Below are 63,110 nucleotides of genomic sequence, written 5' to 3'. Positions count from 1 at the left end.
TAGATTAATAGCTCCACTATCAAAGGATCTATAGAATTTTGATATATTAAAAGGTCCCAGAATAGCATGATTAAGGGCTTGAAAGCTACGTTTGAGCTCAAAAGAAGATCAAAGTACCTGTTTATTCATAGTGTGCATTTTCCTGGATAGCTAGGGGAGCAGCAATAGCCATATATTTTCAAACTGTTTTTTAAAGACCCTATTAGTGGTGTCGAATTGGTGCACCCTAATGGAAACCTACTAAACATGTGGGTTCACTTTGTTCATGTTTATAGAGTGCAAGGTTGGCCAACTATATCTACACACGTATATGATCTATTTGTGCGTGAACTTATGTGTTAGCAACATGTGAATTTATTGTGGGAACAAATGTGCTCATATTGAATTTTAGTAAATGTTGACTAGAGTCGTGAGGGATCGAGGATATGATAAGGTTATTTTCAAGGGATTCATGGCATATGAGACTAATGCTAATTGCAATGCAATTTGTGCCGTTGACTTTGGGGGTGCTAAAAATAGAATTCCTAACAAGGATAGGTCGTGTGTTCTTCATTGGGAACAATCTATGATCCGACATATGGTCAAGTGTATTCATCCATCCTCTTGAAAATAACATAAGAGGCTATGTAAAAATGGAGAAACTCTTGCACAAAAAATGTATCAAACATGTCAAAGGGAGAGATGCAGTGATTTTGAAGGGCTTATCATGCACTATAAGGAGAAATTTGCATGTTTGGAAATCTCTTTGGAAACATGGTTGGCATGGTGGGATGTTAGGATTTCTCATTGGGAAGGTAGATTTGTGACACTAGATGAAGTGGGAGTTTTGGTTCTATCCATCAATCTCTCAAGAATTAAGCATGCGAGCATGCAAGCATCTAGTGGTTGTAAAGATAATATCAGCTTGTGTAAGGCTACCGGTGCTAACATGACTATGTCTGCTTTGTAGAGTGTAAAGTACAATGCGTTTCTAAAAGGCATAACTATGAGTGAAAGGAATATTTATAGATCTTGAGAAAACCTGGAACACCTCCTTAGGATGATGGTTAATAGACATTTGGAATCCAAACAAACTGGGATTTTGTGAGATGAAGATTTTCCAAGTCAAGATTGTGCAACAACTCAATCAAGGAAGTGAGCTTATTAAAGACAACCTATCTTCTTATTCGTCCTTTTTCTCTCAATTTGCCAATATTTCTCTTCTAGTCTTCATTTTCCTCCTCTTTTGTTGTCGAAGGTGGCACTGCGTTAGAGGTGACGAGAGTCATACTGTGAAAGCTGTTCTTTGCAGGGAAGAAAGTAGGACATATGGGAGGTAGCAGGGGGCAAATTGTAATAGTAGTTTATCTACATTACAATTATTATACCATATACTTTCTTTCTACTCGATTAGGGGGTGGCCATGTGAGGATTAGTATCCATAAGAGATTATGGCATGTTTACCGTGGTAGAGTTTCACGTGCCTTGGGTCATGGTTGCTTTGTATAGCTTACGAGCTTTGTGATTAAAAGGAAGGGATTGTGCATGTGCTCCAAATTGCGACGCATATGATTAAAAAACTAAGGTTGGTGTAACCTCACCTACATATTTTAATATTTATCTCCAAATTTTTAATTTGAAGGTGATAAACCTTACAGAATGTAGATAAATATAGTAGTCAATTAACCTCTAAAATTTGCTCATGTGTAGGTTTTCCAAGTTTCTAAAAGAAGGTATTTTCGACGAATGTTGCAATCAAGAGGTATGGTTAAGGTTTGAAAGGGTACACACATAAGATGAAAATTTGTCGCTGTGTCTCAAAATTGTTGAGTTGGTAGCTGGATCCTTTCCACAACATCAAAACTGACAGAGCAAGACTACACATAGTTTGTTGCTCACGCTCCTATTTTCCCACAACCTTTAGCTTGCCTGTGAGTGATTCTTTTGCGAGTGCCTTTGTGTGCAAGAAGAGCTTGGCAGAAACAACATTGAAAAGCGGAGGAGCAATTCTACCTCATTATTTCTTCTCATGTGCCCTTTGACTAGGAATAAAATTAGTATTTCCATGAGGGATGTGGAGCAAAAGATAGGGCAAGATATATATAGTAGTCAATTTACCTTTAAAAATATGGGAGCTTCTATGTTGATAAGAGCGAGCGAGACCTGTGGTAGACAGGTTGCACAAGTTCGTGTATGTGAAAAGTTTGCCGAAACTCCATCCAATCTTATAATATAGATTCCAATCCAATCTTAAGCCTGTGTCACACACGTCCGTCCGGACATGTGTGCTGCTGACTTGGGCCAATGAAAAGGTCCGCCAGGCCTTTTTCATGTCACACTCGAAGCTGAGTTGGCGGTCCACCTCACGGGCGCCAGAACAAGGAGTTCGTCCAAGGGGTCAAGAATGCCCGTACCTCGCCCACGCTTCTCAGCCTGCAATTGATTCGTGAAGAGGTTTGACAGCTCGTCTTGTCCGCTGGTACTGTGTGACAGGAGAAGAGGTTTCGCTACCCCTTGATGTGCCGCCCTCAGCCAGGTCACTTGTGTCCGCTGCCCTGGTGTGACAGCAGCCTTATAATGTAGATTCCAATCCTTCTTATGCACTCGGTGTGTGTACCCTTCAAAGACTTTCATAATATGTTGGCAAACAATTGTTCTTGGCGTGCCAAATGAAAGCAACAGCTAATGACCGCGATGGGCAGCTCGTGGTGGCTGAAAGAGCAATGGCTGCTGCTGGTGGCTGCCGTTCTGCGTCTGTTGCTCATCGCTTATGGAGATTGGCAAGATGTGCATATGGACGTTCGGTATACCGACATCGATTACCATGTCTTTTCTGACGCAGCTGCTCTTCTAGCCACAGGGCGCTCTCCTTTTGACAGGGAGACTTATAGGTATTCACCTCTGCTGGCTCTTCTTCTGGTGCCAAATACCCTTATCCATCCCTCTTGGGGCAAGCTTCTTTTCTCGGCAGCAGGTAGGTGCTATTATGATTGATAACCGACTCATAGAAGTGTGCTGCAACTCTTTATATTGTGTCCGTGAATGTGTGGAGAGAGAGAGAGAGAGAGAGAGAGAGAGAGAGAGAGAGAGAGAGAGAGAGAGTGTTTGAGAGTTTTAGTAACTGCCAAATAGGCCTTTAAGACAAATCAATTTACCGAAAGATCCATCCTTTTTGTGTATCTAATCGAACTAGGATGAGCACGCTGTTTGTTGGGAACTTGACATTTGACACTTACCATTAGTGATCTACATGGAGATATGTAAGCATACATTGGAAGATGGAGACGGTTTGAAGGATGTGTCACACAAATTATTCTCTCTCTTACAAATCACATGAGAATGTTGTCTCTTGCTTCTGTTTTTGACCGGTATAATTTTCACCTTTACTCTTTTGTTTGCTAACTGGTAGGCATTTTGAATCATAAAGAAAGAGGCACTGGGTCCACTATTGCATGCTTTGTGGATACTTGGCATTCTGACAACAAATCCTGGCTGCTTCTAAGTAGCATCTCTATCTCTAATGGGTTCAATGTTCTTTGCCATGTTAGCATAAATATTACATATGCGGTCGTGTGCTAGTTGTATTGCACGCTTAAGGTTGAACCCTCCAAGCTTCACATTTCCTCATTTGTGCCCAAGCTCCTAGAAGAGAGAGCCAAATCATCGTCAGAAAGCTCATGCTAGTAAAGTGATCTTGGATCTGTGCGATGCCATTTTGTCTATTGTGTCATTAAAATACATTTGGTCCTCATTCACTATATCGGAGTTATTACATGCATTGCACATATTGACAAAAAATGATTGCAGCTGCTGCATCCATCCAAAATAGCCTAGAGTTTTATGACCTTGTCCCTGTTGGCTATATTTTGTAATTATGCTAAGAGACCGAGTCCACACTTATATGTTAACCAAGGCATTGGATGGTATGATGTTTTAATTAGCTTTCAAAAGAACACACCAGACGTGGCATACGTGTCGACCATGAAGCAATGGAGAGAGGCAGAGAGAGACAGAGAGAATGACCCAAGAGCATTAACTCAATAACTTATTTGAATGCTGTTAGCGATTGGATAATGAGAACGAGGGGGTAGAGGGTTACTTATATACTGATATAAGTAACTTAGAGCTATGGAAAAAGGGGCGTCCTTGTTTAGGGCTGACTATCAGCTAAAAAACTAAAAATGGACATTATGGGCTAAAAATGCATATGCAGGACCATTGTGGCCGTACAAACTTGATGTGCAGCCTAGGATGCACCATCCTGTGATTATATATCTCCAAAACTTCCCCTTCAGGGCCAGCTTGGTGGACCAACTCCACAGTGCTGAAGAAGATAATCCAGTCTAGGTCGAGGTAGAGGCTTTGTGAGCAGATCTGCAAGATTGCCAATGGTGGGACGATACTTCAAGCTCGTACGACCATTTTCAATGTGATTCCAACAAAGTGGTAATGTGTAATCACTTTCGGCAAAGGATCGGATGGAAACACATGGATAATTGTAATCTACACACTTGGCAATACTTTATGTAATAAAACTGGGCACCCCAAGCGGAAGATCAACTGCAACACACGGGAGAAATTGCAAATGTCTTGAATAGAGAGAGAATCGACACGGCACGGCGTAGTTCCGCATCCAAATGCATTGTGGCACCCCTTCTCTGTATTTCTTTATTATTGTGCTTCGCTAAGTACAATGTCCGAGGGTCCTCCTCTTAAGTTCTCCCAAGCTAATTAGAGTAGAGAGGAGGCCCTGGGCACACTTATAAACTTTAAAGGCCCTTGGCCAAACTGAAAAGCAGTTACACTTAAAAGTTGCAATTCTAAAAGCTCCCAGCCCCAAAAGCAAGTGCTTCATGGACTGCTTGTACGTAGCTGCCACGTCAGCATCTTCTATGCAAATATGCTAATTTGAGGTCCTTGCTTTATTAGAAGGTTTTAGGCTCCTTGGACGGGTTCCACAGGTTGGGAGGGTTAGGTTTTTAATCCCTAATTCCTCTGAGCCACTTGGCAAGAAGCTATAAGTTAGGACAGCTTCTTTTGCTTCATTTCACTAGGGTTTCGAACCTTCTATGGGGCTTTGTCCTTTAGGCCATGCCACGTCATCATTTGTGACATACCCCCCTCTTGAAAGAATTGTAATTGCCTCGAGTACGAGTGCAAAACACACATAGGACTAAAACTAGTTCAATAGACACCGACTCTTAAGTACCGACGTACTAGAACATACATATCCAACACTTCCACGAAGACGACAATCATTGTGTAATCACTTTCGGCGAGTGATCGGACAGAAACACAAAGATATGTAACTTATACACTTGACAACACTTTTAGTACTCCAAAACAACTCGTAAAAGAGGAGAGAGAAAATACTCGACACGGCACGGGGGAGTTTTGAGCCAAGATGGACTGGCCCCAAAGGCTGGCACCCCTTGCGGTATTTCTGTATTATTACACGTCGTAAAGTACAACTCCCGAGGGTCCAACTCTTTCCGAGACTTTGCATCCAGATGCCCTATGAAAGTGGGTACTCTAGGCAGTTATGAAGGTACAAGGGATGCTGTCTAAAAGCACTTGAATCTAAAAGCATCTACACCCAAAAACTAGCGTAAGAATCTGCACAAAGTAGCCAAGAAAAATCGCGGAGATTCGTACAAAAGTGCCACGTAGCACTATTTACGCCCAGAGTTCAAGCTTTTGATATTTTGGGTTTAGACCCCTTTGGCTGGCGCTCCAAAAGTTGCTACGGGATAGGATTAAAAATTTTAACCCCCTATTTACTTTAGGCACTCGGCAAGACTTTATAAGTTTTGGATTTCTTCCGTTTCTTTTGCTCTATTGGTCTTTAGTTCTCTGTCACAAATTGTTGACGTGTCGAGTCACTGAAGAGCAGAGCCATTCTTTTCTATTGGCATGTGGTGCCCGTCTTGTGACAGTGGTAACGTCCCCCAGACCGCAGCCTGCGTTGTTTGGAGGTGTTGAGAGTAACCACTGCTCAGACTTCTTAATACTCCTCCCGCATAACCATCCCGGCCTCGGACCTTGTTAGGTTATGCGGGAGGAGTGTTCATGAGCGACTTTATGTTTCTATGTCTTGTAACATGCATATGTGAGCATTTGTGTTGCATTGTGATGTGCCAACCACTAAATATTTCTAATTGGATGAGATTGCATGGCTATGTAATTTTAGTGCATCAAGAAACCCGTGGAAGATCAGTGTGGTCTGGGTGTGATGGCTAATTTTACTACGCCGGAATATCAAGAGTTCCTACCTGGACGAAGGGAGAAGCCAACTCCTTGATCAAAAGAGCCGAAAGGAGAAGCCAACTCCTTAAAAAAAAAAGAGCAAACTGATTGTCCCTCGGAATGACCCTCGAAATTTTTTGAACTAACTTGAGTTGTTTTGTAGATATGTTGTAATCCTGGACAATTACTTTCTTTCAAGGGTGGGGTGTGTCACCAGGATGTAAGGTGCAGCAGAAGTGAATGTTGATTCTTGAACTTTGCTCAAGATGAGTGCTCCGAACTGTGCTCAAGGTTCCTTTTGCTTACGGAAGGGAGAGCCTTCCGTTCCTTTAGTGAGAGAGTGCAATCGACACAAACAAAGTGAATGGACACAGTGAATGGAAGTGCATGAGACTGAGAGATAGAGAAGAGAATACGACACCAAAGACGTTGTAAAACCCTCCTCCAAAGTCCCCACTCTCTATGGCGAGAGCGGTCTACTTATGATTGCACAAATCTCTACAATGCTTGGACTTGCCGACGATGTCGACGACGATGAGGACACAACGAGACGGGCTGAAATCTGAAAACGCTAAGGGCTGAAATCTGCAAATCTTGTATCTGCTGAATTCTGACTCTATTTCGATGGCGACGATGCAACGACGACGCGCTGAAAACGCAGATGCTGGAATCTGCGTTTTCCGGGCTGAAACTGCAAACTTCAATGGATCCCACCGTGCGGCGAGGAATTGCTGCGGGAAGGCGAGATCTGCGAGGTTTGGGACTTGATCTGCGGTGTCTAAAGGCTGAAAACTGAAAACGCTGGTCGTATTCTGTCGCGAAGATCTGCAAAAACGCTGACGTCAATCTGCAAACCAAAAACGCTAGGGCTAAAAACTGACCTTGCGGGGAAATCTGCTGTGTTGCGGTGGAAATCTGCTAACGCTAGGGCTGATCTGCTGTCTACTGTTGCTGGGAATCTGCAAGTGCAAAAACGCTGGCTGATCTGGTGCAAAAACGCTAGGCCTTCTGTTGAGAGAAAACGCCAGAGTTGTTGTGGGGGTTGGTCTTGCTGAGAAGTTGCCTGTTGAGCAAGGTGCTCCTGCTGCCTCTTCTGCCAGAAAGTGCTAGCGCTAGGTTTTTATTTATACAAACGCAACAAAATTGCCCTACCTACTTTCCAACAAAATTCACTTAATAAATAAGTGAAAAATGTCAAAAATAGGGAAAATAGGTCTATGCATTGTAAAAATGCTAGTGATGGGATCTGACTGGAATCTGATGGTCATGCTGTGTGCAACCAGAGGATATGTATCTAATCTAAGTGTCTGGACATGCACGGTCTGCGAACAGACTCACAAAAGTGCCAGATCACTTCCTATTCTAGACTGACTTGACTAAATTGAACCCTGATCATGCTGTAGCTTGTCCACGGACACATAGGGTTGGATGCGTCACGTGACATCCCCTCCTTTTCAAAGTGAGGTACTGGTACCGAATTGTATGGCGTCGAGGGAGATCGCCAATAACATCCGGAATCTTGGAAAGGACTCTTTGCCGGCCCACACTGAGGTGTGGGTCGTGCGATATTTGAATTTCATAAAGGTCTGCAACGCTTGCTTCTTTGGGCCGCGCCGAAAGCGACAAAGTCATCGGTAGTTCCTTCAATGCTTCATTTTTGTCTAGAGTCATGCTTCTTCCTTCTTCAAGAATCTCCATGTCTGAAAATTCCTGAAACCACTTCCAACACAAAAACATGAACATACCTATTCCATGTAAAGTGACTGGAAAAACTCGTCTTTTCTAAAGATTGTGCATGCAATGTAGATGAACAAAGAGACGGAGTGCCAACCCGTTCACCACACACACGCAAACAATGAGATCGAATCTTGTCGTGCTGATCTAAATCAATCAACTGTGGCAAAACACAATGGAAATGCCCACGCTTGGTGCTCATACTTTCATGTGCTCTTTCTACAACTATGTCGTGCTAAGGAAGAGACATGAAATGTGACTTCCTTGAATGCATACTTTTCAGCTTTTCATGAAAAATCCGCATGCATTTGTACTCATTCATGAGTGAAACGTGCTCAACGTACAATATGTCATGCCTAGGAAAAGGGATCACATATAGACGCTGACTAAAATATAGGAAACAATCACGAATGAAACACTCGAACAATGCGTGCTGACGAATCATTCGAACACATAGTACTTCCTATAAAGGTTCTTAGGACCTAGGCTCGGGAGCCAAGATCGGTTCTTCCTGAAGGGGTTCTTTGGACCTAGGCTCGAGAGCCAAGATCGATCCTTCGTGATCGATCGAATCTGCAATGAGGTTAGCGTCGCTAGAAAAAGTATCCACTAACACATCATCCTTGTGAACAATCACATCATCTTCATGCAAATCATCATGCTTGTGAGAAATCACATCTTGATTATGCAAATCATCATGCTTGTCATTGCCATCCAAATCATCATGCTCATCATTATCATTCAAATCATCATGCAAATCCTGTGTGTCATGCTTTGGAGAAGACGAGACCGAGAGAGTCTCCTTCTCTTGAACCCGTTCAATCTTCGCCTGCACATTAGAATGAGAGATGGAGAATGAACAACTTGCTCTCCACGAATGACAATGGGAGAGTCACTTTTGGCATTGAAAGTGAACGTATTTTCCGCCCAATCAATGAGAGGGTTATGCTCACGAAACCATCGAATGCCCAAAATCATATCACATTCTGAGAGAGGAGAGACTAAAAATATTCTTCGGAAAGCAGCTTGTTGAACTGTAAACAACACATCAAGGCACTCCTTCGTGATGAGAGAGTCCATACCGGGAGCGAAGCCAGAGACCTCGAAAGGAGATTTCTGACTTACCTCTAGGCGGGCTCTTTCAACAAGAGAGGGACTAATCACATCATGCATACTGCCTGGGGCAAACAATATGACAAAACGTTGCCCCGTCATATGACCATAACATTTAATGAGAGACTCATCAATGGGAGGGTCATGGAAAACTTGGGGTACACTCGTGTTGTCATTGATTGCATTGACAGAGGAAGTGGGTTTTGTGGATTCTTTAGATTCATTAGAGTCAAGCTTAGGACATGTTCTTTTTATGTGACCCTTAATGTGACAATGAAAACAACGACCTTCCTTAGAATAAGTGCTTTGCTCTTCCGACGTGATGTATCCTCCTAAAATTCCTTGTGCTACCTTTTCATCTGGAGTAAGCTTAGGTTTAGCAATTGTGTTAGCCTTACCCTTAGGTTCATTTTGAGAGTTCTTTTCTGAGAGATTATTGGAAGATTGGTTAGAAGAGTTACCGTTCTTACCGTTCTGAGGGTTCTGAGAAGTCTGAGAGGTACTTGTGGAAGTCTTGTTCTCCTTAGGCTTTCCCTTGTTGTGCTTCATCTCCTGTGCGAGAGCAATCGCTACCGCCTTGTTGAGATTGATTGGATCGAAGACTTCTACATCAACTTGATATATTCGTCTAACCCAAAAGGGAAAGCCTCTTTGCGCTCATCATCCGATTTGTGTAATTGAGTGCCGAGCTGCAAAACACGGTTAGAAAAAGACATGACTGGCATACCATGTTGCTTGAGATTGCGCCAATCTTCTTTCAATCGTGCTAGGTACTGAGGAGGCATAAACCGCGCCTTGAGCTTGTCTTGGAAGTTGGCCCAATTGAAGGAAAGGGGCACGTCTCCGTCGGCTTCCTCTAGGTGCGCGGCTAGCTGTGCCTCTTGCCATGCGTGGTACCAATTGATGGCATCACCGGCAAGGTACATAGCTGCTGTCAAAACCTTGCTATTTCCTGTCACGATTGTGACTATGTTAACAACAATACATCTACTCCTAGTTGTAGATACGTGAAGTGCCATGCCAAGGAGGACCCTTGCACTTGGATGGTCACATCCCTTCGCCCAAAGGACGTGTCTCTTCGCCAAAAGCCACACTCCTTCGACGACTGTTCACACCCCTTCGCTCTACTGGTGCGACTCTTCGCCCAATGGTTGCAGCTCTTCGCCGAAAGGATGTGTCTTTACGTCTAAAGTCGTGTCTCTTCACCAAGAGACGTGTCTTTTCATTTATGTCTCTTCGTCTCCTATATAAGGAGCCCTTGTATCACACAATCAACCAATCAAACACAGAGTCTTCTAAGTCTTGTCTCGAGTACAGTTCAAGTTTCTTAAGTCTTAATCATGAGTTTAAGTACTTAATTAAGGATTAGTACCAAGAATCCTCACAGTGGTATCAGAGAAAAAATTTTTCCCGGGACCCTACGGTTGTGAGCCTCTCACCCTTGATGCTACACTCTACCTCCCCTTCCCGGCGTTGTATGGAATCGGAAGAACGGTGGCTTACGCACACATCTCGACATGAGGTAACATAAATTACTTATGTTCTCGTATAAAAAAAAAATATAATACGGTCGCCCAGAAACAGCAGCATGGTTGTGTGCATATGTGATTCGCATGCTGCTGCATGGATAAGAGCGGAAGTGTGTGCCTTTTCAAGTGCTAAGGAGTACCTGTGAACCGGTGAGTACCCGTGAGCACCCCTTGGCGGAAATTTTAGGCGGGCTGCTTTGCACCCCTTTGCGGTGTCACTTCATTGGTGACTCTCCGCATGATCCAACTCGCCCAAAGGGCACCCGTCTCAAGGGGCATCCTTAGCACAGCCAGCCATCGGTGGCAACTCTTCGTCATAAAACGCTACGCAAGGCAATAAACATGGCTGCGATGAATTCCCTGGCAGCCAGCGTACGATTTAAAAAAAAACCAACGCTGAAATGTATTATAGGGCCACCCTTTAAAAATTTTAAAGGGCATTGACCGGCCGCCCAATAACTTAAGTGGGCACCCATTGGGGTACCAAATCTTAAAAAAAAACACAAAGATTACAAGCCAGCGAAACAGCCAGTGCTATGAGCAATTGTAACCAGCGTGAGCACAATCTGCCACCCCCTCTTCACCCATTTCTCCGCGCTGCCAATTCTGGCCATTGCCGGGTGCGCATGCGTGCTTGTTCACAGTCATGGCCAACGACGCCCTCGACGTTCCAGTCATTTTTCTTTCATATATAGACGAAGTTCCCGAAGAAGCCGTACCGGCGAATCCTCTCCCTATAACGGAGCTTTCGCAAGTGCTCTCGTCTCAGAACCGGTTCCCGACCCAAAACTTGCACCTGTTCGAGTTCCTTTTGAGGCGTAACCATGCCGAATTCTCAGGACGGAGGTGGTCAATCTGACGATGCCCTTACTCTTATTAAAGAGCAGATGGCCACACTTTTCGCAAGCCTTGCATCACTTCACACTCGCTTGGATGAGATGCACACAGAAAACACTTCTCGAAGTCGACCTGTTGTTTCTCGAACTGCAAATGCAGCATCTTCAACACCTTCTTCCGAAGCCTCAGTGGATGAACCAAACAAACCAAATCCAACTGAAGAGGTAGACAATCGCGAACTTCAGTTACCTTATAAAATTTTTAATGCTGCACAGAAGAAGAAGCTTGATGTTAAACTGTCGGAACCATACACTGGTCGCTGCGACAAGCGTGTGCTGGACCAATGGCTGTTCAAAATGGAGATTTACTTATCGAACACGGACTTGGTCGAGAGTAAAAAAGTTGCACTTGCTAGTTCTCTGCTCAAGGACACAGCATTTCTTTGGTGGCAACGACGGGTTGCTGATGGTAAACACACACCTTCTTGGGATAAATTCCGGCGTGCTATTCGCAAGGCGTTCGAACCTGCCAATGCGGATTTTCATGCCCGGTCCTCTCTTCGTCGCCTGAGCCAGACAGGTTTCTTGGCCGCGTACATCACAGAGTTCCAAAGGCTAACTCTGGAGATAGAGACCCTTAGTCCCTCTGATTAACTTCACAGCTTTATCGACGGACTCGAACCCAACCTGAAGGATGATGTGCACAAATACAACCCTACCACCTTGGATGCTGCAATTTCCTATGTGGAGCGTCTTGGCGATAATCGGCGCCCTACACGGAATTTTCTCCCTGGTAACAGATCTTCAAACAGCGCGATCGCAGAGACAACTATAGCCAAAGTCAGCAACATCAGTCTCAGTTCAGACAGCAAGCAACGCAACCTTATTCAACTTCAAGGTTCTATTCTCAAGATCGACAATCTGAAAGCAGATCTTCTTCACATGTTCTCCACTTCATCGTGGTAAAGGACGTGATTTTTCTCAAGATCGACCTTCCAATACTCAGCAAGGCTCTTCGTCAAATGGATCTTCGACTTCAAAGAAGGAAGGATTATGTACAATTTGCAATGGTGACCATAGATGGTATCAATGTCCAAAGAGACCAAATCCGTTTGATTCGAAAAGAAATTCCAATGCGGAAACATTATCGAATCTTGAACAACGAGATTCTGCTAAGGATAAAGGAAAATCTGTGGTCAATATGATTTGTGTCTCAGAGGATACGAGTATTCTTATGAAGCATGCTCAGTGCAATTCTTCAGTTTTGGAGCCTCTCTTAAAGCAAGTTTTGAGCCTTCTTGGACTACTCAATGGTCGCTCCATCAATATTTTGGTGGACAGCGGATGCTCGAATAATTTCGTCAGCACTCAGATAGTTCAACAGCTTGGCTTACCAACTCAGAAGACATCTCACTTATATGATGTGGAATTAGCAGATGGATCAATTTTGACTTGTGATCAAACAGTTCGACAGTTGCAGTTCGAGATTCAAACTTATGCAGATCAATTGGATTTTGAAGTCATGCCTTTATCTTATTACGACATGATTCTTGGTCAGCATTGGTTATTCCAATATGATCCAGCAATTAGCTTCCAAGAATATACTATCAATTTGTTCAAAGATGGACGTGAATTGACTGTACATGGGCTTTTTCATGCGGAAAGAGTGATTCAAGCCTCACGTGTACTAGTCAAACAACATGATACAGTGGATTATGAAGAGAATATGATTTCCGATGCAGATGCAGATATTATTATTGATGAATTTTTGAATTCATCAACTTCTCCCGAATCAATTGATGAAGACAAAGATAAAGATATAGTTGCAGATTCCGAGTCTGAAGACGACTATGCTTTCTTTGATTCTTTACTGGATGATGATATGCCAATTACAAGTCATGAAGTTACAGTTCCAGAAGATGATTCTGAAGAATTTTGGGATTCATTATTGGAAGATGATTACAGTCTCAAGCCAAAATCCTCTCCAGTGATTCATAAAGTTGAAGTTACCCCATCTGAAGAGTAACTTGAGAAGATTTCCTCTTCCCCAAATATTTCACTGTTATTGGAAGATTTTAAACCAAAAGGCTTATATCGCACAAAAGATTTTGAAGATCAACCTCTTGTTGCAGTCAACCTGATTATGCCAGATTCCTCTAAAAAGTCTTTGAATAATGCAATGATATGGGACTTAGCAGTCAAAGCAAAAAGGTTTCGCAAGAAGCAAAGGTTCAAGACAAATGTTTCCGATAACTCAAAGACTGAAGATTTTCGAAGATTCAATGCTTTTCCAAAGTTCTATCAACATCAGAAGTCATTTCTTTGACACGGGCTCTCATTTTAAATGGGAGGGAATGTCACGATTGTGTCTATGTTAACAGCAATACATCTACTCCTAGTTGCAGATACGTGAAGTGCCATGCCAAGGAGGACCCCTGCACTTGGATGGTCACACCCCTTCGCCCAAAGGACGTGTCTCTTCGCCAAAAGCCACACTCCTTGGACGACTGGTCACACCCCTTCGCTCTACGGGTGCGACTCGTCGCCCAATGGTTTCAGCTCTTCGTCGAAAGGATGTTTTTTTACGCCTAAAGTCGTGTCTCTTCACCAAGAGACGTGTCTTTTCATTCATGTCTCTTCGTCTCCTATATAAGGAGCCTTTGTATCACACAATCAACCAATCAAACACAGAGTCTTCTTAGTCTTGTCTCGAGTACAGTTCAAGTTTCTTAAGTCTTAATCATGAGTTTAAGTACTTAATTAAGGATTAGTACCAAGAATCCTCACATTTCCTATCTTCTTAGTTGTCGCAAAATAAGCATTAAATTGATGCAACCAAGAATGAATAACCGTAGCATCCATCTTAGCATCATACTTATTGAACTGGATCTTCTCTGTGACTGGGTTGTTGGAGTCCGAATCGCGGCTTGCGCCACTTGAGGAACTACCAACATCTTTGGCTGGTTTGGACTTCGAAGCAAGAACCTGTCAAACCAATCCTTGAGTGTGGAGGTCTCTCTGAACCTCATGATCGGCCTCCAAGGCCGCTCATCTTGCTTGAGCTTCCTCCTTTCTTTGTGCTTTTCTTTCCTTTCGTGCATCGCGCTCGCGTTCCAAAGCAATGCGAGTCGCTTCTTGTTGTTCTGCTTTTCTTTCTAGTTGTGCCATCGCAATGCGAGTTGTTTCTTGTTGTTGTGCCATCATCTCCAACATCAACTTGACCATCGTCTCCATAGAATTTGGTGCAATCGCGGGCGTAGATTGCGTAGGAGGAGGGTCAGGAAAACCTCCATGGTGAGGAAATTCTTCTTCACTACTTTCATGCCCATCACCTCCATGCGAAGTATCCATTCCGCTTCGGGTGATGACCATGCACTGTGATCTTTGGTTCTTAAGTTCATGAGGAACTTGGGTTCTTGGTTCTTGAGGGTCTTGGGTTCTTGAAGTTCTTGAGGTTCTTCTTTCGCTTGCAATCTGTGTTCGAGAAGGATCTTTTCTTCACCCGAGTTTTACTCTTTTTTGCGGGGGCGCACCCCTTGGCGGCCTTGCGCTCACACCAAGGTTGCTTTTTCCCACCTCACGTCGATTGGCCGGCCGCTAAGTGCACGGTCTGCTCTCAATGAGTGAAAAGAGGCACAAGGCGAGGCTGGACAAGCCCTTCTTTCTTGGGTTTCCTGTCACTCTTCAAAAACACAATTAGTAATTTACACGCCCAAGTGAACTTGGGTTCGTGCGATCTCAACAAGCAAAAAAAATTCTGTGGTTCTTTCCTTGAGTGATACAGAACACTGCCAAAGCTCTGATACCAATGTAAGGTGGAGCGGAAGTGAATGTTGAACTTTGCTCAAGATGAGTGCTCCGAACTGTGCTCAAGGTTCCTTTTACTTACGGAAGGGAGAGCCTTCCGTTCCTTTAGTGAGAGAGTGCAATGGACACAAACACAGTGAATGGACACAGTGAATGGAAGTGCATGAGACTGAGAGATAGAGAAGAGAATACGACACTAGAGACGACGTAAAATCCTCCTCCGAAGGCCCCACTCTATGGCGAGAGCGGTCTACTTATGCTTGCACAAATCTCTACAATGCTTGGATTTGCCCGACGATGTCGACGACGATGAGGACGACGACGAGACGGGCTGAAATCTGAAAACGCTAAGGGCTGAAATCTGCAAATCTTGTATCTGCTGAATTCTGACTCTATGTTGATGACGATGACGATGGCGACGATGCAACGACGACGCGCTGAAAATGCAGATGCTGAAATCTGCGTTTTCCGGGCTGAAACTGCAAACTTCAATGGATCCCACCGTGCGGCGAGGAACTGTTGCGGGAAGGTGAGATCTGCGAGGTTGGGACTTGATCTGCGGTGTCTAAAGGCTGAAAACTGAAAACGCTGGTCCTATTCTGTCGCGAAGATCTGCAAAAATGCTGAGGTTGATCTGCAAACCAAAAGCGCTAGGGCTGAAAACTGACCTTGCGAGGAAATCTGCTAACGCTAGGAAATCTGCCGTGTTGCGGTGGGAATCTGCTAACGCTAGGGCTGATCTACTGTCTACTGTCTCGTCGGGAATCTGCAAGTGCAAAAACGCTGGCTTATCTGGTGCAAAAACGCTAGGCCTTCTGTTGAGAGAAAACGCCAAAGTTGTCACGGGGGTTTGTCTTGCTGAGAAGTTGCATGTTGAGCAAGGTGCTCGGGCTGCCTCTTCTGCCAGAAAGTGCTAGCGCTAGGTTTTTATTTATACAAACTTAGCAAAATTGCCCTACCTACTTTCTAGCAAAAGTCACTTAATAAATAAGTGAAAAATGTTAAAAATAGGGAAAATAGGTCTATGCATTGTAAAAATGCTAGTGATGGGATCTGATTGGAATCTGATGGTCATGCTGTGTGCAACAGAGGATATGCATCTAATCTTTAGTGTCTGGACATGCACGGTCTGCGAACATAGTCACAAAAGTGCCAGATCACTTCCTATTCTAGACTAACTTGACCCTGATCATGCTGTAGCTTGTCCACGGACACATAGGGTTGGATGTGTCACGTGACACAAGAGGTGTATTTTTCCCGGTTCCTTAGGTAAATAAGTACTAGATATTTTTATTTCTTTATATTTTTACTTGTTTTCCCCGGAACCCTTGAAAAGGTGCAAGTGGACATTGCATGGCTAGTGTGAAACGGCTGCGGCCAAACAGGTTTCTCACAGCGGGAGTCTAGGTCGGTCAGTCTGGGACTGGTCGGGCCAGTTAGCACTGAATTCTGATGAGTATGGAAGCCTTTGTGCGCCAAATGATGTCTGGGCCACTCGAAAAGTCACTTATAACTTTATAAGTCAGTGGGAACTAGGAAATTAACTCAAAAGGGCCAAACTGGACACATGGCGGCTCCAGGCAGTTTTGCCACTTCCAGCATGAAGAGGGGTGCCCAATTTGAGAGAGGAGGCTGATTTTTACACATAAGTGACCCACAGTGTGTGTGAGTAATGGGTGCAGGTCTACAGCTTTAATGGAAAGCTTGCCTTCTCCTTTGTCGCGATGACTTGCTCTCGTGCATCTCTCTCCCCCCTTTGGCACATACGGTAATGCCCCACTAGTTGGGCTACTCATATGAATATGTAGAGTTCTAAGGGTTTATGCGTGTTTGCCAAGGCAAGAGCCTTCTGAACAGGAACCGGATTAGCTAATTGCTAATCCCCCACAGGTACGCACAGTTCCATCGCGAAAGATTGCGAGTTTGGAGAGTTCTCTCACATGAAAACTCGTCCAATTCACAGGGGAATTGTCCCATTGCGTGCGGAGCCCTTGGGACACGTGTAGGCGTGTTCGCTTTGCTAAAAACGATCGAAACAAGGAATTACAGCCTATTGTGTTTTTCTGCAGGTTTAGGGTTTTGCACCTAAACTGCAAGGGAACACAAGGGGAGCCTCGTGAGAGCCTTGGGATGCGTGTAAAGGCTTTTGGGCACCCGGCAGTGAAAAACAGAGGATTACAACACGCTGAATTTCTGTGACAGCTCACCAGAAAGCTTCCAGATAGCGAGGGACTCCGCCCTAGATAGGTCCTTTTGACCTACAAGGGTTTTTGCGCCGTTTCCTGGTACTGCCGTCTAGAGCGGTGCGTATCCACTCTTGCGAGTGGATAGCGTTTTGGACAGCTTGGCCTGTTCCAAGAAAGTAAAGGCTTAGATAAAGAAGCATTGTTCCATTAAACATTAGTGGCTTTGCTTTTTTGCCGAAATCAGGTCGGAAACCTGCGTTTTCAGCCCTCGCCAGGTTTGGACAGCTTTGTGAAAGCTTGTACTAAGTGGTCGGATCGTCTACCTTAAATTGAATAAAGAAATACCGAAAGCGGCGCCAGTCTTTGGGGCCTACAGGGTGTCGGTCTCGTGTGCGCAGTGACATTCTAGTCGCTGGATGCATCTATGTTCTCTTTCCTTCTCAGTGCTCTGTGTAAAGTTAACAGGTAATTGAAATAGTACCGCCCTCTACGTTGTACAGGCCGGTTATAGGGGATGTTACAAACTGCTGACGTGTCAAGTCACCGAAGAGCAGAGCCAACCTTCAGACCACGGCCGAGGGGCTAAACCTTAAGAAGAACAAGCAACAACAGAAGAAGAAGGGCTACCAACTTATGGGACCTCGTCCGATGGGGCCCAAGTGACATAAAGGAATTAAAATAAAGCTGGATCCTCACACACCCACACACACACACACATAAAAGACATCGCAGAAAGTGATGACGTGGCAGTTGTATTGACAGCCCGAAAATTGCGTTGACATGCTGACGTGGCAGCTTGTACGGATTTCCGCGATTTGTGTTGCTGACGTGGCAGTTGTACGGATTTCCGCAAATCACCCTGGTAGCTTTTGGGCATTGCTTTTGGACCAGATGCTTTTGAGTTTGAAGGCTTTTCATGTAAACTGCTTTTGGGCCTAAGGCCTTTAAATATGAGGCCATGGTGTGAGGATTAGTGGTGCTAATCCTATAATTAAGACTTAAGACTTTAGGATCAAACTGAGACTCAATAGATTGAATGTGTGTTTGATTGATTGAATGAATGCTTGAAAACTGAGTACAACAGGCTCCTTATATAGGAGACGAAGAGACTCAAATGAAAAGACACGTCTCATGGTGAAGAGACGCCATCCTTTCGGCGAAGAGCTGCAACCATTGGACGAAGAGTCGCAATCGTAGAGCGAAGGGGTGTGACCAATCATCAAAGAAGTGTGGCTTTTTGGTGAAGAGGCATGTCTCTTGAGCGAAAGGTCGTGACCATCCAAGCGTAGGGGTGCTCCTTGGCATGGCACTTTGTATATCTGCAACCAGGAGTAGATGTAATATTGTAACATAGTCACAATCGTGACATTCCCTCCCATTTAAAATAAGAGCCTCGGTTAAAGGAACGACTTTTGATGTTGATAGAACTTTGGAAAAGCGTGGCGAGTGCTTGTGCAGAGTTTTGGTCTCAGATTGTTGAGTCTCTGCCGCAGGTAGAGCAATGGTGCATAGGGGGTGACTTCAACATGTTGGAGGAATTCTCTGACAGGATTGGTGGTAGCCATACTACTGTGCATGGAGTTGAGTTGGCAGCTTGGGAGAGGTTTTGTATGACTCTGCGGGTTTCAGATGTGTGGCAGCACTCCAGCTTTGTGAGGCTCCCAGATAGCCTGGCCTTCTCTCGTTCGGACCGCAGAGTGGGAGGCGTGAATCTATCTCGGATAGATCGCTTCTACACTAGTGACCACTTCTGTGACTTGGGTGGGACAGTTGGCATTCTGGTAGGGACTTCCTTTTCGGACCATGCTCCAGTGATCCTTGCAGTGACTGATAGGCAGAGGAGGGGGAGCACGATGCTTCGCATCCCAGAGAGGGTCTTGCTTGACTCAGCGCTTAGAGAGCGAGTGGAGGCTCTTTGGACAGAGAGCTACATGCGGGATTCTCCTACTGACAGAGTGGCTTCAGGACTTGTTCAGCTTAGTCGACTCTTTCTTCAGGAGTCTTCGGCTCGCCTGGCTGCAGCCAGAGAGGAGCAGCGTCTCTGACAGGGCGTTGCTTCCTTGCAGAGGATGCAAGAGCAACATCTAGACAGTCCTTGGTTGGAAGAGCAGTTACAGCAGGCTTGCCAGGAGCTCGTCAGCACAGAGGAGAGGCGCCATGGGTTTGCTTTCCATCGACAGGCATCTCAGTGGACCCAGGTGGGTGACGGAGTGAGAGGCGCTTTCTTTGAGGCAGTGGGACCTCGGCATACGCATGTCAAGGTCAGTCAGTTGAGGAGGCCCGACGGGTCAGTTGCTTCAGATTTAGAGGACATGCGTGCAGTTGCTACTGACTTTTACCGTGAGCTATTGTGTGCAGAGCCCCAGTCAGAGTCAGAGCGTCAGGATGCATGCAGAGAGCAGGTGTGGGCACAGATGCCTTGTCTTGTGATTGAGGAGATGCGCCAGAGGCTTGAGCTGCCTCTACAGCTAGAGGAGCTGCACACGGCTCTTAGTGCACTCCCCCGTGGTAGCTAACCTGGTGAGGATGGCTTGACTCCCAGCTTTTTCTTGGAGTACTGGCACTTGCTTGGCTTAGATCTCTGTAGTGCTTTTTAGTACATCCTGCACAGGTGAGATGCTTGACAGCATGAGTGAGGGCCTGATCTACCTCATTCCCAAGGAGGGTGGCTCCTTGGATGAGATTCGACAATGGCGCCCCATCACCATCCTCAACTCAGCCTACAAAATTCCTACCAAGGCTCCGAGTTTGAGGATTCAGCCACTTCTAGAGAGCCTTATACATGGGACTCAGACAGGTTTTGTCAAGGAGCGTAGTATCCTTGACAACATCTTTACTTTTTGGGAGGCTTCTATCCTCGCGCGGCTCCGTGATGAGGATTTGGTGATTCTTCTTCTCGATTTTGAGAAGGCCTACGACAGAGTTGACTGGGATTTTTTGGAGGGCACTCTCCGCAGGATGGGCTTCTCAGATGCTTGGATCAGAGGGGTATCAACTTTGTACAGACGAGCACACAGCCAAGTGCTTTTGTCAGGAGGTAGAGGTGATCGCTTCATGCTCACACGTTCGGTCAGACAGGGCTGCCCTCTTGCCCCCTTCCTCTTTCTGTTCTATGCTGAGGCGACGAGCAAGATTTTGGTTTCACAGCAGGTTGGCTTACGTGGCTTAGTGCTCCCTATTGGGGGAGATGAGCTACTGGACACTGAGTTTACAGACGACTCAGCCTTGTACTTGGATGGCCAGGAGGCCAACCTACACAGGTGTGAGTAGGCTCTTGAGACTTTCTATTGTGCATCTGGCGCACTGATCAACTGGAGAAAGATAGTGGCTTTCTCGGTTGGTAGTGCTTTTACGCCCGATTGGATGCCAGGTGAGGGTTTGAGGTGGATTCCCCCAGGGACTGCAGCTCGGTACTTGGGTTGTCAGGTTGGTTTGGACTTGTCTCGCGAGCAGCAAATTGCTCCCCTCCTCCTGTCTATGAGGAGGAAGTTGTTACATTGGAGCTCCGCACGACTTTCTTTGGCAGACGGAGTTGTAGTAGCCAACCAGGCGTTGTTGGCTACTATGTGGTACAACACTTCTTGTTGAATCTTCTCGAGTTCTTGTATCAGCCAGGTAGAGAGGCTGATTAGAAACTTTCTTTGGTCAGGGCGTGACACTCAGATTGCCGGGGCCAAAGTGGCTTGGCAGGTCATCACTCTTCCTTGTTCTCAGGGAGGGTCGGGGATCATATCCAGTACAGCAGAGCAGAGCCCTTCTTGGGAAGTTCATCGTCAAAGGACTTTTCCAGGTGAGGAGCCCTGGAAGGAGTTCTTGCTTCAGCCGCTTAGGGCTAGGGTGCCTCAGGCTGGAGGCCCGTGGCGACCCTCGACTTGATGGATTTTCATAGAGTTGCGTAGAGTTGGCTTGAGAAGGAGAGTGGAGGATTGCTTCGCTGTGAGTCTGCTCCAATCTTGGAAGCAACTGCGGCGAGGCCTGGAGCAGCGTCAGCCTACTTGCACGGAGGAGCGCTTGAGACAGCCCCTTGTTTGGAACCCCATGGTTAGCACTTAGAGAGGCCATTTGGTTGATAGTCGGCCTCATGTTTCTGGGGTCCCATGGCAGAGGATCCAGCACGCTCTCTAGGTGATTGGTTACAGTTTTCAGGCTTGTCAGGGAGCTTCAGGCCATTCAGCTATAGGGCATGAGAGGGGTGCAGAGCATGTGTCAGGACATCTCAGAGGTAGTACTAGTTGAGTGGCTCACACCTCTCGAGTCAGCAGCGCCCAGATGGATGGGAGCCTTCACGCGACTGGAGGTTCTCATCTCAGTTTGGGCTTGCTCAGAGACTATACCCTCCCTGTTTTTTGAGCTACAGGGTGAGGGACGCCTACACCGAGTTGTAGTAGAGGCCTCGCAGGTGGCAGAGTGCTGTTTTTAGAGGATCCGCATGGTGGGCATCTGTGGGAGGACTTGTCATAGATCCCGACCCAGCAGCTCTTGAGACTGGCCACTGGAGACTCTGGGCTTGGGAGAGCTGTCCACTGGCATGAGTACAGTGGGATCTTGGAGAGTGGCTTTGGAGGGACCCTTTCTCCTCTGCAGACCATCCAGACGTCCCTTTCTTTCAGTACACTGTTCGACTGGGACGTCACATACTGGCAGCGCAGAGAGAGGCTCGTCCTGCTGCAACACCTCATTGGCAGGAGGAGGGTCTCACAATTGAGTTCTTGGCAGCTTTTTGGGAGAGGCTGTGGGACCACCATTAGGATGATAGTGATGCAGGGGGTCGAGCTACACTCTAGCCTGCTACAGAGCTTTCTCCACAGGAGTGGTGCAGTGAGAGAGAGGAGTGTTGGGAGCTCATCAATGGCCTGACACTTTGGTTCATCTGGCGTACCTACTGCTTCCGCATCTTCGAGGCTCGCCCAATACCACTAGCAGAGACTGTTCGGGATCTTTGGCTAGAGCTGATCCATACTCTCAGAGGATAGTTTGAGAGACTCCAGGGCAGTTCCGACTGGATGCGGGAGCGTAGAGAGGCTTTCCTTCGACTCTGGCGTCCTGGGCCTTTTTTCACCATGGTCCAGGGTATGCTCAGATGGCACTACCGACCACCTGTGTGGCTCTTCCCTCCTTCCATCTCTTGATTTAGCCTCGTCGTATATATGCTGTTTTTTCATTGGGAGAGACTCCCCATCATGTTTGTTGTAGCCCTCTCTTGCAGAGGTGGTTGTAGCCCTATGGGCAGTTTTCATTAACTAATAGAAGGATCTTTTTCTTGGAAAAAAAAAACTATGGAAAAGCATTTTCGAAAGTCTTCAGTCTTTGAGTTATCTAAAACCTGTCTTGAACCTTTGCTTCTTGCAAAACCTTTTTGCTTTGATTGCTAAATCCCATGTCATTGCATTGTTTAAAGACTTTTCAGAAGAATCTGGTTTAATCAGGTTGACTGCAACAAGGGATTGATCTTCAAAATCCTTCATGTGATGTAAGGATTTTGGTTCAAAATCTTCCAATAACTGTGAAATATTTGGTGAAGAGGAAATCTTCTCAAGGCATTCTTCGAAGGGGGTAACTTCAACTTTACTAATCATTGAAGAGGTGCAATTATCTTCCAATAATGAATCCCAAAATTCTTCTGAATCATCCTAAAAAACTGCCACTTCATGACTTGCAATTGGCATATCATCATCCAGCAAAGAATCAAAGAAAGCATAGTCGTCTTCAGACTCGGTATCTGCAACCATATCCTTATCTTTGTCTGGTAATGAAGTATCACTTGGACAAACTTCTTGCTTGAAATCATCTTTGTCTTCATCAATTGATTGAGGAGAAGTTAATGAATTCAAAAATTCATCGATAATAATTTTTATATCTGCATTGGGAATCATATTCGCTTCATAATCTACTGTATCATGTTGTTTGACTTGTACACTTGAGGCTTGAATCCCTCTTTCCGCATGATAAAGCCCGTATAAAGTCAGTTCACGTCCATCTTTGAACAAATTAATAGTATGTCCTTGAAAGCTAAGTGCTGGGTCGTACTGGAATAACCAATGCTGACCAGAATCATGTCGTAATAAGATAAAGGCATGACCTCGAAATCCAGTTGATCTGCATAATTTTGAATATCGAACTGCAACTGTCGAACTGTCTCATCACAAGTTAAAATTGATGCATTTGCTAATTCCACATCATATAAGTGAGATGTCTTCTGAGTTGGCAAACCAAGCTGTCGAACTATCTGAGTGGTGACGAAGTTATTAGAGCCTCCGCTGTCCACCAAAACATTGATGGAGCGACCATTGATAGTTCCAAGAAGGCTCAAAACTTGCTTTGAGAGAGGCTCTAAAACCGAAGAGTTTCACTGAGCATGCTTCATAAGAATAGTCGTATCCGCCGAGACATGAATTGTATTGACCACAAATTTTCCTTTATCTTGAGTAGAAGCTGATTGTTTAGAATTGGATGATGTTTTCGCATTGATTCTTTTTTCCAAATTAGATGGATTTGGTTTCTTTGGACATTGATACCATCTATGGTCACCACCACAAATTGTACATAAACCATCCTTCTTTGAAGTTCTTTGAAGTCGAAGAAGCATTTGATGAAGAGCCTTTTGTTGAGTACTAGAACACCGATCTTGAGAAAAATCACGTCCTTTACCACGATCAAGTGGAGCATTTGAAGAAGATCTGCTTTGAAGAGTGGGAACGGTTTCCGACATGGTTTTAGCTTCTGGAACACCCGTCTCGGAACCTGCTCTTGCACCTACTTGAGTTCCCTTTGAGGCGTAACCATGCCAAAATTCTTAGGATGGAGGTGGTCAATCTGACGATGCCCTTACTCTTATCAAGGAGCATATAGCCACACTTTCCACAAGCCTCGCATCACTACACACTCGTTTGGATCAGATACAGACGCAAAACACTTCTCGGATGTGTCGCTCCACCGAAGGGATGTGCTTCTCCACCACCTTCGGGAGAAGAATTTGAGACAATCTCAAAGTAGATCTTCTTCTGGAGAAGTATTTGAGACTGCATTAGTTCGTGGTTGTGGGTTATCTTGGGCGGAGGATCATGAACTTGGGTTTCTCTTTTGGGAAGGAGCACTAATGTCCGTAAATACTAGTTCTTTCTTCATAATGTGATAACCCACTCTTACATGTGACATAAGCTGACACACATTTGAGAACAATTTTCCTATACAGTAAGGGAAAAGGTAGGCCTACAGTGTACTTCTCAATCCATTCTGCAAAAATAATGTCTCATAAAGTGGAAATTGGTCGATGAGCATCCCAAAATCTTTGGCTGTATGTTGGAAGAGTGTCTGAGGGGTATATCTTGAAGCTAGACTTGGCTGCAAGTATGTCTACTTCAAAGGTTTCATCAAGGAAGCTTGGGTAAAAAAAGAGCTTAAAGTCATGCCAAGTTTTGGGACTGTCAAGTTTCTTAGTTAGGGCAGCCCACCATGTCAAGGCACTATCCTTGAGGAAGGAGGTGACTCGTAATAACTTAGATTCTGTTAGGTGCAGCGGAAGTCTTTAAGGATTTGGCTTGGATCTATAGTACTTTGCAAGGTTACTTAACTTCACTTGAAAAGAGAAACTGAACTGAACACAATGAACGAGAGAGAGGCAGAGAGACAAAAGAGAGCCGACACAGCATGTTGGGTCCCAACCACCCTTGCTCTATTGCTAGAGCAAGTACTTGCTTTAGATTACTTGCACAAAATGCTGATACAATGATGCTAATGGTGAGATGCTGACGGGTACTTGACATGGATGCTTGGTACCGTTGAGATACTAATGGGTACTTGCTGTAGATACGTGGTGCTGCGAGGTTAAGGACTGGATTCTGGAAATGCTAGGGAACTCTGATTGGAATCTGCAATTGGTTGGCGATAAGGGCTGAAATTTGCTATCGCTGAAAAACGTTGATGGGGGAGGCTGAAATCTGCGGCGACATTGACTACAGAGAAGGGCAGAACCATTGTACTTGCCATTAAACTGAAGGGCGAGTCTGTCCCTATTGTATCGGCTTCGGCCATTTCTAAATTAATGAAATCCAGTCTATTTGTTTGCTCGATCTTTATGAAAGAATTGAGCGATAAGGATAGGACAAATATGTCTAAACTTGATAAAGAATGCCAAGATTTTCTCCACTCTCACGTCGATTGCTTCTCAGAGGGCCTACCAGGCGAGTTACCACCTGCTCGTCCTGAAGATCATACCATTGATCTGATACCTGGAAGCACACCACCGAACCGGCCACCTTATCGCCTGAGCCGAGCACAGAATGAAGAGATTATGAACCAAGTGAAAGACCTCTTGGAAAAGGGTCTTGTCCAGCCTAGTACTTCACCGTATTGCTCTCTAGTGTTGTTGGTTTTGAAGAAAGACGGATCTTGGAGAATGTGCATCGATTATAGAGCTCTCAATAAAATCACCATCAAGAACAGATTTCCGATTCCTAGGATCGATGATATACTCGACAGATTACAGGGATCCTCGTGCTTTAGCAGGATTGATCTGAAGAGTGGATATCATCAGATCAGAATCGCGTCGGGAGACGTCTTCAAGACCGCTTTTCGAACGACTTTTGGATTATTTGAGTTTTTGGTGATGCCTTTTGGCTTAACCAATGCTCCTGCGACATTTAATCGGATGATGGACATGATTTTTTGAGAGTACAGGCTATTTGTTGGCACTTTCTTTGACGATATCATTGTTTTCTCCAAGAATGAGGCAGAACATAGAGATCATTTGCTTCAGGTCTTTCAGGCATTACGAGATCACAAGTTAGTGATTAATGCAAAGAAAAGTGAATTTTTCCTACCAGAGATACACTTCTTGGGACACATTGTCTTAGCAGTGGGAGTGCAAATGGATCCGGCCAAGATAGAGACTATCCGTGATTGGCCCGATTTGAGGAATGTCCATGAAGTTAGAAGCTTCTTGGGACTGTGTTCGTAGTACAGGCAGTTCATTCGAAAGTTTGCAGAGGTTGCTTCCCCTTTGCATATCTTGACACAGAAAGGAGTCCCTTTCTCGCGGGGACCCACAGAGGTGACTGCTTGAAAGAGAAATTGACTACGGGACCAGTTTCGACTTTGCCGGACTTGCAGAAGTCATTTGAAGTATATTGTGATGCTTGTGGTCGTAGTCTGGGTGCGGTCTTAATGCAAGAAGGCCATGTCATTGCTTACGAGAGTCGATTGTTCTCAAGGCCGGAAATGACAACACAGATTTATGAGAAAGAGCTTTTGGCGGTTATCCATGCTCTTACTCAGTGGCGGCATTACCTACTCGGAGTAGATTTTACTGTCTTTACAGACCATCAGAGTTTGCGCTACTTCTTGTCAGAGAAGCAGCTTTCGGAAAAGAAGATGCGGTGGGCAAACATCTTGTCACAGTTTCACTTCCAGATTGTCCATGTGCAGGGACAGAAGAATGTGGTGGCAGATGCTTTGTCTCGGAAGCCGTTGGTTCTGGCTATTTCCGCGATACATCATAGGAGCTTCGAGGATATGGTCGACCAGTATGCCCTAGATACAGGTTTTGCAGACGTTTTTACACGGATACGGGATGGGGAGACAATAGTGGGATATTCCATTCGGGATGGCTATTTGGTGAGAAAAACCATGTTGTGCGTTACATAGCCGTTGAGGGAAAAGGTTATGACTGAATGCCACTGCCCACCTTTTACTGGTCACCGCGGCATTGCTACCACCATGAAAGGGGTAGAGAGATACTTCTTTTGGTTGAGACTCAAGAAGTATGTGGAAGAGTTTGTGCGCAGTTGCTTAGTATGCCAGAAGGTCAAGTTTGACAGGCATAAAGCACAGGGATTGTTACAGCCTTTACATACCCACCCGCCCCTGGGAAAGTATTGCAATGGATTTCATTTTTGATCTCCCGAGAACATAGAGTGGTCACGATGGTATCTGGACTGTTACTGACAGATTTAGCAAACAGGCTCATTTCATTCCAGTGAAGATAACAGTCAAGCCGGATCACTTAGCGAGATTTTTTGTGGCCTAGATCTTCAGATTACATGGCATGCCTAAGACGATTGTCTCCGATAGGGATCCCAGATTTACGAATTTGTTCTGGAAGGCAATTTGGGAGAACGTGGTTGCAGTTCTCGTCATCGTTCCATCTGCAGACTGACGGGCAATCTGAGATTGCCAATTCAGTGGTTCTAGATTTATTGAAGTCTTATATCTCGGATCAGAAGACTCAATAGGAAAAGTACCTACCTTTGGTGGAATTTGCCTGAATTTGCCTACAATAACACGATACACTTTTCGACGGGGAAGGCGCCATTTGAGATTGTTGAAGGTGCTGCAAAGGTTCCGCCCTTCCGAAGCACGAAAGATAAGATTTTTGAAGCAGATGAGTATACGCGAGACTTAGACACGGCTTTTGCCAAGGTTCGTGAGGCTTTGCAGAAATCTCAAGAACGACAGAAAAAGACAGCGGATCTCCATCGTCACGACTTGAAATTGAAAGAGGATGATTGGGTGCTCTTACGTTTTGAGAAGGCATGCCTGAGAAAGAAAAAGGGAAAGGAGAGGCTTTTTCCAAAGCTTAGTATGCGATACTACGGACCTTTCTAGATCTCTGAAAAGATAAATGATGTTTCCTTTCGACTGAAACTGCCTGAAACTTGGAGGATTCACAATGCATTTCATGTGAGTCTCTTGAAACCTTTTGGAGGTGATGTCCCTGATGATGGGGAGCGTGATGAGCAACCCGAAGTGGAAGAAAACAAGGAGATCCTTGTTCCTGAACAGATTTTGGCACATAAGGATACCAAGAATAAAGGTAAAGTCCGAAGGCGGTTCTTGGCTAAGTTCAAGAACTATCCTACATTGGATGCGAAGTGGATGGAGGAGGAGGACCTAGCAGATACTCCTCAGATTGTGAAACTTTACCTCGGGGCTTTTGATTTAGCATAATCTACTTCAAATGGAACCTAGAATTCAGCTTGGCCGGAAATTTGGTGCAGTGGGATGCACAAGAGAGGAGTTACTTCGCTCCTTTGTCAACAGATGCCTCGATTTTGATACTAGAGTCACTGATGTCTCTTTGAGCTTCAGGGATACTGAGAGCTAATAGTATTCTACTGTATGACTTTATGAAATGGAATTCTTGAATATGATAATGATTTGTTCTTGACTTCTTTTTAAGTGCTGGAACTGATAGACGAAATGACTGCAGCATTTTGGTCTAATTGATCTCGAATAGACATGGTTGCAATAGGGGTTAGTCAATCGGACATCGATGAGGTTCCGACTGGATCTAGATGCGATTGCTAGCTACATTGCCGATAAATCATGGTCTAAGATCCGATTGAATGTTGAATGTCCTGTGATGTCGTGTGATGTGACTGTCGATTGGTACATGTGCTAGATGTGTGTTCCTAGTGCGTAGGTACTAACAGTCAGTGTCTGCTGCCTCTGTCTATTTTGCAGGTGTAATCGAGGGTGATTACAATGCTTTCAAGAGGGGGGTATGTCACAAAGTGATGGCGTGGCTGCCCGAGAGCATTCTGGAAATCCTAACCCTAACTACGGCTGAAACCCTAATTTTTGGAAACCCTAACCCTAAAACCTGCAAACCCTAAAACCTGCCAGAAACCCTAAAACTGCAGAAACCCTAACCCTAACCCTAATGGCAGCAGGGGAATCCCGGAATTTGCGAAGACATGATGACAAGGCACCGTACGGCAGAATCCCGCTTTTTGCGGTGTAATTTACGGCAGCCAGCGTTGATGCTTTTTCTCTACACAATTTCAGAGGGATAGAGAGAGAATTCTTTTGCTTTATTTTGAAGCTCAAGAGAGCTGGTGAGAGAGAAAGAGCCTTTGCTTTATTTTTAGGCTTTTGATTTTGAGCTTTTGGGGCTCTGCTTTTGGCAACCCTTCTAAAATAAATAAGTGGATTGGGCTCTCACTCGGCAGAGCATCTGGACGCAGAGTCTGAGAGTGAGACCCAACCACTCTTCTACTTTGAACGCTGATTGATACAAAGAGAAATATTGAAAGGGGCGCCAGTCTTTGGGGCCAATATCTCTAGGCACAGAACTCCGCCGAGCCAGTGCAAATCTATTGTGAACCGTGAACTGTTTTGAAGTGGTTATTTGGCGCTTTCACGATTGATTCTTGACTTGGAGTGTCCAATTCTGTTACAATCCCTCCCTCTCTTGCTAGCGCTCCCTTTCCTAGCCATGTACACACCCTCTACAGTGTGGCATTGCTTGCAGATTGTTCCATTGCCATACGGTGGGTGGTTTGCACTTGGAGCTTGAGTACGAGGAGATCTATCACGATAGATTCGAGATCTATTGGTTGTCCGGTCCCGAGAGGAGGTTTGCTTGCGGTTATTGTCACAAACTGTTGACGTGGCATGACCACCTAGGCAGGACCAGATGACAAACAATACGGATGCTGACGTGGACAGGTCACAGGCTGTACGGATAGGCCCGGAATTCACACTGACAGGTGCTGACGTGGCAGACATGACAGATTTCCGTGTTATGCATTGATAGCTGATGACGTGGCATGCTGTATCAAATTCTAGAATTTGCGGTTGTTGCTTTTTGGGGCAGATTTAAACTAGATGCTTTTTGGAATTGGTTGCTTTTGAGTTAGATTGCTTTTGGGGCTCTGCTTTTGGGGCATCCCTTGTAAGAATATGACCCTTGGGGCCTCACTTTGCAGAGCATTTGGAGGCAGAGTCTGAGAGCAGAGGTCCCCTCGGGAGTTGTACTTTCCGCAAGCATTAATATAAAAATAAATACCGAAAGGGGCTCCAGATTTTGGGGCTAATACCTTTGGGCCCCGGGCTGTGATTTTAAAGTTGTGAAGTATTTTAAGTGATTCTCTCGTGTGTCGTGTCAGATTCCTGACTTGGGGTGCCCAAGTTTGTAACAGTTATAGACAAGTTCATCACCTGATTCACCCTTTTCGGCTGCACCTTTGACACTGTAATCACTTCCGGTGAGGGATCGGACGGAAACACAGGGATAACCGCAATGTACACAGTTGGCAATACTTCAGCACTAAGAGAGAGAGAAGAAGAAGAAGAGAGTTTTTAACGTCGTAGGAAACTATCCTAAGAGACCTTAAAGATCTAGCCGATGAGGAGAGTTGAACTCAAGACCTGTTATTCAAGAGGGAAATGGCATAACCAATCTACCACACTTGATTGAGAGAGAGAGAGAGAGAGAGAGAGAGAGAGAGAGAGAGAGAGAGAGAGAGAGAGAGAGAGAGAGAGTTGTGTGTGAATCACAGATTTACTTGCGGGACATTTAATATACAAGATTCTAGGCTTGCAAGGTGTTCATGGAAAAACAAGGGAATTATGCACAGCTTTATGGCTTTTCAACCCCTTCACTTTTACAATAGGCACCAGAGGAAATTGCGAGGCGATAGTTTGCTGTATGATATTGAGGATAATTTACTGCCTCTACAAAGGTACAGGTAAATCATTAACAAAAATTCCTAAATGACACTCAACAAAGAAAAGACAAGTTATTTGATTGTTGGAAAATTCATAGTGGAACTCCAGGAATGAAGCATCTTGTTTGTTTCTGTGAAGGAGGTACTGTTGAAGCTGCTGTCTGGTATGGTGTGGTAGTACATTTCAGAATCTACCCCATCATTTATGTCATGGCTTTGTTGATTGCTCTTGAGAGCAGCTCTTCAAAGGTGACCTCAAAATCCTTGAAGAGCTCACATATTGAGGATGCTAGATTCCTAAGAAAGACTCGATTCAGTTGTTGCGGGTTTTTGGCAGAGCTTTTTGATTTGAACAGGTGCAGGATTTTATTTGGAGCAGTCTCCGGAGGCGTATTTTTCCTCCTTACTGGTGTCTCCTACTATCTATATGGAGATCAGTTTTTGCACGAAGCATTATTCTATCACCTCACTCGGACTGATCCCCGTCATAATTTCTCGATTTATTTCTATCACATCTACTTGCACCATAGTCATAGTTTCTCACTGGTAGAACGCCTGGTCTCTTTCGTCCCCCAGTTCTTTGTGCAGAGTGTGCTGACAACGTACTTTGCTAAGGATGTTTCCTTCTGTTTCTTCATACAAACTGTAGCTTTTGTGGCCTTCAACAAGGTGCACTTCCTGGCATCCTTGAACTTGATTTGATCTTTCTTGCATTTTCGAGGTGAGTAAATTGACTTCTACTCTTGCAGGTCATCACAGCACAATACTTCGTCTGGTTTTTTTGCCTTATTCCTCTCATTATACCATGGACCACCTTGACTTTACGCCAAGCGCTCATGTGTTTTTTACTATGGAGTGCCGCCCAATTGCATTGGTTATTGTGGGCATATGCCTTGGAGTTTAGAGGCTCCAGTGTGTTTTTTCAGCTTTGGCTGGCAAGCCTTACTTTCTTTGTTGCGAATGTGGTAGTATTGTCCATCCTAATTTGGCATCATAGATATGTATCGATAACTTCCAAAGGTGCATTGTGCATGCATGAAGAAGTGAAGGACACTAAAAGCCATTAAGAGCACCTCAGGGTGTGCAGAAGGGTTTTGCAGGTTCAGAAGTCAAATATCAGATCCTTCATTCTGGAATGAAAATTCACATAATCGCAACTTTCAGCCCCCACATGTACTTTTGCACCGTTTATTGGCCACCTGTTGAACAAGGTGGAAGTGAATAATTAGCTGGATTCAAGTTGTCATGGAGCCTCACATTCCGACAGTCTTTGCACGTATTGAACATTATCTGTAACCTGAAAAGGCGTACCATATACACATGAAGGATTGAAGGACACTAAAAGCCATCCAGAGAACCTCGGGGTTTTAGAGACGGTGAAAATCACATTGTAGCCCTAAGAATGGTGGGCGAAATGACGTAGGAAATCCCGTAGGTGGGTTTAAGGTGCCATAGAGAGCCTTAAAGCTCCACAACCTAAATCAATTGCGGCATGCACGACAGGTGTAAGATGCCTTGGATTGTTAAGGGTTTGTAAAATGATTGTGCACACGGCAGGGATGTGTGGAATTGTATTATTTTGATCTGTTTGTGTGGATATTGAGGCCAGCTTTACAAAAGCACGGCTAGCACCTAATCAGCTAATTGTTCAACCTTTTCTTTGGGAGAGGAAACTACAGATTTGTGCTATGAACACGTGCTTGAAGTTGTCTCAATCAAAGACAGTCAGTCTTTTCAGGGGATTTGCCTGTTGAGGATACGGACTCTCTTTGAATGGATCATTTGCAACCGCATTTTTGAAATTTAATCATGATATTTTTCAGCAAAAGATGGGTTCTGAAGTGGTGTCTTCGAGACGCACACTGATGATCTTGTATGCTGGTTCAGGACCATTTACTTGCTGACCATTGCTTGTGTGATGTATAAGCAATAAAATGACCATCAGTGAAGACCTCTCTCTTTAGCTTTATTATTAGCATACGATATAGGCAAAACTGAGGTCTTATTTGTGCAATCCTTGCATTTTGGTAAAGGTGTTTTTTATGGATAGAAATGTAAGTTCAAGTCCCGTATTCACAACGCTTAACAATCAAAATTAAGGGGTTCTTTGCTTTTGTGCTTGAGAACTTACATGGCTGAGAAATTCAGGGTTTCTTTGCTTTTGTGCTTGAGAACTTACATGACTGTCCCTTTCATACTCACAGGTTGCTCTGTTATCTTTATAATGGCTTTTTGGGAAGTAATGCGCTAAAAAGCCATTTTTTAAGGCCTTCAACTAATTCTTTAAACTGCACACACAAGGTGATAAGAGGGCAAGGTGAACAAGGATATTTACTTTGGTTGTTTACAACTAAACTTGTTTTGGAGTGAGCTGTAAGAAGGTTTTATTTTTCAGGTTTGTTCATGGATAGAATTGAGAACTTTTAACCCTTTTCTCAATGCCTCTCATTGGGTATTTTATTAGAATGGGTTCTCATTTGGAGACGGTGCGCATTACTATCCAAATAGGTTGAATAGCATCTTTACATATCGGTCGAATAGCATCGTTACAAGCACAATGACTTCTTTTAAGACGAAAAAACCAGAGTATGATTAGAGGAGTATACAATAATGGGTTCTTAATTGTAAAAGTAGCCTAATTTTCAACTTGGAATCAAACCCCACCTTGTAAACTTTTGAAGCAATGATTTCTCTCTCTAGAACTTTTGCATTGTGACTACCGAAGGGGTTGCTCTTGAGAATGCTAGTTGTGAAGAGGAGTTGGATGCGAATGTGGAACCCTTTCTTGCTGTTTACAGTAGCAAGTTGGAAATTCAGTTTGAATAGATTTTGATAGCATTTTTTAGCAAGTAAACAGCGATTTGAAGCATCCAATTCTCTCTCAAGCCAGGGCTTGGTGTCCCTACTTGATTAAGGTGGGCTATCATTGGCTACCAAACCTGTTGCCTAATAGAATGTCACCAAGAATTGTGATGGTGTGCTATATGTCCAAGAGATTGATGATGAGGCAAGGGAAGCCCCATTTCCAAAACAAATTATTTCAAAACATACAAGGTGATGCATGGTGTTAGTGCTAACAAAATGAAAACGCTACCGAAGGTAAAGGTGGCGAGAGAACAACATAAAGGAACATATGTATATATTGATATCCACCTCATTATCTATAGAGTAAAAGGTCTTTTGACGTCCATTGTCATGCGGCTCTTCATTGCCTGCTCTCTATTTGCACTTTAGATGTTTTGAAAGATTTTCTATTTTTTTGAGATGGTGGGGACCTACTTCTACTAGCTACTCTGGAATTAAAAATTAGGAAAGGGGAATATTCTGCCAACCCCTCCCCCTCGTTCGATGTGCTCGGACTTCCTTGCAGCTTGCAGCTCACGGTATGCATATGCATTGTGGAACGTACCTCGTTGCAACTGGTGGGTAACCCCCCCCCCCCCCCCCCCCCCCCCCCCCCCCCCCCCCCTTTTCTTCTTCTTTCCCTTCGACAACTCTTGATTGCAATCTCGCTGTGGATTCTCTCGGCAGAGAGAGAGAGAGAGAGAGAGAGAGAGAGAGAGAGAGAGAGAGTGGGTTTTTCTTGGCTTGTAGAAGAGCATCTATCAAAGATGCTTGCTATTTCAAAATTTTCACTGGCTGCTATCTCCTACCATACTTGGTTTTACTAGTGGAAAACATTACTCCCTAGATTCCTATAGACTAAAACATTGAAGGAGAGACGAAACACCTCACGAGATAGTACTCATATGAAGAGACTTCATTGTGAGAGAGAAAACAAGAAAGTGTCACTAACATTTCAAAACATTTGTTATCACAATAAAATATTATATTTTTTGAAAACAAGCATAGCAATGCACTATTTAGATTACAATATGTTCCAAAAGCATAAAAAGTAATGATTGAAAAAACACTTGAAAGCATTGTAACAAATCGAGAAAAAAAAGGTGAAAGTTTACTAAACCTACGTAAGGTTATTGAGAGGAATTTGATAATAAGAGGTTTCTTTCTGATGGAGAAAACAAAAAAGTGACACTAAAACTTTAAAACATTTGTTGAAAACAAGTGTAACAATAAACTATTTAGATTACAATATATTTCAAAAGCATAAAAAATAATGATTCAAAATACACTTGGAAGTATTGTAACAAATTGAGAGAAAACAAGGTGAAGGATCGTGGTAGTCTATTGGGAAGTACAATGCAAAAGTAGACAAAGGTTGTGTTTGTAGAAGTTATTTTATCTACAACAAGAATTTTAAAAGGTTGTAGAGAGGGTGTATGATTAAAGGAGTAATAGATAAATGAAAAAAGGAGAGTAAATAGGGCAAAGTTGTTTGAGCGGTAGTTATGGAAAAGTTACTTGTTAACCAAATTTGGCGAGTTTGTAGTTTGTTTCTTTTCTAGATAATTGTTGTAGTAAACTATGTCAAAAATCGATGTGATGATTTCAATATATGCAAGAATTTAAAAGCTAATATCGACATTGAAACAACCTCAAAGTATGATAAAATGACATTGATTACAAAATTGTAAAAAGCTTTCAGGAATGATAGACCTAAGTAATTTTGTGTGAAATTTAAATTACTACCAATAATATTTTAGAAAGATGGCACTAATTTTTCGTGTTTTTCTTTTTACAATATTCTTCTTATTAAATGTTGCTTTTGACATGTATAATAGTATACATGAGAGGTATATGAGTTTTCTTATTTTACATGTTACTTCACACTTTTATCAATGTTGGGAAGGTCTAAGTCTAATCTATACTATATATGAAGCTACTTAAATTTTTTGAGCAAGGAGAAGGCATCCACGTGTCACTCTTAGGTTCACTTCAAAGAAACCTTTGCAAAATGTTTCATTTCTATGAACCTTGGACCATTTCAGCTTTCAACCTGACAAGTTTTAAAAAAGGGATCGACTTTACTTTTTCTTTTAAAGCAAACTTTGCTTATCCTTGTCAAAGCCAATTTTGGGTGTTTTCAAAGGCCAAAGGCCATAAAAAGTGAAAATTTAAGGAATTGTTCGTATGTGCACTAACAAAATTTTAGTGATTTAGTTCAAGGCAAACTTGGAATTTAGCTAGGATTTTGCAATTTTAGACCATTAAAAATATACTCAAGCCCACTTTTTACCTAACACCAGACTCGAATAGTCTCAAAATGAAAGAACGTGTGTGTGTGTGGTGTGGGGGGGGGGGGGGGCGGGGTCTCAAAGAGGACACCAAATCTTTTCTCACGATTGAAGTAATTTAAAGTAAATAAGGGACACACTAAAAACTCTTTCAAAGAATTGATGGTATTTATACTAAAACTTGCAGAATTTTGTTGGTTTTCTTCAAGGTAAGCTTGGAATCCTCTTGGGGAGGTCACTATATGTAGAACCTATATCGCATGTGTTCAAACACTATTTATAAAACCCTTAGCTGTGAATTTCTCACCAATAAAAGGAAGCATTTTTCTATTCAGTTTGTAAAGTTTTTTTCAAGAATAGTTTTTCAACACCCTTTTGTATATAAAATTATGAAAAAAGTATATAATAAAATAATCCACAACGTTGAACCCACGTGATAGGTATTTTTTTATTGTAGTGACCCCCTTGAGTTGGAATCTATCTGGGATTTTATATTTAAGCTGGTTAAAAACATAATAAACCTTGGTTTATTGTGAACATTGATTTTGAATAGCCTCAAAATAGAAGGGGATGATAGACGTAGAAAACCTGGATGCTTGGTACATCCAAGATTAGTCTCCCCACCCCGAGGACATGCTTTGCGAGAGAGGAGGGAAGTACCTATTGAAAATCGTTTAGATCCTCACGTGAAACACTAACGCGAGAGAGAGAGAGAGAGAGAGAGAGAGAGAGAGAGAGAGAGAGAGGAGCCCTGGAAGCATAGCAATAGTTGATGAAGGGTGACTCTATTTTTCTTCTTGAAGGAAATTTGAAGCGTGGCTCTAATTTTCCTTTTGAATGCTTTAAAGAAACCCCCCTTTTCTTTCTACACAAATCTATAGAGAGCTCTCAAATTTGAAGGGTGACTCTATTTTGATATTTTATCATTTTAAATATCTATAGCAATACTCAGAAGGGTTAATATATTAAAAGCACCACTGATAAATAAGCCTCATGCCAAGAAATTGCCATTGCCACGAGGAGAAAACACAACTGACCATACCAGTTCACAAGGCTATCTACAAGGAAGCGTAACCCATAACCTGGTACATGTATCGATACCATCACAAGGCCATCTCATCACATTGAGGAACATTGTGCCCATATGAACATGGACCATAAACCATACAAAGCAAAAGGAGAAGAAGTCCTGAGAATAGAACATGATGCTAAGCTTTTCATGATTCCACACGTCAAGCAATGCTGAGCAAAAACCTTGTGATTGGCACCTAAATGCATAACTCTTCTACTAACCTCGAGGACGTGCACACTACATGTTACAACTTCACCCAAAGAGGCAAAGTCATATGGTCTCGCAGTCAGGCTGGCACCACATGTGCCTCACATGGGACAACATAAGCATGTGGCATGTGAGGTCTCAATAAGTAAGGCTTGCCAAAAATATTTTTCTCAACCGAACTAATTTTCTAGGCTTGCCAAAAAAAAGAAAATACTCGAAGCAAAGAAGGGCACGATTAAAACTTTGGTTTTTAGGCCAAAATTTGAGAAATTATTGCTAAAACTTGCAAAACATTTCCAGTTTTTTTCAAGGCAAGCTTGGAAACTAGCCAAGGTTTTGCAATTTCAGCTGATTAAAAATATAGTAAACCTTGGTATTTTGAAAATTTTGGAAATATATAAAGACATAATAACAGATCTTTTGATTTCTAAGTCAAAATTTGAAGAATTGACAATATTTACACTAAAACTTGGAAAAATTTTCCGGTTTTCTTGAAGGCAAGCTTGGAATATAGCCCAAATTTTGTAAGTTTATTCAGTTACAATACACTAAACCCAGGTTTTTTGTAAACATCTGCCTCAAGTAGCCCCAAAATGGAAGGGAATGATGGATGTATAAGAGTTGGAAGCTCAGTACATCCATTTTCACTCTCTTACCACCCTAAGGATAGTATGTGACAAAAGGAGGCATTCACCTATCAAAATTTTTGGTACATCCTCACGTGGGGCACCGACATGAGAGAGAGAGAGAGAGAGAGAGAGAGAGAGAGAGAGATTTTCCCCAACAACCTGGTAGCCAACCAAAAGCAATGACATATTATTTCATGAAAAAGGGAGTCAATTCTATGATAAGAAATGCTTCATCTACTTATATTAATTTTCCTAAATATAGTAATTTAATAAATAATGACACAAATAAAACTCTTTGAGATTTCAGGTTAAAATTTGAAGAACTATCAATTTTCTTAAAGGCAAGCTTGGAATGTAGCCTAGGTCTTTCAATTTTAGCAGGTTAAAAATACACTAAGCCCTTTTATTGTGTGAACACACGTCTCATAGAGGCACTAAAAACTTGGATGTATAATACATCCTCAATCACTCTTTTGCCACCTCAAGCATAAGCTATGCACGAAGATGAAAGTGGACCTGTCGAAAATCTATTACACTCTCACATGGGACACTGGCATGAGAGACAGAGAGAGGGAGAGAGAGAGTTTTCCCAACAAGTTGGCAACCCTCCATAAGCAATTACATATTGTTAAAAAAAAAAGGGAGTCATTTATACGATATGAAATGCTTCATCTACTTATACTATTCTTCCTAATTGAAGTAATATAATAAAAAAGGACAAAAATAAAACTCTTTCAATTTTGGGGTTAAAATATGAAGAATTGCTGGTACCATTAATACTTGAAGAATCATCAGTATTTACATTAACACTTGCAAAATTTATTGATTTTCTTCGAGGCAAGCTTGGAATGTAGCCCAGGTTTTATAATTTTAGCCTGTTGAAGGTACACATCAGGAGAAAGTTGGACTCACTTTTGGGCCCTGTAAGAAGTTCCACGTCAGCTTAGAGAGAGAAAATGAAAATGTTAAATTGTGCATTTTATGTGATACTTTTTTGCACCAACAAAAAGCCAAAATGACATTCTTTGGTAGGTAGCTGCCGTCTTTATCGTTGTTATCCTTTATTCTCTTGTCAGGAATCCAACTAACCATATGACTAATGATTTTAAATGCCAACTTACAAGCGTTCCCTCCAGAAACATAAGCCACAGGAACTCTATCAACTCTAAACATGAGAATATGGCCTTCCCTCCCAAAACTTGAGATATTTCATGAGTTTCGAGTGTCTGTCTCTTTCCCTATCAACTCTAGGAATGGAGAACGCTTCTTTTTTTGATGAAAATACCAATTTGAACTTGCAGTCCTCAACCCCTTCATCTTCAACACTTACCCAAAGAAAGAACACACATCATCTTCATGTTGATATATTGCAAGAGTACACACCGTTGCAGAAACGTAGGAGGGAGTCTTTCTTATCTCAACGAGAGAAAGAACTTAGAAGGACAAAAAGGAACATCATTTGGATTTGTGGACCGATGGGTCTATTTATCCAAAGAATCCTACGACAAATGCGCCACCTCCCTTTGCTACTATCACTAACCTCTTACATTTCACAGGCGATGGCAAGGATGGGCTATTGGGATACACCGAACATTTGGAAATGAGAGGATTGAATGCGGAAAAGCAAATAAACCTCCTGGCGATGGAGAACATGCAGCTAAAGAAACTTAATGAAGCATGCTCTCGGAAGATTTCATCAAACAAAGAGACAATCTAAAGCCTTGAGAAGAAGATCACAAGTTTGCGAGAGAAAGACACCATGCTTGGTAGTCGTAAAAGAAAACGAGATCTGTGCAACACAGAGAACATGAAGATTGGTAGTGGTGGCTTGAAAAAACGAATACGAGCTTTAAGGTAACTCGAAGTTTTTTTCTGCTTTTGTATCTTCAATGTGCTTCACTAAGAAACAAATACACTTTTCTGTACATGATCATAACGCATGGTGCATTTTTTGCAGGTCTTTGCTGCATCCAAACTCGAACGGTGTAGGCTTCAATGCCGGAGTGCATTACAACTGTCTGGTTCCAAAAGAAGTAGTTGAAGAGATGATAACTTAGAAAAAATTTTATAAGTTGAAAGGGAGGCTCCTTACCTCTTTCATGAACGAGAATCAGCTGGAACCAATGGAAGTGCAAGTAATACTTGATGAGAGTGGTATCTCGTAGAAGGATACATGGCACTCTTCAAAGCATTAGCTAAAATGTCTCAAAATAAACTACAAAGAGGATCATTGTTGCCAAAGCCATCGCATGTAAAGGCTGCTCGTCGGCACGTAAACGATGAGATGTTTGAGAAATTTGGGTCACCATTCCATATTGAAGCAACGTTCTTAGTCAAGGGCGACAGAGAGGTACAGTTTAACGAGCACAACAACCTCTTCGTTGATCTTGAAGCATTACAAAGGTATGCAGTTCACTTCTTTGACATTAGTCGAGAGGAGTGAGGTGGGGTTCTCAAGTTTGTTTTGAAGCTCGACGAGTGCAAGGTCTTGAAGAACAAGAAGCTGGAGAGAGTCACCATTATCCTCATGAACAGAGCTCTGGATCCATCAATAATGAAAGAGGATCCACGATACTTCAGTGTGCAATCCAAAAACAACATTCTAACTCTAAGATCATTTCATGTATACTTAGTTCACTCTATAATAACAAAAATATTGATTATTTGGTTGTTGATTTTTTGTTTTCATTTTTCATTGCAGGTTGATAAGGAAGATTTTGAAATCCTCGATTGGGTTTTTAGTCAAACCCAAATTCCTTCTATCATCAATGAACAAAGAAACAAAGTCATACTTTTAGTGGAAGGATTTGGTGACTATGCAGTGGAATGACACATGGCAAGTGACTTAAAGACTCTTAAGTGTACACTACAATAAAAAAATGTGTCATCGACGTATATATCGACGCTCAACGTCGCTATCTGCGTCCTTGTAAAACTGTCGGAATCTACGTCGATATATGCGTGGAAAGGCTTTATTTGTGATGCAGATAGCGACGCAGGTATAGACGCAAATAGCGACGCAGATTCCGACGAAAATATAGACGCAAATATAGATACATAGACCATAACATGAATTTTTTTTCTTGGAGAGAGGACAGGTAGCTTGGCATTTGCTCAGTGAAAAGATGGACACAGCCACCACAACCAGACTTCCTGCCCTTTGCCCAAGAAAGCGAGCAACACCAAAATCAACCGTGCTCCCGCAAAAATTTCGGCAGAGTTTCCTTCGTTTTTACATATACTTAAAAAAAAAAACCATATCATGTATACGCCTCCTACATGCTATCCATGTAGGATCTTACATGAGATTTAAGGCCAATGAAAGAAATGAAATGAACTTTGTGCAAAACCATAACCGTACCAACTTAAAACCATAACCATAACGAACTTAATTTGTGTAAAACCATAACCAAATTAAAACCATAACTGACCATAACCATATTGATCAAAACCATAATGCAGATAACCATAACCATAAACAAAACAATAACCATAAGCATAACCCAAAAGTTAAACATAACCATAAACAAAACAATAACCATAACCATGTCTATACAAGAATATGAGAAATAACCATGTCTATACAATGACAATGACAATAACCATAACCATAAGGAAAACAATAACTGTCTGAACAATAACCATAACCATATATGTCTATACAAAAAAGAGACACAGAAGCGTGTCTGTGTCTCACAAAGCATATATATAAAATCCACTGATGACTAGGCGTCACAACTTACACATAGGACAAGTCACAAATTAGTATTGATATTACTTCACGTATATTTATTTAATTAAATAAACTCACACATATTAACGTCTCACCTCAATCGATCAGCGAGACTCTAAGGCCTCCAAGTCTACACGCTCTCCTGAAGCATCAAGATCATTCAATACTTCATAGATTCCTCTGCGATATCCAACTGTCTCCTCCTGGCGTGTCGGGGCACGATGAATCAAAGATTCTGCGTATATCTGTCAGCTTCCTCTGCCATACCTTGGTCCATCTCATCAAATGTCACAGTAGTATCTGCGTCTTCTGATTGACTTTCCTCTAGGAGCTCTTGCCCTTCAAATACTTGTTTATTTCTTGGAGCAACCTGAACCACAAACCACCATTGTCGCTCTCGAGGGTCCGGTGCAAAGACCACTTGCTCGCAATGTTCGGGGCTAAAAGACCACTTGCTCGCAATGACTCGGGGCTAGAATCTTCCTCTTCTAGAGTATCGGTTCTCCGAACTGTCGAGCTGCCTCACGTCTTGACATTGCTAAGACTACCTAATGACTAGATGGTTTCAGTAGGTAGAATCATTTTCGAATCCGTTTGCGTTTTTTTCATAGAAAAACGCAACCGGATTGACCTACGGCTTGTGTATTTGTTTTCAAACCCATTGACCTACGGCTTGTCATACATGCTCTTGACATTGATTTAAGACTACTAATGGACTACGGATGGTTTCGGTAGGCATAGAAGCTTTTCGAATCCGTTTGCGTTTTTCGTAGAAAACGCAACCGGATTTGACCTACGCTTGTGTATTTGGCGTTCTTCTACCCGTTTGACCTACGATTTGCCATACGTGCTCTTGAATTGCTTAAGACTACTAATCGACTACGGATGGTTTCGGTACCGTAGAAGTTTTCGAAGTCCGTTTGCGTTTTTCGTAAAAATCGTAATCGATTTGACCTACGCTTGTGTATTTGGCGTTTCTTCTCCGTTTGATCTACAGCTTACCATACGCTCTTGAATTGTTTTAAAACTACTAATGGACTACGGATGGTTTCGGTAGGCGTAGAATAGTTTCGAATCCGTTTGCGTTTTTCGTAAAAAAGCAACCGATTTGACCTACGGCTTGTGTATTTGGCATTTCTTATGTCCGTTTCACCTACGGCTTCCATACGCGCTCTTGATATTTTAAAACTACTTAATCACTACGGATGGTTTCAGTAGGCATAGAAGTTTCGAATCCGTTTGCGTTTTTTCGTAAAAAAGTAACCGGATTTGACCTACGGCTTGTATATTTGGCATTCTTATCCGTTTGACTACGGCTTCCATACGCGCTCTTGACATTGCTAAAGACTACTAATCACTACAGATGGTTTCAGTAGGAATCCGTTTTGCGTTTTTTCGTAGAAAAACGCAATCGGATTTGACCTACGGCTTGTATTTGGTGTTTCTTCTATCTTTTGACTACGGCTTGCATATGCACTCTTGAGATTGCTTAGACTACCTAATGGACTAAGATGGTTTCGGTAGGATAGAATCGTTTTCGATTGCGTTTTTTCGAGAAAACCAATCGGATTGACCTACGGCTTGTGTATTTGGCGTTTCTTCTGTCTGTTTGACCTACGCTTGCATACACTCTTGAATTGCTTAAGACTACCTAATGGACTACGGATGGTTTCGGTAGGCATAGAAGCCACTTCCGAAGTCCGTTTGCGTTTTTTCGTAGAAAAACGCAACTAAATTTGACCTACGGCTTGTGTATTTGGCGTTAATTCAAACCCATTGACCTACGGCTTGCCATACACGTTCTTGACATTGCTTTAAGACTACTTAATGGACTACGAATGGTTTCGGTAGGCATAGAAGCCATTTCCGAAGTCTGTTTGCGATTTTTCCTAGAAAAATACAACCGGATTTGACCTACGGCTTGTGTATTTGGCATTTCTTCTATCCATCTGACCTACGGCTTGCCATATGCGCTCTTGAAATTGCTTAAAGACTACCTAATCGACTACGAATGGTTTCGATAACCGTAGAATCAGTTTCCGAAGTCCGTTTGCGTTTTATCGTAAAAAAACACAACCGGATTTGATCTACGGCTTGTGTATTTGGCGTTTCTTCTGTCCGTTTGATCTACGGCTTACCATACACGCTCTTGAAATTGCCTTAAAACTACTTAATGGACTACGGATGGTTTCGATAGGCGTAGAATTAGTTTTCGAAGTCCGTTTGCGTTTTTTCGGTGAAAAACGCAACCGGATTTGACCTACGGCTTGTGTATTTGGCGTTTCTTCTGTCCGTTTCACCTACGGCTTTCCATACGCGCTCTTGACATTGCCTAAAGACTACCTAATCGTCTACGGATGGTTTCGGTAGGCATAGAAGCCATTTCCGAAGTCCGTTTGCGTTTTTCCGTAGAAAAACGCAACCGGATTTGACCTACGGCTTGTGTATTTGACGTTTCTTCTGTCCGTTTAACCTACGGCTTGCCATACACGGTCTTGAAATTTCCTTAAGACTACTTAATGGACTACGGATGGTTTCGATAGGCGTAGAATCAGTTTCCGAAGTCCGTCTGCGTTTTTTCGTAGAAAAACGCAATTGGATTTGACCTACGACTTGTGTAGTTGGCGTTTCTTCTATCCGTTTGACCTACGGCTTGCCATACGCGCTCTTAAAATTTCCTAAAGACTACCTAATGGACTACGGATGGTTTCGGTAGACATAGAATCAGTTTCCGAAGACCGTCTGCGTTTTTTCGTAGAAAAACGCAAACGGATTTGACCTACGGCTTGTGTATTTGACGTTTCTTCTGTCCGTTTGACCTACGGCTTGACATACACGCTCTTGACATTGCTTTAAGACTACTTAATGGACTACGAATGGTTTCGGTAGACATAGAAGCCATTTTCGAAGTCCGTTTGTGTTTTTCCGTAGAAAAATGCAATCGGATTTGACATACGGCTTGTGTATTTGGCGTTTCTTCTATCCGTTTGACCTACGGCTTGCCATACGCGCTCTTGAAATTTCCTAAAGACTACGTAATGGACTACGGATGGTTTCGGTAGGCATAGAATCAGTTTCCGAAGACCGTCTGCGTTTTTTCGTAGAAAAACGCAAACGGATTTGACCTACGGCTTGTGTATTTGACGTTTCTTCTGTCCGTTTGACCTACGGCTTGCCATACACGCTCTTGAAATTGCCTTAAGACTACCTAATGGACTACGGATGGTTTCGGTAGGCATAGAAGCCATTTCCGAAGTCCGTTTGCTTTTTTTCGTAGAAAAACGCAACCGGATTTGACCTACGGCGTAGAAGACGTTTATGAAGTCCGTTTGCATTTTTCCGTAGAAAAACCCAACTGGACTTAAAAAACGGCTTGTATTTTGGGCGTTTCTTCTATCCGTTTGACCTACGGCTTGTTATATGCCCCCGCCCAACCTTTTTTGAGGAGGAAGCTTGTCTCTAAGAGCAACGACGGAGCTGTTGTTGCTCCCTAGAGGACTTTCATGTGTAAAGGTGAGAGTTGAGCTTCGAACGTATTTTGAGCTGGTCAAATGAAGTCAAAGAAGCTCAAGAGGAGTGCCACATGTCGGCCGGTTATTAAAAATGCTAGAGGAGAGTGAGAGAGAAGCTCTGTGGAGCGCTATGATGGTTTTTTGAGCAAGCAATGAGTCACCATCTTTGCCTTTTGTGTTTTGTCGCTCCTCCCTTTCCCTTTTCTTCTTCTATTCTGCTCTCGTACTAGCCGCGGCGCCGACGGAGCGTGTGTACGCCCGGGCCGCTTGTTCTTTGCACACACACACACACACACACACACACACACACACAGAGAGAGAGAGAGAGAGAGAGAGAGAGAGAGAGAGAGAGAGAGAGAGAGAGAGAGAGAGCGTGCTTTACATGCTGTCACTAAGAATGCCGAATGATGACAGTAAGATGCAAACGTTTCCATTGGTCATGCAGGGCAAGGCCAAAGTGTGGTTCGAAGCACTGGAAGGCGAGCCAAAGTAAATGTGGCCGGCATTACGCACGAGGTTTCTGCATGACTTTGCAAGGAAGTGTCCCCACTCGACATGGACACCAAGCTGAAGGCTTTGAAGCAGGATGTGAGCGAAGATTTCAATGTGTTCTTGGATCATTTTGAAGCTTGTCTTCCTTCTCTCTATTTCTCTTTCTTTCTCTCTTTTTCCCTCTCCCTTTTTTAATGTTTAATTTTGTTTCTACTCTATTTTTTTTACTACTTTTTGTTAATGTATTTAAAGCTTTTTTATTCTATTTTTGGATATACAAAATCCTAAAACTAACTAACTTTAACCCTAAAATTAATTTCAAGAAACCCTAAAATACAATTAACAATAACAAATTTGAATATAAAATTAAATAACAATAACAAATTAAAATTAAACAACAATAACAATTTGAATTTTAAAATTAAATATAAAATTAAACCAAAATTAAAATTAATGTGTGTGTGTGTGAGAGCAATGAGATTGTGCACTCACATACACTCGTATGCGTGCACAAAGCTTCCGGAGTAGCTTCCACATCTGCAAAAAAAAAAAAAACACACACACACATTGTGTTACACACACACACACACACACACAAATAACCAAAAAATAAGGACAGTAGGCTTACCTGCAACAAGTAGAGAAGATGTGATGGTGTTTGCCCAGGCCCGTAGTAGTCCAAAGTTGCAGATCTGGCCGCGAGTTGAGCGAAGAGAGAGAGAGAGAGAGAGAGAGAGAGAGAGAGGAGAGAGAGAGAGAGAGAGAGAATGAGTTTTTGGAAACGCGCAGAAAATAAGCCCGCGGTTTCGTTTTTACCAGTCGTCGACGTCGGTACACGCTGCTGGATACGCGTCGGTATACACTGCTGGATACGCGTCGGTATCTGCATCGGTATATACACTTCTCTCTCTCTCTCTCTCTTTCCTACACTCTCTTTTCTACATACACACACAACGCTCTCTCTCTCTCTCTCTCTCTTTCCTACACACACACACACACACACACACACACACACCCCGCTCTCTCTCTCTCTCTCTCTCTCTCTCTCTCTCTCTCTCTTTATCTATCTCTTTCCTACACACACACACACACGATGTAGAGAGAGAGAGAGAGAGAGAGAGAGAGAGGGGGGTTGGGGGGGGGGGGGGGGGGGAAGAGTGACATAATACCTGCGCAGCAGGTTTCGGCCAAGATTTGAGCTCACGCGTTGCAGGCGAAAATGGCCCATGCGCGCGGATTTTCTCGTTTTTCTCACAATTTTTTTTGCGTCGCAATGCGCGTCGATATACCCGTGGGAATTTCCGTCAATATACGCGTGGCAAACCATGCCTTTCCACGCGTATATGGACGCACATTGCGACGCGTATATCGACGGATATATGGACGGGTTGCAATTACGTCGATATACGCGTGGAAAGGCATGGCCGTCGATATATGATGCGTCGATATCTTCATGTTATGTTGTAGTGGTATGTACACCGTAACACACGGTGCAGTTGTGGTAAATCCATGCTTATATTGCATGGCTAATGCACAATCTCTGCAATGGAATAGAGCTCCCAACAGACATCTTCAAGATAAAAATTTTAGGCTAGTGCTTGATATTCCTTTGAGTAGAGTTCACGTCTGTATACTTCATGCACTCTGTCAAATAATTGAAAAAGTGGTTCATTTGTACATATGTTTTGCATGGACATTAATGCCAGAGAGTGAGTCGAAAAGAGTCATCAAAGAATTAGAGGGAGTTCTCTCAGACAATGGTTTGCATGGCAATGTAAAAATCAAAGAGGATCCTAAGATGTCTCAAAGTTGTTACAAGGTACCTAGGAAAGCATCGATAGGCGACGTGAAGGCTAGAAGGTTTCTTGGGTTTAGCCTCAAAGGTTCAGATAGAGAGGAGATAAGAAACCTGTTCAACAAATGGAAACAATCACACAAAGTGGTTAAAGGCAATGTTGGTGGTGGGGCAATCCAAAATCAAAAGGCAAACGGGTGGAAATCACTAGATAGAATTTTCCACTACGTTGAGTAGCATTCTTGGGACCAAAGTAAGCTCACATCATTTCAAGCAGCCTTGCTGGATTGGAAAGGCTTACCTTACAGGGTGGGGTCGGCAACATGTCACACATTACATGGTGGGTTAGTATGCTATGTATACAAACAAAATTTAAAATTGTACTCTACTCACCATTTTGTTTTATTTCAATGCATCACATACTGTTCAACCATGGTCCATATTTTGCCACGACATATGGCTCACTATCAATATGGTCCACACAAGGCATGGAAAAAACCCACTACATGGCAAGAACAGGTTACTTTAAGCACACTAGACATGGGGGAGGAAAGGATAAGGCCAATAGCCTCTTAGAGTTACACCAATGGACTTATAGACGACTTATTCATAGAGCAAGGCAGAAGGAGCTTCTTAAGAGTTCAGAAATTACATGGTCTTTACAACACATCCGCAAAGAGAAGAAACAAATGGCTTGGGGAAATTCAAATACGGGGGAGCGCCATGCGAGGTGGCGACAGTCATGAGTCAGGAGCGGGAAAAGATCGACCTGAGCCCGTCGTTTTTATCCTCTTCGATGCACCTCCTTCTTCCTCACTCTGTATCTCTTCGATGTGCAAGCTCCGTAGATGAGCTCGTTCCTCTATTGATGGCAGCATCCCCACGGGCATCAGGCATCTTCTTTCCCTCATAAACAGTCACTTGTTGTATGGATTTAAGCTCTCCGGGTCTTCAACCCCTGTAGCCAGAGCCTGAGCTGTGTAGGACATGAAATAGGGGGCTCTGAGTGCTTGGCACCCATACCCAATGCCAAAGATGCGTAGAGAAAACTGTTTCTCAATCATAATTAGTTTTTCTGCGTTTAGTGGGAGGGGGTGCCCACCACACAATCTTGTAATAACTTTCATTGCAAACAGTGGGAACTTTGCATTGTCCTAAGAGTATTTCTTGTGGTATATTAAGATCTAAAAAACAATATTAAAACATTTATGGGCCGTAAGTGAGATGATACAATTGCCAAGTACTTAAATTGTTTCTACAAACCTTTTTGTGGTTGAAACGCTTGATGTAGTGAGACAACGGCGCATCCTTGCCTTGTACTCCAGTGACAAGCCCTTGTCGTGAGCCTCCCGCTCTTCTAAGGGAACTATCATGATACACTGGCACCTGTCAACGAAAAGATTGATCATGATATTTCATCACTGGGCCATCTCCAATACCATCTGAATGCCTTTAAAAATTACCATCCGATTCTCGTCCATTTCCAACATCGACCTTCCCCACAAGTGAATAGACTGACTATTCAATACTTGGGCTATGGGTGCCACGGGCCTACCCATGTTTTCCAAGCCGAGTTGTTTTGTTGTTGATTGGAACTTCTCATCTGCTGGCAAATTGTCCTCTCCAGACTTCGCTTCATTGAATGTATCTTTGATCAGTTGCCACCTTGAAGTGAAATGTGAGTCGTGGATAGCTGTGTTAGCAAGAAGATGTTGATCCACTCCATCATCATCCACAAATCCCATGTCTGCCTCACAAAAATTTGCAATTACAGCTAGACAGTAGTCTTCTAGTATATTCAGCTCATGCATGATATCTGTGAGCAGAATGTAATGGGTGTCGCCCACCATAGCAAAGCTGGGAGCACAATTCAGAGGTAAAGTCACTTCCTTATTTGGGCTTTCTTGCTTCCATCCTAATGCTGCATTCGCAAGAGTAGCAAGAGTTAAGCCCGCATCAAATGTTCCTTTAATACCTCTACCCGCTCTTCTTCTGGGTCAAACTGCACCTTCACATCCTCTACCTCTTCCTCCGACGCCAATGGGAAACTACCAAGAGTTGATGTGACTGGGAAGTCTCTGACTCACCATCCATCTGTAAGTACAAGTAACAGACAAACCTGTGGTTGAATTCCACTAAGCAACACTTTTAAAGTGCTTCATACACCTGTCTTGTACAAGCAGTGCATTGGAGGGACTTTTTTCTAGACAACGATTTAGTCTCCTTGCTGCACTCTTGTCAGGATCAAGGTCGACTGGGTGCACATATCTCATGCCATCAATTGTCATGGAATTGTCACAAATGACTACCTCATACTGTTGCAAAAGGGTTTGTAGGTACTCAAATGTGCAATCAATGATCCTCTGCATAGAAAACTCTACATTAACACTAGTTTGGTACCAAAAAGGACACTTAGTGTCCTTTTTTCATGAATTTAAATAAAATGGTACATGAAATCTAGAACACATCTCAACAAATGCTTTTGCAAACTTATAAAATGTCATTCAAAGTACTCATAGAAATTATAATCCCTCACGTTTGATCATACTCTCAATAGTAACTACACTCATGAAAAGAACCTACGCAAAACAACATTCAATGTTTCATTAAAACTCGTACTCTAGTCTAAGAAAAAAATGAGCAGGGTGCATGCAATAATCCGTGGTAACTACTTATTTATGTATTTGATATTTTTGCAATTATCATGTGAGAAGAAAATCCATTGTGACGAGAATTAAATATATAAGTCATGTGGGTCAAATATGCAACGTTTAGAAATTCAATTAACGATCACAAATTTTTTTTAGTTCATCTAACTTTACAATTTCTTATGATGCATATATACTAGATCTATGACTCCATTACATAAGGTGATAATTTTTAATGGTTATGCAAGCCACATTTGGTGATTTATGGCATATCCAAAAAATTGCACATGTTGTAATTATTATTTTTTATTTTTTAAAGATAAGCCTTAATATAAAGTCCACTTTTGGATTTTTTCGTTCATCTCACTTGTTTGTATACAAATGCCTCATATGTACACAATTGGGAGATTTATATACACACTTTCATTAGTTTTTCATAGCAATGTTTTTTTTGCAAGAAATTACGCACTACAAATTTTTTAAAATGAGGTTAAATTACAAGATGCCTATGAGTTTGAACCCTTGAAAAATTCTTAGTTGATGAGTATTGACCTATAGATACATTATATACCTTAGGTTTTGTCCCATAAACTCATCATGTTAATGAAAGAGGTCTTGAAAGATCAAAATTTTTCTCTTTGTCAGCATTTTCAAGATTTTGGTCTTTTGATTATAACAAAAATCTAGTCTCATAACTAGGTTATGAAGCTCCATTTCTTGCTATAATAAGTTTTTTCCTATCCATACACCTTGAAATCTTTGCAAGATCTTATTTTGATGAGAAGTTATATTCAATTTATGAAAATTTTGTCAAAACAGCACTAAATTTCTATGATTTTTTCATCTTAAAACTTATGATTATAATCTTAATTTGGTATTAATTTTGACAAAAGTTAAATTTGGCTATGTTCTTCACCTCATAGCTGACCTAAGATATGAACGTGACCTATGATTTTTTTTTCTAGATTCACCAAATAATTTTGACAAGTTGCTAGAAAAACAGAACACTTTAGTTTCTCAGGATATTTGAGTGTCCGATTACAGAACTAGTGTTAAACATTCCTGATAGTTCTGGTGCACGGTGATGAGCACGGGTGTTGTATAAGAACATGTATAGTTTTTCTTCACATGTATCATCGTCCACATCGTCTGTCTCCAAGACTATGATCCCCATGTCTGAAAGAAAAAGCAAGCTAAAACTACTATTAAAAATTGGTTTATATTTGGTGTCATAACCAAGCAAATATTGGGCCTGGAGTATCCCTCAAGGTCTCTATTTGCTTGGTTCCGTCCCGCGTGCTAATGTCATAATAGGTGACGTGACTAGAGTTAGAACTAGGTGAATAGGGGCCCCGAGAATCTTCAAAGGGCCCTATTCGCTTAGTTCTGACCCAAGTTGAATTCACGCTATACCCACGTCCTTTTGGAACAGGTGGATTGGAACAGAGCATTTAATTTTATCAGTAAAAGATATGTAGGCCTACTCATTTACTATGCCCAAACATAGCATTGAAAAACAACTCAAGTACGGTCACATAAGGAGTCATTATTCCAACCATGCCTTGAACCTCACAACGTTGCATGGAGAATCTCAACTAATACGTACGATTTGTGACTATGCCAATCTTGAGGTTGCGAGACTTCTAATCTTACCCTAACAACCACTCTTGGCCCTTGGAGTGTTGTTCCCCTTGTGCCCTAACCCCGTAACACAATGGCTTCGGTGTGCACACACTTAACAACACACAGGCAGAGAAGAGCAACCCGGGGGGGGGGGGGGGGGGGAAGAGAGAGAGAGAGAGAGAGAGAGAGAGAGAGAGAGAGAGAGAGAGAGAGAGAACCTGTCTCTACAATATCCAATGGCGTCGAGGTGGATGGTGATATCGTAGGTCGCTGAGAGCAAGAACCAAAAGGTGGCGAGAGGGAAGAGGACAAAACGGCGAAGGCAAGGGTGATGGCGATGCGGCAGCAAAGGACTGAAACCAGTGGAGGTCGCTCAATGCAAGATTGCGAGAGGTGGCCAAGGGGAAGGGCGCAGAAAAGGCAAAGGCAAGGGGGGTCTGTTTGTTCTAATTGGATATGGAGATGGCGACTGCAACGACGATCGACGTCTGACTCTAAACGATCACTCAAAAAAGGCACGTGGGTTGTGCTCACAAGGACAACCAACTTGGGAGTAATAAATGGCTCAGATTCCCATGGAGTACGATCTACCAACCACAATCTTGGGTGTAATCATGCGCATAAGTGAGGTTGTCACCCTCATCGAGGTGAGCATTCTATGTTTAGAGGCAGTACCCCCGCCAAACATTTTAACTATACCCTCGTCCCAGATGAGCGCTCATGCAGTGAGCAAACAATAAAAGCTTGAGCGCTCTTCTACCTCTTTTCGCATCCTCTACTGCCCAACATTTTAACTCTGCTGCCGTCGACGCTATTCAGTGAGCAAACTATCTCTTTTGTGCTCCCAACCATTTTTGCGCATCCTCCTCTTACTCTCTAGTGCTCCCATCGCTTTTTTGGACTCCTTTTCTACAGCACTTTAGTGACAAAGATCTCTACACATAGTGAAGAGGTATGATACTACACTTTTGTGCACTTGTATTTTGTGAGGTCAGCACCAACAAATAAGAGAAGGCAAACTCTGTTCGTTGCACCTGTTCACTTGGTACTGACCATCGTCGCTTGGAGCACCTTCTCCGCAAGGGATATTTGATCATAGAATATGGCTCAAGTCTTTATTAGTGATATTTGTACAGAAAGCTCGTGAAAGTGCTAGACCTAGGAGAGCGTTTGCAAATGAGCAAACCTAAAACACCACGACACAGATTTCAAAACACACTACAGAGGTATGCTATTATACTTTTCTGAGGTTAGTACCAAGCGAGTAGAGGCAATACAACCGTATTTGGTGCACTTCTTTGCTTTGTGCTGACCTTAGAAAGCTTAAGTTTCTTGTGTAACAAATGAATTCGATAATAATGACATGTCGTTTTCTGTTGTGCTATTTGTAGAGATTCCTCGTGCAAAGGCCATGCCTAGAAGGGCAACAGGTGACTCTTTGCATGCTCAAGCAAGAAGACACCAATACGAGGCGCACAGAGGTGTCTTGCAAGAGCTGCGAAGGATCGAACGACACATGTAACCGGCCATTCCACGTCTTCCTTTCCAGTGAGTAGTGCGAGAGATTTGTGAGCATTGGAGAGTGGGCATGCGATGGGCCATCAATGCACTTCTCTGCCTGCAAGAAATTGCAGAAGACTACCTCGTTGAATTCTTCAACAATGGATATATCCTGATTGTCCATGCACATCGTGTTACTATCATGCCACGGGATTTTGACACTCTTCGGAGGCTACACTTTTGCTACAAGGGGCTGCTTCAGCCAGTACCTATCCGGGATAGTATAACCATGGATATTCTTAACATCCCCTCTCTCATCCATGTGCACGATAGACAGTGCCATCTAGGGCTCAAAACAGCAGAAGGACAGTTCAAAGGTTGAGGGAAATGACACATCTGGGCAGGTTGAGCCAGCCGCAGAGGGGCATGAGCAGGCAGAGGGACCCTGAGGCAGTCATGGAAGAAACAGAGACAGTTACGGAGGAGCACGAACCTGTTAGGAAGGAACCAACTATAAAGAAAAATGAGTAAGGCATGGAGGATCGGAGCAAGTTATGGGCAAGAATGAGCCAGTTAGGGAGGAGCCTGTGCCAGTAAGGAAGGAAAATGTGTCTTCCAAGGAGAAGAATGAGCCAGCCAGGGAGAGAAATGAGCCCTCTAGGGAGGAGAATGATCCTGCCAAGGAGGACCCTGAGCTTGTACCGGAGGAGATGGATAAAGCTCAAGAAAAGCAAGGGGAAGCCTCTGCTTCACGAGTGCCATCCAACGAGGAGCCTTTACCAGAGGACTGGAGTATTTTTAGAGCAAATCAATGAAGAAAAAAAAGAGGAATTGCCAGTTATGATCAGCTCAGCATCTCTACATGCACACATACTGCTGCTTAGAAGGTCAGAGGAGTCCTGCATTTTGAACCTCGATCAACAAGACTTCCTGTGCATGCGCAATTTCTTCAACTCCAATGCAACGGATGTGGTTTTCAACATTGCTATGTGGTACTTCTCAAGCTCTTTATAAGTCACTCTTGGTTCATTAAATGGCTCACTTTTGCTAAGACATGGGTCAGTACCAAGCGAGTCAGTGGCTTATGAAATTCGATAGGTACACAACTCGCTCGGTATTGACCCATGTCTTTGTGACAGTCGTCAACATTGCTATGTGGCACATCTCAAGCTCTTTATGAGTCAAGCTTGGTTCATTAGATGGCTCACTACCATTAAGACATGGGTCAATACAAATCGAGTCTATGCTTCAGAACAACGGAGTTTCCTTTTTGGCTCTATTGGGCTGGTTTAGCAGAGTCAATTGGGATCTAGTGTGTTTTCTCATCACTGCATACAATCAATCGTGAGTTTCTTCTTGCCTTGTAAAAACCATGTTGGATTTAGGATCTTCTTTCTCCTCATCCTTGATGGTTTTGGTGTAGTGATCATTGGAGTGTTGTTATTTGACCTTGAAGATAAGATTGTCTACTACACAAACTTCGGGCAAAGCAAGGGGTTTCATGGGCGTGTAAAAACGTAAAGGCACATCTGGATACATTTGGCAGTAGTATCTCTTTGTAATGTGTTACTGACTCAAGTGGTTACATATGTAGTGCCGCGAAAAAATTTGTATGCTGTGTAGAACATGCTTTTTTAGAACATGATCTAGGGACTACCAACCGGTACCAATGGGTCAGCATGCCCACACAGGTTGATGACTATAGCTGTGGCTGGCAAACATGTTCAAATGCCTTGTTGCTCCTCAGTCAAATTTTGGATGTACCAAACGTAAGTAATCGTGTTGTTTCATTATTTGTGTGCTGCAACGTTTGTACTAAAAGAAGCAATATCTTTACTTACTTTCTTATTATCACGCTTCTACAAGAACTTCAATTACATAACTACACCCCCAACGATGTGCAAATTTTTTGTTGTAATGGCTATCCATCATATTATAATCTTGGTAAACAGACATTCAAGAGAGGAAAGCGCGAGAGCTGAGGAGTTCGAACAGGCTCACATTGATGAAATGACTCAGCGCTACCAACAGACTCAAGACGAGGTTCAAAATATGCAAGAAGCAATCAATCAATATTATGTGGATGCCACAGAAGTAGAGGAATGGGTTACACATCCGTGGCAAGAGCAAGAACAGAGGGAAGTTTCACAGGTGCAAGATGCATGGGAAGCCATGGAAGAGGCCCATGATTTTGAACGACGCGAAAGGATGCCTGAGACCAGTGTCCCCCAAGGGAGAAGAAGCAGCAACTAGGGAAGAGGATAGGGGAGCAGTGGCAGCAACCGGGGGAGAGGGCAGGGGACCAGTGGCACCAACCAGGGGAGAGGACAGGGGAGCAATAGCAGGGGAAGGGAGCAATAACTACCTCTCTTTGTATACATCTTGACAGAAACAACACAATTTGTAAAGTTTTGAGACAATGAAAAGTGTACATTTTGTAAACATTGTTTGAGTGGCACAAAATGTCTCTGTATTAGTCATTTTGAAGAGTACATCATGGTTTGCATGGCATCAAAGCTCATTGCATGCACAATGTATGTGACCTAGCTTCTGGTGGAAGCAAGTAAGTGAACTGTATTTGAGAGAGACTTCTTGCACAATGTTGTTTTCTCCTTGCGTCTTGGAATCTGAGAAGAAGAAAGAGTTAGATTCTATGTCTCAATGTATTAAAGACAATCAAAATTCATCCATTTAGTAAGCACCTTTCTGTTGTTGAGACTGAATGCATACAATTCCAGCAAAAGTGGAAGTTATTCACATGTAAGATCTACCCTGAGCTGTGCAAGAGTTGTGCTTAACATTGTCTCCATCACAGTAAGTAGGCTGTCTCGAAAGTAGAGCTCCATTGATAAAGGTTTGTTCTCAGAGATAGACTCTGTATCTTGGTCAAGTGGAATAAGCTGCCCACTCAGAAGATGATATCTAAAATAGTAAAATGACACTATGAATTTTGAGAGCTTATAATAAACTTGCAAATTATGGACTTCTTTTGCAAAATACAAATTTTGCCTTGTGACTGTTTCCTATCCTAATTATCATCTAAAAAGTCCAAACAGCTCTAAGACTGGCAAATGAACATTGTTGCAGTAGTTCTTATTTGCTCATCAAAGAAGAAATCTACAAACACTTCAAGAGGCATAAATAGTGCGAGCCGAACTAATTTTGTGGCAATTGAATACTTGAGGGACTTTTGTATATCCTGAAACAACCTATTTCTAAAGCTTTCACTAGTTTGCGAAGCTGGCAAAGACCAATCCTTGCTGTCAAAGGATGGAAGTGTTGGAATTAGGATTGCAGAGAAACGCACACAGCTTGGAGAAGACAAAGGAAGCTCAAGACACACAATAGAGAGTGTGTTATGTAGTATGCAATGGAAAGATAGATAGCCCTAGAGTGATCGGCGTATATACAATGCACGCGGGAAAAAACCTCCTAAAGAGGGAAAAAATGCCCCGGCGGTCCTAGTGTGTTCACACACATCACTACCACATGTATATGGTAACAAAACCCCCTTGGAGTGATTTAGTGAATGAGAGGTGGCACATGAGTAAAGGGAAGTTCCATGTCCTAAGGACGTGATCATTCCACAAAGGGGAGTAAGCCCAAAGCTTTGCGGAAAGCTTCAAGCTTCTCATGAGACAATGTCTTTGTGAAAAGATCTGCAAGGTTGTCCTGTGTTGGCACATAAGCCAAGCTGATCTCTCCTGCTGAGAGCCTCTCCCTAACATAGTGGTAATGCACCTCAATGTGCTTTGTGCGAGCATGAAAAACTGGGTTCCTTGCAACTGCCAATGCGCTCTGGCTGTCAGTGTAGATAGTGTTGGCAGTGTCCTATCCAACACCCAAATCGGCCATAAGGCGTCTGAGCCATACACACTCAACCGTAGCTGTGAAGACTGCCCTGTACTCAGCCTCACAACTCGAAGTGGCCACAGTAGGTTGCTTCTTGATCAACCATGATATACATGAACTGCCAAGCATGAAACAAAAAACACTTGTGGACACTCGCGTGTAAAAACAACTAGCCCAATCTAAGTCCGAAAAAGCATGTAAGTCTAGCGGCAATGATCCCCCCTTGGGATAAAACAAGCCAAGATGTAAAGTTCCACTAAGGTAGTGGAAAATCCTCTTGACAGCCTGCCAATGCTTAGACCCTGGGCTATGCATAAATCTGCTGACCTGTGAGACTGCAAACTGAATATCTGGCCTCGTGTTGCATACATAAATGAGGCAGCCCCAACAACAGTTTGGTAAAGAGTGACATCAGCAGGATCCACTGTTTGATCTCCTCAAGAAACTCTCCATGTGTCTATGTAGCTCTAGCAAAAACAACCCGAGGCATCTCTAATCGTGATATCTCATGACTCTAGCCAATGTTCCAAAGTGCTCTATGAATAGACAATGAAGCGGCCTCGTATCTCATAGTATACTAGACAATGACAAATGTGACGTAACTCTGTCTCTGGCTCTATATGACACAATTGGAAAGTCTTGGTATCTATTGGTACTCTCCTAAATCTACAAGTCTCAATCTCTAATTGATGTGATGATGTGCGCATCTGACCAATAGCCCATCCTATCCCGTAGGATAAATGAGTGTCCATATAGCTAAGTCTGATCTTATATTCATCCTTTTTTAGTTGGAGAAGATGTTCTCTATGAAAGGCCATCTTTTTGCCCAACTCTTGTGCCTACTGTATCTAAGTGCTCCTCATATCTAGCTGAATCAGATCTTGATGTATGAGTCTAGTGATCTCTCTGTCCACGTGGGAGATAGAGAGAGTGCATCCACACACACACACACACACACACACACACACACACACACACACACACACACACACACACACACACACATTTTAAAGTGTATTAATTTATTTTATTACCCTGCATGTTTAAGATAAAGCATGGTTTTTTCATGCATGTCTCACGTGCACCCCCAACATATGTACAAGCGTGACCTCTTTAGCTAGCACAACATGAGCTGCTCATCTTGGAACTGTAAGCCACAAATTTAATTCTCGAATAGTGGCAAGATATGTGGTCCCATTAAATAAAAGTGCCAATTGCCAAAGGTTTTGTGGCGTTCTTCTTATAAGTACAAGCATGGTTGTTGTAGTTGGCATGACGATAGGAGCTGCTCATCTTGTAAGCTATAAGCCACAAATTCAATTCTCCAACAGTGACAAGAAATATGGGCCCATTAAATAGAAGTTCCACAGTTGCCAAAATTTTGTTGCCACATACTAGAGTTTGCTACTGTCACTACACTTGTTTACAATGTATCACATAGCAAGCATAATGCTTCTGCCTCTCCGAGTCTTTGGCCAAAGAAGAAGGTGCCTCGGACGGTTTGGGAAATTAGATGCACAAAGTTTGGTAAAAAAAATGACGTGTTTTGGTGTTCTTGCTGGAGACAAAGTACGTTGTGGTAGGTTCATAAACAACAATTCAAATAATGTGTAAAATGGTGTTTTTGCACCATGCTTTTGGCGAAGGAGAAAATATCGTGCCGTGGGTGCCAAACCAAGAGTAATTGTGGAGGGGTTCCCATTGTTTTACAACAAAATTAACACTCATGCTTTAAATATTGATGAGATGATTATTGGACCCCCTGTGCCAACCCCAAGGATGTAGGTTGTGGAAGAGGGAACCTGTCAAAAAATGGATTTTTTTTGCAAGGTGATAATTTGATAGCACAAATGAATGACTTTTGGGCAATGTGAAGCACAACCTAGCTCTTTCCATGCTAAATTCAAAGAAGAAAAGCATGCTAGATGGAATTCAAAATTAAGCAAAGACTTCAATGGGAGGATAGCATTGGGTCGAAGCATGCATGCAAAACTAGTGAGAGAGGTTATTTTGGTGCCTAATGTGTCGCATGTTTTTTATGTTAATACTCGAGGCTCCATTTAAAAGGGGGTGACACATGTTGTGACCATTACAAACTTCCCTAATTGTCCTTGTGAGGATTTCTCAAAAAAGACAACCGGTGCCTCACATGTGTGCCTTGCAAACACATGAACTTGTGTATTTTGGTGTCCTTGGGTTGAACTTTATAGCTCATGAGTTTATGCATTATGCTACACTAACAAAAGTGGAGTTTTTCTAGGGATTGGGTGGGGCCAAAGTTTTAGCATAGCATTAGCTTTACAAGCTAAGGTTTACGGTCCTCGCTGGATTGGCCATTTTCTCGATTCCTTGCAATTTCCATTGAAGGAGGGGTGCTAGAGTTTTGATAGACTATGTTATTTAATCAAATACAAATTTAAATTGTAGCAACAATCACCTTCATGCACTCGAGTTTTCAATCCTCTACATATTGACCATTTTGTCAGACTGTCTGCACTTGACAATATGGCAAGGATTAATAAAAAAATCAATTTGTGAACATTACAATTCTATTTACTTTCGCTCGAAAAAATGACACTCTCGGTTTTTTTTGCTCGGTTTATGGATTTCCTCCCATTTGGATGTTACACACCAGAGTGTGCAAGGCTTGAGAGTCTGCCATTTTTACATCTTTCTTTAAAAAAATTAGTGCTATCTGAGCCAAGGATCTAAATAGCAGATCCTTGAAGAGATGCTCCCTTGTTCTTGCTTCTTTCCTTCTAGATAGTAATATTCCTCCTTAATTCTTACAATTCTTAGCTTAAGAGGGAAATGGTCAGACATACAATAGGTGGAATCTACACTCAGCTTGACTGAAGGTGGAAACCAGTCTGCTTGGTGTGAGATGTAGCATGTGTCCAGGCAGGGGGCCCCGTATAAGTGTTTCATTGTTGTACACAATGCATGGCTTCTCCTTATGGTTGTTTTCACAAGCATAACCTTTGTTTTGGATTCATTCACAATCAGCCCATTATGCAAGCAAAAGTTCTCAAGGAAAACCATAAGCTTTTGTACATCTTCTAAAGTGTGTGCTAGAAGCACTACATCATCCGCATACAACAAAAGCATGATTACCACATTGCAAATAGTGACCTCTTCAATGCCTTCTTCTTGCATATTCAAGTACCATTTGTTCCAATTGATTGATGCATAGACCAAAGAGAGTTGGTCACAACGGACATCCTTAATGTTTAACCCCAATAGTGCTTACAAACTTTTCTGAAATTCCTCTTCCCATGTGAAATTGACATATCACCTTCTCATAGATTTGAAAAACCGCAAGCATAAACTCACTTGGCACTTAAAGTTCTTCCATCCTTCTCCACAAACTGTTACGTGAAATCATATCAAAGGCTTTCTTAAAGTCCACAAAACAACAATACAATTGCTTGCCTTTCAATCGACTTTACTCCATGAGAACACAAAGAGTGACAAGATGATCAATGGTACTATGGCATCGACGAGAACCCACTTGTCCTTTTGCACGCTTGTCATTCTCTTCATCCCAATCACTCAATTTCACTCAATTTCATCTCCATTATGCACCCAAACAACTTTTCCATAAGAGATCCAATCTTTATAGTCTGGTAGTTGTTTACATTCTTTACATCCCCTCCTTTATGCAAAGGCTTGACCTAATTAGTACTACCAAAATTCTCAACCCGCTTGCTCCTCAAGTTTCTCCAAAATCTTCCACATGCACGTGCCTTTTCTTGGACTTGAAAAGGTTGTTCCTTTACTTCCCGTCTTTTTCTCTTCTTTTGAATCAATGCATTTTATGTATGCAAATGACTTTGATAGTTGTCTTTGTCCATAGTTGCATCAAGATTTATCAAGGACTTTCCAGCATCTTGACATTCTTTATCAAACCACCTTTTGCGTGATCTATCTTTGTTGATACCATGGAGATGGTTTATGGCAAAGAATTCTTCGGCACAAGAACAAATAACTTTCTTGAAAGCTTCTCATTTAGTTTCCAATGGTGCGTCATATTGAAGCTTTATCATCCATAACTTTTACTCAACCATTTCAATGTACATTGGTGCCCATTTGACATCCATACATAGTGATAAATTCTCTTCCCTTTGGCTGAGATTATCATGCTTAGTTGCTTCTCCACATGCAAGATCAATACATAAGGTTCAATGGTTTGATTCCGGGGTCCATTGGCCAAACATAAAACTCTTTATGCGATACATGATGGCTTCGGAGAGTAGCATATAGTCAATCACACTATCCCCCATTATGTTTTCTACATGTAAATCCATTGGTTTCACTCTACAAAGATACACCATTGGTTCCACTCCACAAAGATATACCATTGGCAATGAGCATACCCATGCTATTACACATGTGTAAAAGTAACTTTCCATAGTGATCCGGCTCTTTCTCATCCTTTGAAGTACGATCATACAAGTGAACTTCCTCCAACTCTCTTGTAATGTATGGTATATCAAATTGTTGAGTATCATGTTGCAATGTTTTTGTGCCAACATTCATATCCCCAAATACAATAACATCACCTTCGCCTTTGAAATAAGAAATATCCTCTTCTAAATCAAAAAATGGATGATCTCTATGTATGCAAGCATAAAAGGGGGAATCATAGCAACCAATTACAAAAAGGGTTGCTCTTTTTGGTGTCATATTTTTCAGTCATACATAACGTTTGTACTTGTCATTAGGTAAGAGAATAAAAGTAACTTAAAAATCAATTAAAACGTTCATACAAGAGATTAAGGGATAATCAAGGATATTAGTCATCATTTAATCATGCATACTATTTAGGTAAATATGATCTCTAGTCACCTATGGTTAAAGAGAGTGATTTCTACTCTCTCTATGCCATATTGGTCTAGTAATCTAAGAAACTTGAAATAACAAAACTTGAATAAACATTGTATTAGTGGTTAGCAATGGGGTTAGTTAATATTAGAAAGGAACCACAATTAGAAATGAGCAACGACTTAAGAAGTTATTTCTTCTTTCTAAGCAAAAAGGCTTGTTTATGGAAATGTGAGAGCTTAAGCATGAATTTAAGTGAGCATAAAAGAAAATCACTTTCAAGAAAGTGCAATAGCATAAAGAGAACAAGAAAAAAATACCTTAGTGTGTATATGATAGAGTGTTCTCCTCGACTTGGGAGAGTATTGAAGAAGTGTGTTGATGTAGTCGGCACTTTTCCTCTTCACTTCACTTGAAGACCACCAATTTGGCTACTTGGAATGAGAGAATGAAAAGAGGCTAAGGGAATTCAAGCTATGGAAAGCTTGAGAATTAGGAGAGAGGAGAGGGAGAGGGTAATGTGAAGAAGAAGATCATGTTTTGACAAACTTGATTAGGGTTTTGACCATGGATTCTCTTAGAGGGCGTGTGTGTGTAGGAGGTATGTGTGTAAAAGAGGCTTAGATATGGCTTTCTCAAGCCTATTCTCAAGTTTGCACCTTGAGAAATGAAGGAGAGAAGTGTAAAATGAGAAGAGGAGCCCTCATTTTATGCACATTTTTCTAAAACGCCTTCATTTATCTCAATAGCTATTCTTCTTTATCGATAAGTTCTTTTTACTAAATCTTCATAACTTATCACCCTTTTCAAAACTTCCTCAACAAGCTACTTATTCAATGAGTTACTTATTCACCTTATCTTCTCTATTTTTTTTTTATAAAAAAAATCTTTTTCTTTTTGTTATTTTTCTTGAGATGAAAAGCTAATTTCTCATGCATTTGTTATGCCCATATTCCCATGGTGTAAATCAAAAGCATATCGTGAGTATACTTTGGTGCTTGAATTGATATCAGTCTGTTCTGGAGGCACCGAGAGATCACAGATGTTTAGCTATATCAAGAGACTACATTACCATTGCTTGTGAGTTTTATTCAAGTATTGTGCAATCACTAATATGGATGCATCTACGCGAGTATATGGTTAGAGTTTGATCTATAGATGTTGGTGGATACAAGAGGGATGGTAGACTTGATCTGTGGGCTACCATTTA

General features: G+C 42.5%; 1 protein-coding gene across 2 annotated transcripts; it reads left to right on the top strand.

The window, feature by feature from the left end:
- The first annotated feature begins 2,455 nt into the window (after positions 1-2,455).
- Positions 2,456-32,832, top strand: PNT1 (mannosyltransferase family protein). Of its 2 annotated transcripts, none has more exons than XM_086494272.1 (4): positions 2,456-2,953; positions 30,711-30,893; positions 31,018-31,547; positions 31,628-32,832. In XM_086494272.1, exons 1-4 carry the CDS (start codon positions 2,665-2,667, stop codon positions 31,943-31,945), a joined length of 1,320 nt encoding a protein of 439 aa, XP_086350398.1. In that variant the 5' UTR covers positions 2,456-2,664; the 3' UTR covers positions 31,946-32,832. The 2 variants fall into 2 exon arrangements, with proteins under 2 accessions (XP_086350398.1, XP_086350397.1); XM_086494271.1 differs by having other exon boundaries at positions 2,458-2,953; positions 30,711-30,899.
- The last annotated feature ends 30,278 nt before the right edge of the window (positions 32,833-63,110 follow it).

This window comes from Adiantum capillus-veneris, chromosome 21, assembly GCF_014529385.1.
Source record: "Adiantum capillus-veneris isolate H3 chromosome 21, ASM1452938v2, whole genome shotgun sequence".
NCBI classification, from domain to species: Eukaryota; Viridiplantae; Streptophyta; class Polypodiopsida; order Polypodiales; family Pteridaceae; genus Adiantum; species Adiantum capillus-veneris.
Note: the sequence above shows the minus strand (reverse complement) of the source record. Positions and strands in the feature narration are given on the sequence as shown.

What these genes read in the sequence shown, in the direction of transcription:
- PNT1 (XM_086494271.1), top strand. Translation starts at nt 2,665, where the DNA reads ATGACCGCGATGGGCAGCTCGTGGTGGCTGAAAGAGCAATGGCTGCTG. An exon ending in GCTTCTTTTCTCGGCAGCAG is followed by an intron (nt 2,954 to 30,710) that starts GTAGGTGCTATT and finishes TGTGAATCACAG; the next exon opens with ATTTACTTGCGGGACATTTA. An exon ending in CTGCCTCTACAAAGGTACAG is followed by an intron (nt 30,900 to 31,017) that starts GTAAATCATTAA and finishes GTTTCTGTGAAG; the next exon opens with GAGGTACTGTTGAAGCTGCT.